Source organism: Miniopterus natalensis, chromosome 14 (assembly GCF_054644295.1).
Source record: "Miniopterus natalensis isolate mMinNat1 chromosome 14, mMinNat1.hap1, whole genome shotgun sequence".
NCBI classification, from domain to species: domain Eukaryota; kingdom Metazoa; phylum Chordata; class Mammalia; order Chiroptera; family Miniopteridae; genus Miniopterus; species Miniopterus natalensis.
In genome coordinates this window covers 35,418,423-35,490,511 of record NC_142094.1, presented here as the reverse complement: position 1 = coordinate 35,490,511, position 72,089 = coordinate 35,418,423, and the positions used below count along the sequence as shown (strand labels likewise).

The following is a 72,089-nucleotide window of genomic DNA, read 5'->3' as shown; positions in this document are numbered from 1 at the left end:
AAATATGGCTCCAGAAAACAGATAAATACAATCACAGGGTCCTTAGCTGAGCTGAATTTAACCAAGATCACCATTACTAAGTACAGTCTTCCTTCTGCCTTTAATTAAAAGGTACACAATTGCCCCAGCCGTTGGAGTTTGAAATGCAACACTCTCAAAAGGACTGGAGTTTCTCTCTGAACACAGGAAAAGGCAAAACAGGCAGGCAGTGTTCACCCCAAGCCAAGGAGGGTTCAAAATGAGTCATCACTGGCTTCCTGTTTCCAAATTCTCCCAGTCATCAAGTGAAACAATCAAAATGAATAAATAAATGAAGTTGGTTATCTCTTGGATGTACCTTACTGAATCTGTGGTTCAGTCACTGATGCCACTGAAATATAAGTATAGCAGATGTTTAAAAAAACAAAACGCCTAAACTCCAATCCTATCAGCCTTCATCAAGTTTAAACTCACTAAGTTTAAAAACAGCTCCTTTAAGAGGAATTGAACTTTGGTTGAATAATGACGTGTAATGCACACAAAAAGGTAAATCAAAGGATGCACACTGTATTTTTAAGGATGAGACTGGAACATTTTTCTTCAACTAAACAGTCATGCTTTACCCACAAACTTTACACAAGACCAAGAAAAGCTTTTGCCTTCTTAGAAAAAGACAACACTAATTACAGATTTATGAAAGTTATTTATGAGTCAAGAAATTATATAAGGACTAATGTAATATTAAAACATTAAAATTAGTGATAGCATATTCCATCCTAAAGAAGCTCTGGGGGAATTAAGAATTTGTATTCTTAGTTGCTATAGCAGTCTTTCCACCTATAATTAAAATCTGACCTCTTATAATTAGACGTAATTACTTCAACAAGTCAAAGAACAGCTAAAATTTACTCTGTGGTTACTCTATAAAATATTCTGAATAAAAACAGTTATAAAATGTCATCATAACTCCACCATCAGTCATGAATGGGAGATATATAAGATTCTAGGGGTGTGGAGAGAGGTGGATGGCATATAAGTTTTTTAGGATGCTGATACCTGACCAATAATTTAATGTACACATACTCATTTGTAACTCCTCCTTACACCCAGTGATTCTTTATATAAAATGTAAATGTCTCCCTAATATAATGTACTATATAGTATATATAACATATGTGTATATTATACAATGTATACATATAAGTATAGTATACAGAAGTATATAATGCACACCTAACATAATGCATGTAACATCTACATTGTATAAAACATGTGTCATATATAATTACGCAATATATAATATGAGCTATATATTACACACTATATTGGGGAGACATATCCTCCCTGCCTCCAGCAAAGAACCACTGGATATAAGGAGAGATGTTACAAATATGTTGCATACGTTAACTGTTAGGCAAGAACAAAAAAGAATCAATTCTTAAAGCAAATGTAAAAAGACAAATTGGACCACTTCTTAATAAAAAACATCACAAAAGACCAAAGCATCAAGTAAAAATAGCAAAAATTTCGTGCAACAATCTGGGCAAGAATTGTATATTGGAGATGACATATTTTACAATGGAGATGATCAGCCCTGAATCTCCATGAGCACAAGCCCCCACGATTTTGCTCCAACTGGTATTCCCGGCACCCTGCATGCAGTACAGGAGGCGGGAGGTACACAAGCTAGGAAAGAAGGCGTTGGGAGTCAGATCGCCTGGGTCTGACTCCCAGCTCTATCACTTCCCAGACTATGACCCTGAGCAACTTATCTAGCATCTCTGGACCTCAATTTTTAAATCTGCACAATGGTACCTATTACATGAAGTTGTTTCATGAATTAATAATAACAATAACAACAACAAACACATATAGCGCTTAACTTTTTGCCAGACACTTCTAATCCCTTTTCTTTTATACCTACTTATTCATTTAACCCTCCCCCAAGCCTAATGAGACAGAAATTAATATCCCAGTTGAAAGATGAGAAAACGGAGGCTCAGAGAAGTTAGTAACCTGCCCAAGGACACACGACTAGTAAATGGCAAAAAGAATTCACGTTCCTACTTGCGCCATCACCTTTGACATAACGTGTTAAAGCTTCGTACAGTGCGTGGCATGTAGCACATGTTGAGGAACTAATATTTATTACTAAGTATCTGTCAAATGTTTGCAAGATTCTGAAGTTACACCAGGGCTCAGCAGGAAATAATGCTGCGATCAACTGGGGGTGTCCCATGGATGTGGAATACGTGAGTGACCACACTCGTGCCATAGGTTTGCTATCCCTCTTCCACATTAAACAAAGGCGTCGGATGTCTGCCTGTCTTAAGTTTTCCCTTCTCCATTTCAGCGTTTGGATTAAAAGTCAGGCTATCATTATCTGACACCAGGTTACCACATCCACTCCCTTCTTCCATTAATCCACTCCCCCACCCAATTGCCAAAGAGTTCTAAGAACCTACCTTGAATTGGGTACCTTATCGAATCAAAATGCCACTCCCTGGCTTTCAAGGGCCTTAGTAAGACACGAAAGGAACAAGCCTTTAACCCTGGTTCAAGTACCTACTAATCAAGTAAATACCTGATAAGAATGGCCATGTTCCATTATGCAGAGGATATCAGTGTTTGAATTACTTCAAAACAGTGATAAGCAATTTTTTATTTCATTTATTTATTTTGGACATAGCCCATTGGAAAAAAAATTTAAATGTTTATGGATCTCATTTGATTTTTATTCAGAATAAAACAAGCTTGATTGGAGGACATAAACGTAAGAATGTCAGATAGAAAATCTGCATTGTTAATATACATGATCATGCTAATATCCAGGCAAACTTCAGACAGCTTTCTAATCTTTAGTACTGAAATAAGAACATGAATCATAGGATAAATTTCTAAGGATTAGGAATGGAAAGTCAGAACTGTTTTAAAAAAGGCATAGCACCCTTAATATCCAAGATCATACAATACAACCATTTCCAAGAGGACTTTGAAAGGCTACCTAGAGCAATTAAAACACATGAATTACTGGTGCTTATATAAAGGAGCGGCTTTTAATAAATGCAAGTTACTTAGTAACTGCCAGTCTGAATTAGTCTCCAAGCCAGCCACATCAATCGACAATAAAACGGATTTAATTTAAAATTTAGAAAGAAAATCAAACACCATGTGCTTTGAAGACTTAACCATTTGCCAAAGGTTTAATTGGCTTTTGCACCGAGCATGAGGAGATGCTGGATTGTACTAGAAATTCACGCTATTTGCTTAGAAATGCAAGTAATTTGTGACAAAAGGCACATCCAGATCATTCCTGAGTTGAACATTCTGATGTCAACTCAGGATTTTTTAATGTAAACTCACACATCCCACTGGACAATTCACATGTTCACAGAACTTAAATGAGCAAGTCAACAATACAGAGTGGTTTTTGTTTGTTTTTGTTTCGTTTTGAAGGGACTGTTATTGCCCCTTTGTGGAGAAAGTAGATATTAGTTGAAATATATCAATGGGCTTCAATTTGATGAAAGGTTTGGCGATTCTTATAAAGTATGGCCAAAAACAGTACTAGATGATGTGATGTAGTTAAGTTGGAAAGTAAAGACATTCTAGACTTGGTTTTCATTTAACAAATATTTATTGAACATCTGTGATCCATTAGCCCAAAGGGACAGAAAGCTGACTCTAATATTTTCAGGGATGACTATGAGTCATTTCTTGTGGTGTCATTTAAAGTTCCTTATAAATTTTTCACAGGGTTGAGAAAAAAAATGCTTGCATTAGACAGAATCACCAATCCAGGGGATTAAAATGTGTCTAATTTGTAAATGTATCCTCCTGGAAGGCACCTGGCATTTCCTGGGCAGCATCTACGTGTTTCTTCTACCTTCATATGTTGAACAAGAATTACTAGACTTTTCTTCTCTGTGAAAAGCAACCTTGCTCCCTGGATTGATGCTGTAAGTAGGATTGGGAAAAGTCCTTGCAGGCGGGATATGATCAAACTATCAAACTGGTTTAGTTAGGTCCTAGGTGCTGAAAATAAAAAGGGGTAACTTTTATTACCAATTCTTTATTTTTATCACTCCCTGTCAGGAGCCAACCTCACAGACAATCTTCTCTCCAGGAGCAAATCTCTCTGCTGAGGATACCTTCTGGGTCATCCCTCCCCTCTCCAAATCTCTCACTGGCCATCAGTCCTATGAAACAAGGCTTAAAAGTACTTAAGAAACCAGCCCTGAAGACCACAACATGGGTGAAAGACTAGGATCCTCTGTCTGATGATTTAAATGGTGCTTGTTTAAAAAACAAAACAAACCAAAAGAACCCCACAAGTTTCTTTTAAAAATTCCCAAGAATCAGCTCCTATGTAAATTTCAGCTGAGATTCCCAAGTGGCTAGCAATGTGCTGGACATATGCTTGAACTAAAAAAGCAGCAGCCAGGTGTGTTCCAGGTGGATTCCAATAACATTTCATGCCTTTGAATGAAGAAGCTGGAATGGAGCCAGTGGTAAATAGGAAACATTAACTGGATTTTTAAAAGAAATCAATATTTATAGCTACAAAATGCCTACTATCATAGTTACAGAGTACATTTTTGAAATTCAATTGAGCATCCATCCCACAAACATAAGATTGTCCATTGAAACAAGGTCTGGAATAAAAATAAAGGCTTAATTTTTCTACAAAACCATCAGAGAAAACTACCACCAAAAGCTTCACACAGAAGTAAAAAATTCAGGTGTAGCCCTGGCTGGTGTGGCTCAGTTGGCTGGGCATCATGCCCTGCACTAAAAGGTTGCTGGTTCAATTCCAGGTCAGGACACATGTCCTAGTTTCTGGCTAGAACCCTGGTAGGGAGCATGCAGGAGGTGGCTGATCAGTGTTCTGCTCTCACAGATGTTTGGCTCTCACATCAATGTTTCTCTCTGTCCCTCCCCCTCTCCCTTCCTCTCTCTCTAAAAATCAATAAAAAAAATCTTTTAAAAAAATGCAGGTGTAATTTATCTGCTGGAACAGATCTGCCATATTGACACTGACAGGGCCTTGAACATGACACCATAAATCAGTGACACTCATTATAACTTCGGAAACTCCCTAAAACCTAGGGCTTCATTTTCTTCTCAGTGACTAGCAGGATGTTTGGAAATCAGTGTGCTCACTAGAGCTTACTTTGAAAGATGTCTGTTTTACTTACCACCTGATCTCCAGGCAGCCACCCCCACCCGCAAGCCACTCAAACACTTAAGATTTTTTTTTTTCCAGTTCTCTAGATCAGGTTCTGTTTCTTGAATTACTTATTACGTATGCAATTTTTAACGTTTTTTAAAATTAAATTTATTGGGGTGACATTGGTTAATAACATTATATAGGTTTTATACTATTTATATTTTAAATTTCAGTAAACATGCCATCTTAGGCTCTCGGGTGTCAGCTGTGTGCGCTGTTTCAGAGAGTTCTGGAAAATGATGTTATAGTGACATTACACTTCTTTGTGCATTTCGTTAAAGACATTCAGTTAGGGCTTAAATTACTCAGATGTGGCAAAATGTCTTAAGAGTCGCTCATAAACCGCACACAAGTAAACCTCTAGAGAGGCATGCCCTTTTCCTGCAGGGGCAAAGGTCTGTTTCCCCAGCCCTCGCCCCTCCCTTCCTCGCCCCTAGCACGTCCCGAGGCGGCGCGGGGGTCGGTTTCCAGGCCCCCCCATCTCCAGTCGGCCCCAGAGGCGCGCGCTCAGGTCGCCGGCAGGGTCCCGCCCCGCGACCCGGAGCCTCCCCATCAAGGTGAAGCGCACCCCCGGGAGCCGGCGGGGGGCGCACGGAGGCGGCGCGGGCGCAGGCGGACGATCGGGGCCTGGAGGGAAGGAAGTGAACAGCCGGCGAAACCACTTTCCTCCCGCGGCACAAAGCCGGACCCGACGCCGCCGGCGGCAGAGGGGCCGCGGCGCGCCAGGCCCCAGGGCACGCGGACCCGGCGCGCGCGCTCGCCGGTGCGGTGCGCACTCACGCTCACACTCACGCTCACGCTCAAGCTCACACTCACGCTCACGGCGCGCGCCTACTCACCAGCAGCCCCGGAGGTCCTGAGCCCGGCTGCCTCCGCGCCCGCCGCGTGGCCTGGGCATCCGCCCGGCCGCTGCGGCCCCGACCGCGCTGGCCTTTGCTAGAAGGCGCCGCAGCCGGAGCCGCCGGCGCGCTCGCCTCGGCCGTGCCGCCTGCCCGTCTCCGTGCACCGGCGGGGCTTTGTTAGCTCCCCCGCTCCGGCCGCGTGCGCGGCTCTCCCCTCCTGCCCCTCGCTGCCGGGGCGCCGCAGCACCGGCGGGGGAGGGGGGCTCGGAGTCCTCGCGACCCCGCGCGCAGGCCGCGCCGATCCCAAACCTGCCGCAGCCGCCGCAGGAAGAAATCGTCGCTGCGATGGTCCCGGCCTCCCGCCGGGGCGCCGGGCGCCGCCTCCGCCGCTGCCCCCGCCCCCTCTTCCGCGGCGGCGCCTCCCGCGTTCTGCAGAGACGGCTCGCAGGTGCGAGCGGGCCCCGCGGGCGCCCTGGGCGCGGTAAAGCGACTGGTGCGACTGTCGTCTGGAAGCCGGCGTGTCCCCTCCTCACCCGGCCCGCCCGGCCCCTCATTCTGCTCCACCGTCCACTTAGCGGGATTGGTGAGTGGCAGGAGCGGTCGCCTTTGAGGACTGCAGCGTACGCGCCCCTGGTGCAGATGGATTTGACCGTGAGCTCCACTGGAGTCGGGGCAAAAATGGGGTTTTAGAGAAAATCCCGCTTGTACCTCCTACGAGGAATTCCATCTTGAGATTCATCCATAACCCGCCCCCACTGTGAAATACTCCAGTCCGCTTCCCCTCCCCCAGCCCCACTTCTTCCCCGCGGTGGTGCAAACCCGGACGACAGCGTCTGGATGTTATAATCGTCCGGCGCGGCGTCTTCAGCCGGTCCTGGCGCCGCGCCAGGCGCTGCGAACATGAAATCTCACTCCTTTCTGTCTCCGCTGCCGTGCAAACTTTTTCCCCGTGACGCAGACACAGTGGAGGTTAAGATTTAAAATCTAATCCGGCACCAGAAGCTACTTTCATTGGCTAGAAAGATTCTATTAATTTATACATGTTTTAGAAACACGGCCGCTGCTGGATGCAACACAGGCACTTTTCCGCCTTCCCTGAGTTTGGCTGGGAGGTAACTTGCAAGTAAGAAAAGTGACTGCAGAGAAAGGCAGTGGAAAACGTTTTTTCCTAATCTGATTTTCCTTGGAGGTCCAATGTCTGGCCCTGGCTCTGCCACTGGACCTGTTTAGCCTCAGGCATTGTCAACGTGCTAGGCCTCACCTCCCTGCCTTGGTTTTTAAAATGAAATGGTTTTGGCTATTGGAGGCAGCCCACAGCCTTGATTTTTAAGAAGCAATGGTGTCATTGTTTTTCTAATTTTGAATTTGGTTCCGAATTGTAAAATCAGAAAAATCTCACAAAAATTCAGACTTTTGGCATGTTCTGAAATGTTGGAGGAATTGGCAACCTTTGGTCCATGGTAAGTTCTAGCAGCCATCAGCCAGTGCCAAGTAGCAGGTGTCCCCTTCAGACTGGGAAGATGCATTTGTTTTCCACAGTCCCCACCACTACTATATATGCCCCACCCCACTGATATTTGAGGATATGGTAGACATTTGTGTTTGCAGATCTGAACTAGATAATCTCATGGCTTAAACTTAAGTGATAATTAAGATTACTCAGATTCCTAAAAAAGTATTATGAAAGAAAGAATTCCACACACATATTTATAGTGGTAACTGATCATGGTCTTGCTGCCTAGAATCTGAGGAACAGAATGAAGAAATAAAATGGAGTCATTGTAGTCAAGCTGCAAAATTATTAAAATCATTAAAATCAAGTAGGTTGAGGTAGGAAGAAAATTCTTTTCTTGCTTTAACTAGTTTGGGAATGTAAACTTTTTGAACTTTCCAGTCCTATGTCAATACCTAAGTATATATTAAACCTTCCTGTTGAAAGACTAAGGGAAGAATGTTCTTGCATCCAGACAGCCTGACATTCATTATCCAGACAAGAGAGATCATCTTGAAAATTACTACCCAAGATCAATTCAGAAGCTAAGAATGCAGAGCTGATCTTCTCAAGTATGTTCTTTTTTATGGGACTGGCATAAAAACAGACATGTAGATCAATGGCAAAGACTAAAGAGCCCAGAAATAAACCCACGTCTATATGGGCAATTAATATTTGACAGAGAATGCAAGAACAACTGGGTAAAGAAAGTCTGTTCAACAAATGGTGTTGAAAAAATTGGACAGATAAAGTGCAAGAAAAATGAAACTAGACCACCTTCTTACATCATATACAAGAATAAATTCAAAATGGATTAAAGACTTAAATGTAAGATCCAAAACTATAAAACTCCTACAAGAAAATATAGGCAGTAAAATCTCTGACATTTCTCTTAGAAATATTTTTCATATATATATACACACACATATATACATACATACATACATATATATATTTTGTTTCCCTCCCCTTAGGGAAACAAAATAAAAATAAACAAATGGGACTACATCAAACTAAAAAGTTTTTGCACAGCAAAGGAAACTATTAACAAGCAAAAAGACAACCTACAGAATGAAAAAAGATATTAATCAATGATACATCTGATAAGGGGTTAATATCCAAAATTTATAAAGAACTCATACAACTCAACACCAAAAAAATAAACAAAAATAAGCCAGTCAGAGAAAGACAAATACCGTATGATCTCACTTATATGTGGAATTTAATGAAAAAAATAAACTGAAGAACAAAATAGAAACAGAGGCATGAACACATGGAACAGACTGATACCTGTCAGAGGGGAGGGGGCTTGGGAGACAGGATGAAAGAACATATATACTTGAAGCCTGTATGTTTTGGTAAACCAATGTCACCCCAATAAATTCAATTTAAAAAAAAGAAAAGAAATTAAAATCCAATAAAGACAGGAAAAAAATGGGCAAAGGACCTGAATAGACACTTCTCCCCAAACCAATTGATTTCTCTCTCTCTCTCTTGCTCGCTCGCTCGCCCCCTCCTTTCCCCCTTCCTCCCTCTCTAAAGTAAAAAAAAAAAAAAAATACTATTTCAATATTTACCCAAAATGCAATATTTCTAAAGGTAGGATTTTTAGTTCTTACCAATCAATTAGCAAAGATTGCATATAAATAAGCATTGCCCTCAAGACTGGTGACGATGAAGCTGTAGAGGAGTGAAAATAATGCTTTCCCACCCGTCTAAATTCTTCTGACTGGCTTGATCATAGAATAAACATAAAACAGATTATCCGGAGAAAATGACCAAATTTATTATAACGTACATACGAAGGTTCCCTAAGAATGCCGCACCTGAGGACACACTGTGCGGCTGAGGCTGACGTGCCATTTGGACTAAGGGAGGGAAACGGGAAGCAGGCAGCTCACAGGCAGGGTGGGAAAGAGCAGGCTGGGGAACAAAGTCTTGCCAGGCCACCCAGAAACAGCAGGACACGGGAACAGAGGGGGCTAAGGTGAATGTGCTAATGTTCCCTTCCTGAAGCAGGTTTTTCTATCTGAATTTTTTTTGGGGTGGAGATGGTCAAAGATTTTTTTTTCTGAGTCTTTTGTTTCTTAAAGATAACCAGCTTAAAATAATCAATATTCCAAAAGGCATATTTTGGGGTGGCAAGCTCTGCTACCCCTCACAATGAAATGACTCCTCTACTGGATGGTGTAATTTTGATACACTGCAGGGCATGAATTTGTCAGTGTGTTAACAGAAGCTGTAAAATGTGCACAATTCTTTTTCCCAAGTAATTCCAATCCCAGGAAGCAATTTATCCTATGGAAATTTGCAATGAGAAATAAGATTATTTCATTAAGATGTTTATCGCCAACTTTGGACATTAAGATCATGTTTATGATGAGTTTTAAACAACATTAAAGCTGCTTATGATACAATGTTAAACAAATATAGGAGAATTTATTAAAATTACCCCTTAGAGATTAGTTATGGGGAATTATAATTGCCTTCTTTATATTTTACTATAATTTTAATTTTTCTTAATGGGCATGCTTTCCTCTTAATTAGGAAAATTAAATAATTAAAAATAAACAATTGGTAGGCAAACAAATTTGAGGTTGTATGAATCACAGTGCCTCATTCATAACAGGTACGTAATAAATCTCTGAGGCAAGAATAAAGGTAGGAAGAGGGAAGGGAGGTCACAGTATTTCACAAAGTAGACTGGTGAGTTAAGCGATTGTGACTTCCCTGCCCTATGCTTACTTGATGGCATATATAGAAACAGGACATGACATTCTAAATTGCTTTATTAACTAATGCTGCATTTGAATATTTCCCAGCAAAACAAGAATACTTTTCTCACCGGATGAGTAGCATGGAGCCAGCACTCAGATTGTTTCCTGTCTCACAACATCAGAGACTGATCTGTTCTGAGAAGGCGGAAGAGCCCAAGGGTGTTGGTGTTCAAGCCAAAGAGGTTCCTTTTTGATTCTGATTGGCCATCAAATGGAGGTGGTCACCTCTCTGAGTTACCCAAAAGCCCAAGAACTTGAAACAGCCTCTGATCCGACAGTCTATCCGTATCATAGTTGAATCTTATTTCTTGGAACTGACAGTAAGTAAAATGAATGAGCAACTATGTCTAGGTACTCCTATAATTGTTTGGCCTCTGCCCATAAAGTGGCGGTCCCTGGAGTGATAACCACCCTCATTGGGGTCCCTTCCAAGACCAGGTGACCTAGAGGCCTTGTTCTTTGTTTCACAGAGGTGGAATTTTCTGGCCCTGGATTATCTTTAAAGTCAAGAGAAAGATATACCCAATTGATTCTATTGATTAATTATTATGCACTTGAAATCATGTACCTCAGAAATGGCATTCTTAAAAACATGTATTCCTGCTCAGCTGGAGTGGCTGAGTGGTTGAGCGTCAACCCATGAACCAAGAGGGCCCCAAGAGGGCATGTGCCCAGGTTTCTGTCTTGATCCCCAGTAGAGGGTGTGCAGGAGGCAGCTGATCAATGTCTCTCTCTCATTGATGTTTCTATCTTTCTCTCTCTCTCTCCCTTCCTCTCTCTCTAAAAATCAATAAAACATATTAAAGCAACAACAACATGTATTCTTAAAATTCTGGGTATCATTGTTTCTACCAAAGGTTCTCGAAGTGTGGCTTAGTGACCCTTGAAATCTTTTCAAACAGTCTGCAAGGTCAAAACTATTTTCATAAAAACAGAAGTCCATTATTTGACATTTTTAACCTCATTCTCTTACGGAGTTTTCCAGAGCCACAGGTGTGATGTCACCATAACTATAATGCAGACACAGAGAGGAGAATCCAGGCACCTTCTATTAAGGCAGATGTGGTAGAGATTTGTAAAAATATAAAGCGATGCCAATTTTTGTTTTGTTTTGGAAAATAAAGTTTCATTGTAATAAAAAATGTAATACAATATAATTGGTTTGTTTTTAATAAACTAATAAAATATTTTTAAATTTCTATTTTATTTACAAATATAGTAAAAACAAATAGACCTCACATATACAAAAGCACTGTAGAGCCCTCAATAGTGTTTAAGATCATTATTACGTGTGTAAAGAAATCCTGAGGCCAAAACATTTGAAAATCACTGGTCTGTGCTAGTAAGTTCTGAATAACCTGTTTTTCATGTGAAGAATTACATCGTAACTATAGCAACTTGCCTGTGTCACTAAGCGCAGGAAACAACTGCTTCAAAAGTGGAAATGCAGGCACACTCGATTTTCCACTCATGTGTCATGTTTCGGGGCTCTCTTCCTGTTAGTTACCTTAGGCTTGGGGGATTTTATGTCCATTATGTTCCCACAGGTAGTACGCTCGAGGTCTCAGAATTTCTGGAACCTGTACTCTCCTACCTTTTAGAAACTGGCCTGGGCCTCTTTCCCTTGAGTCTAGTTTTTCCACTGAAAACGTGAATAATGGCTCTCGATCATTCTTAAGGTAGTCATGAAGCTATTGAGAATGAAAGCATTTTGAAAACTATAATGTGCTTTGAGATATAAAATTTACTATGAAACATTTCAATATCCCGGCAGACTTTTGATGAAGATGTAAATTCTCTCTTCAGCAGATGTTATTTGATCCCGTGGACTTGGGTACATAAGACCTTGACTGGTGATTGTGGCATAAACATTAATCCAGATATTTTGCATTTTATTGTACTCCACTGTATTTGCAGGCATTGTATTTGCATCAACATTAAGGCAAGACCCTCCATCAGCAAAAAGATCACGGCTCACTGAAGACTCAGATGATTAGCATTTTTATCAATAAAGTCTTTTTAATTAAGGTATGTACATGGTTTTTATAGACATAATGCTAGTGCACTCTTAATAGACCACAGTATAGTGTAAACGTAACTTTTATATGGACCGGGAAACCAAAATATTTGTGTGACTCGCTTTATAGGGACGTATGCTTTATTGAGGTGGTCTGGGGCAGAACAGGCATTATCTCCAAGGTATGCCTGCAGGGTTTGGGGTGTTAGATTTTTTTCTAAAGACTTTTTTTTTTTTTTTTTTGCAAGCTTACTTACAGATACAAAGGATGGTTTTGGAAGGACAGAAAAGAGGAGGGTAAGGGGAAGGGGAGTGGTAGAACAACATCTGACCCTCACTGTCAAAACAGATCCTGTGACCATTGCATTTCCCCTGAGGCTGCTTCAACACGATAGAAATCCTTCCTGGGTAGCTTTGGCTGTTATTTAATGGCTATTCAATAGGTTTCAGCAGCTTTCTTGTAAAAGAGAAAGTGCAAACCACACAAGATGGCATCATATTGGTTATTAAAATTTTCAATTTCTTTGGTCAGGCAGAAAAAGAATCTATTGTCTGTTTATAGAAAAAAATGTGCACACTGAAGTTTTTACTGAATACAACTCTTACGTTTATCTATGGCTGTATAAGCAAAGACACGACCTTTCCCAAGGACAAATAGTAAAAATAGCAGGTCTCTAAATATATATTTAAGCATGTGCTGCTGGAGGCTCATAATGTAGATAATGCTTATGTCTTAGTCTGCTCAGGCGACCGTAAAACAATAACACCAACTGGTGGCTTAAACAGCAGCATTTTTTCTCTCACAATTCTGGAGACTGCAAGTCCACGATCAAGGTGCTGGCTGATCTGGTTCCTGGTGAGAACTCTCTTCCTGACTTGCAGACACCCACCTTCTCACTGTGTACACATTCATATGGGGTAGAGGGAAGGAGAAAGATATCTCTCTTCCTCTTTTTATAAGTAAGAGGTTATAATTTAACCTCAAGTACTTCTAAAAGTCCTGTCTTCACAAACAGTTGCATGGAGTGTTAGAGGTCAACATATGAATTTGGCGGGAGTGGGGAGAGGCAATTCAATCCACAGCAAGTTATTTGCCATTTGAAAGTAAGTACAAAATAGGCCTTGAATGAAACCATAGTTTCATACAAGTCTCTTAGAAACTACAGATTCTTTGTATTCCAAGGGACAAAATAATCATGAATTTGTCATTATACACGTTGATTCATTCAGTTTCTTTAATTAAATAACAAATTTTGTCATTATAGATCACTCTACATTAATACATGACTAATGTTTTCAGAGACTCAAATAAACACCAAGAGACTCCCCATTCCCTCCAAACAGAGAAGGGGGATATTCTAAGAAGTTATTGCTATTGCCTTTCTCTGACTTAATAGATTTTTTTAAATTAGAGGAATCTTGATCATTACTTGAGGCGGAAAATGGGGTATGTCTTCAAGTTTTAGAATCAGAAGTTACCACAGAAATTGTTTAGTCCAACTTCCTTACCTTGCAGAATAAGAAACTGAGCCCTGGAAAGTGGTAGTGAAGGTCACAGAAGACTGCACTACAGGTAAGTCTTATGTCTGTTCCAATACAGTCAGGAAACTTGTTAGCCTGCCACCAACTGTTGTCATTAAATTTTACTTTTACTGAGTGTGTAATACTTTCCTAGGCATAATGTCAGTTGGTTCTCTTAGGAACCCTGTGATACAGGAAGGCCATATTTTAGGCCAAAGGATGAAGGATTGTGTTTCTAGAAGTGGTGCACGGAAAGGAATGGAGGGACGACTACAATCTGCACAACACATGACAGTAAGGGTCACAATTAAAGAGAAACTCAAATGCCACATAGAAACAAATGAGCCTCTGTTACATATTATAAAGGGATAAGTAAATCTGTGAAAGCTGGATATTAAGTAGCAGGGTAGTTGAAAACAAAAAGTGGACAGACTGGGCTTCAAAAGCAAGTTAATTAATTCCTCTAAGCCTCAGTTTCTTACGAGTAAATACAGTAGAACTCTTAGGAAGATTAAATGAAATCATATTGATAAAGCATCTAGCCTAGCCCTATGTCTAGGACAGGAAAGGGTGCAAGGAGGTATTTGAGCCTTGGCTACAAAGAGTGGTGTTATTATTGCTAGAAATAAAAAAAACAACCAACCAAGCAATATATAATATAGGCTATAGTAAGATGGTGATGTATCTTATATAACTATAGAATAACCAAGTGGGAGTGCCTAGTAATCCCGAGAAATTAACCTTGCAGTGTCGATTTTGGGATCATCTGCTTAACTGTTATAAGTAAACCCCAGAGAATGGATGAAAGTCTCGAGGACAGTGAATGGGAAAGGCCTGAGCATCAAAGATTGAGCCTCAACAAATGACCACTTGTGCCGGGGCAGCCGAAGGAAGAGAAACAGGAAAGACTGATCTTGAGGTGAGCCAGGTGTGACTGAGTGTAGGTAATATTAATCATAAAATTGCTTAGCTTTATTGACTCACACCTGTGCCAGGAAGTGTGCTGAGTAATTTGCTTGCACCCTCTCGCTTAGTGCACACGGCCCAGTGAGAAAGTGGAGCGATGCAGTCGCGGTGAGGGCTGGCTCTCTGAACCATGGGAGGAGGGGATCTCTAGAAGGAGGGGCCCCATGCTACAGAGACGGCGAGAAAAAGTTTAAAAGAAGGTAGGTTGATTTTACCATTTACAATCGCTGGTCATGGAGCGGGCACATAACTCGGTTCCAGGGAATTGAGTGGGTGTTGGGAGAGGAATGGGACACCAACGGCAGGCCAGTTATCCCATAGGAAAGCAAGAGTTGGACTGGCAATCAGGGCGTCATAGAGCTTTCTCCAGGGAGGGAAGGACTTGGTAGAAGGAATGGACAGGAGGACTGTGGGGTATGGGAAGAGATAATGAAGAGAGTAAGATCCTGACGGAGACAGGGCAGGATCAACTCAACAAGGCGTCAAGGTTCATTTTCAGAAGGCAGAAGACCAGACTTGAGTTGTGTTCTGCTGTCTTGTAAGTCTTTCTTAGCACACTTTTGCATTCAAAGAAATGTCCGCTAGGCATCCAAACTTTAGCTAGCGATTTAAAACTTTGCCGAGCGTCACAAGGATGCTGAAAGAATTGTTTCGCAGTGTTCATGTTTTCCTCCCTTATTTTTAGTATCTTGTAAGTTGCAGTTAGGCCAAGGTTTTTGTTTTGTTCCTCTTCTGACGCCAAGGCTTTTCTCTTTAATATGTAAATCTATATAGCCTCCTAAGACTCTCCCCAATGACCTAATCTCACATTGTCAGATTCCCTACAAGGCAAGGGAGTCCAGGAATTAACCTAGAAAGCAAGAAGCCTCTCTCACTGCCTCCTACTACCTCTCCAAGTCCAAGAAGAGAGTGGAAGGCTGAGAACATATATGACCATGTATCCTTGTCACCAACAATCATCTGAGGCGGAAGAAAAGGGTGAAAAGGATAGGGTAAAAAATGTGACATGCATCCCAAAAGAAAGTTCTATCAGGTAGAGACGTGTCCGGGAGACAAGAGCAGCCTTCCAACTATAAAAATTTAACAGACATATGTACTCAACCGAGCAGCAATTGTGACCCCAGAGTATTGACTTTTAGGTCTCAAGGTGGAATCTTTAGAAAGTTAAGATTTGAGTGGTTGACCGTGTACACTGTCTTGGCCCAGTGTTTTCTTCTGTACTTAAATCCTTAGAACCGTGAACAGGAGCCATGTCTGCAGAAAGTGAGGCTGTTGACTACAACAGTTAGGAGAATGGGCTTTGGAAAATCAGCAAGGCCTGGGTTTGAATCTTAGTTCTGTCACTTGGCAGCTATGTGACCTTTGAGACAGTAAATTAACTTCTCTGAATTTTAGTTTTCTCCTCTATAAAACAGAGGTAATAATATTTCAAAAGGAGTTCGTAACTATTTATTGAGTTGGCATACTAAAGTGCTCAGCAGGATCATCAGCGCCCTGGGAGCACTCACTCGTCATTATTACCATTAGTAGTGAAAGTGAATTCCCCATTAGCAGATCAATCAGAGGGGCCCAGTAGGATAGAGCGAGATTCCTGAGCTATCCGGTGAGTTCGTTAGCTTCACAGTAATAAGAAGCTATGTGTGTGTTGGCAGGTGGGGTTGGAGGAGGGGGAGGGAGGAAGTAAAGTCTGTCTGTGTAATTACAGGCCATTTAGCATGCAAATATCCAAGCTAACTTTTCTAGAAAATGGTGTGCTCTACTCGGAAGCATTTGGTTACTCTTCCAGCCCTGATGTCAGAGCCAAAAAGAGACATTTGCAATGCAGGCTAGAGTAAGGACATAAAATTCATTTGACAGCAGATATCTCATTAAGATCTGATTTAGCTTGATTAAAATCCATATTGACTTGGCCTAAGGAAGCTATTGCAATAGAAATGACTTACTCTAGTATTCTATCAGTGCACAGAGAATGATCTGAATTCCGGTAGCTCTTGGATGATGGGGGATGGATTTTATGAGTGATCTTTAGTTTTGTGGGGGTTTTTTTGTGGTAATTTTTCTAATTTATTTTTCTATTTTTCCAGTTTTTCTGAAAAGAACATCTATTACATGTATAATAAAAAATTTAAAAGTTATAAAATAAATGCATCTCACCTCTTACTAACAGACTAGTTTGAAAGGGAAATCGAACCATTGTGTTAAAGACGATTTGGAGAGGAGAGGACCTGAGGCAAGCATCTGTGTATAAGGTGGTAAAACTTTGGGTTTATGCCCAATATGGTCTTTTTTGTTTCACTTTTCTCTTCCTGGGAGAATTCTGGTGTGCCCTGACTTGCCCTTCTACCAAAAGGCCATGAATAGTTCCTCTCCTGTAACACAACCGCTGTGAGTTTAGGCAGCTATCTTGGCGCATCCACATTGTCCCATGAGAATTAGGGACAAGGGGAACTAGTGCATATGCTGATGTAACGCAGCTCAAGGTGCCAGGAATAACAGAGTGCTTTGTCTTTGACCCAAGGATTCAGTATCTTCTTCCAGCATCCATGAAACTGCGGGAGGTGAACTCTTTAGGTTACAAGTAGGGCACAATCTCAGACCCTCAGGTATTGGATCTTGCTGCTAGAACTGTTCCCATTGTTGTCTGTAGAAACTGGACACAAGTCATTAGAATGGAATTGGCAGTCTCAGTTTTTTCTCTTCTGAGTTTCCAATTCTAAGCTCAGGTGGTGGGTGCTCCTAATTGGTAGACCCTCGGTCATGGGCCCATGTCTGAGGTGAAAGGAGTCTGAGAAATACAATATTTGTTTTTCCACAGTTTCTATCGTGGAGAAGTTTTCAGACATAGCTTGTTCAGGACCACAGGCAAAAACATAGACAAATGTCCACTACATCAGTAGTTATTCCATATTTCTCAAATTGATACATAATAGAAATTCTTAGGACTCTGTCAAAGGTTAGATCCAAAGAAAGAGGTCTGTAATATCCCTCAGGAAAAGACTTTGTTTGTTTGTTGCTGTTTTTTAATTCTCACCTGAGGATATTTTTTCCATTGCTTTTCAGAGAGAGTGGAAGGGAGAGAGAGAGGGAGAGAGAGAAACATAGATGTGAGAGAGACACATTGATTGGTTGCCTCCTGCACGTCTGGGGATCAAGCCTGCAACCAGGGTATGGGCCCTTGGCCAGAATCGAACCCAGGACCCTTCAGTCCTCGAGCCAATGCTCTAACTACTGACCATACCAGCCAGGGCCCTCAGGGAAAAACTAAATTCTATGGCTGGTAGCAGAGATGTTTGAGGCACTTGGCAAAAAAATACACCAGATGGCACTCTAAGTGGTAATTACACTTCTGCTTTCTTCTAACTTCATTGGATGAGCTGGGGCTTTGTTTTATTTTGTGAGTGTGTGTGGGGGGTGGTGTTGTTGTTTTTTCTATGGCCTGTTAATAGGAGTGCAAGTCAGGGCACACCAGAGTTCTTCTAGGAAAAGAAGATATTGCCAAATTCCAGATTTTTAAAAATCATATATAATTCAGGGTTGGGATGAGGCATGTGCTAGGTGTCCAAGGCCTGCAATAAGGATAGGTAGGACTCACTGACCTCAGTTACTACCACCTGGGATAACAATGGAAAGGGCAAGATGGGAAGATTCTTGAAGATGGTGAGGCAGTGGGAGTGAAGAGCAACTCTGGGAGAGGAGGTCCTAAAAAATCATGTTGGTTAGAGGCTTAAGTCCATTCATCCTGTAGAAGCCTGGGCCTGTGTGTATGTGCATGTGTGTGTGTGTGTGTGTGTGTGTGTGTTACTTTTAAGAGTAGCATACATATAAGAACATGTGCAATCATAAACTCAATTAATTATCCTAAAGTGAATATACCTGTGAAATTATAATCCAGGTCAAGAAATAGAACATTGCCAATACCCCAGGAACTCTCTCAAGTGCACTCCCAATTACTAGCTCCTTCTTTGCCCCAAAGATAACCACTACTCTTATTCTAACATCATAAAGTATATGTTTGCTCTTTTGAACTTCATAAAAATAGAATTATAAGTATATACTCTTTCATGTCTGGCTTCTTTGCTCAACATTATGTGTGTACAACTTATCCATATTTTTGCAGGTAACAATAGTCTGTTCATTTTTATTATTGTGTGGTATTATATTATATTAATATATCAAATTTATCCATTCTACAGTTGATGGAATTTGGGTTTAGTCCAACTTTTGTCTATTGCAAATAATGCTGCTTGAAAATGTTTGTATGTCTTTGGTACTTGCATTTTGATTTAGTTTATATCTAAGAGTAAAATTTCTTGGTCACAGGATAATCATATGTAGACTTTTAGTAGATAACTTCCAAACAATTTTACAAGGTGGCCAAAGCAATTTATACTCCCCACACTGGCATTGAATTTTGAGAGACATCAAGCCTCTGAAAATATATGGAATCTTCCATCTTGAATCATCAGGCTTCTCTGTGTGGTTAACTGAGTTTGTGGGCTGCATGTATGCATACGAACATCTCATATTTCTTAGCACCAGCTAAGTCACCTCCTTCATTGTCAGACAGCTTTCTTTCCCCTTTTCTTCCTGAGTCACTTCCAGAATTCCTGAGTATGGTCCCCAAAGGGTCAGAATTATAAATGAAGAGTCAATATTAGGTTCAAGGCAAGTTTAAAAGCTCATGGGGAAGTCAACTCACTAACTTGGCCACACAATAAATTTCCTTAGAGAATGGTTCTGCATATTTCTTTTTTACAGTTTCTGAGGCATTCATTGAATTATGGATGATGGCAGTTGAAAAATAGCACTTTTTTATTATCCTCTCTTTGGAGACATAAAACAGTTAGGGGGCCTCAGCTGGTGGCTGAAACCGCTGGAGGTGGGTGGGTTTATCTCTCTCCTGTGGCCCCTTGTCATTTGCTAGGCTTGACTATTCATCTTAAGATGACTGGGCCCCAGAGAAGGTGAAAATGAAAGTGGGAAGCCTCTGGGACCTAGAATTGACACAGCATCCCTACTGCTGTCACATCCTGTTGGTCAAAGCCAGTCACAAGGTTATCCCGTACTACGGGAAGAGCAGCATGCACGCCTGGGAACAGGAGGAACTGCGGGCTCTCTTTGCAGACAGTTTCCCATGTTCACTCCAATCGAGGTACTTCAAATTAGTAGCTCATTTAATTTTTTTAAAATTTATCTTTATTGTTGAAAGTATTACAAATGTCCCCTTCCCCCCCATTGATCCCTTCCACCCTGTACCCCACCCCCAGGCCTTCACCCCACTATTGTCTATGTCCATGGGTTATGCATATATGCATTATATTCTTATGTTAATCTCTCCCCACCCAGCCACCCCCACCTTCCCTCTGAGATTCATCAGCCTGTTGCATGCTTCTTTGTCTCTGGTTCTATTTTGTTCATCGGTTTATTTTGTTCATTAGATTCCACATATGAGTAAGATTATGTGACACTTGTCTTTCTCTGACTGGCTTATTTTGCTTAGCATAATACTCTCCAGGTCTCACCATTCTGTCTCAAAGGGTAAGGGATCCTTCGTTTTTACCACTGCATAGTATTCCATGGTGTAAATGTCTGAGAAGATGCTTGATATTTCAATCTACTTGCACTTGTAGAGACTTGTTTTGTGTCCTAACATGTTGTCTATCTTTGAGCATGACCCATGTGCACTTGAGGAAAATGTATATTCTTCAGCTTTGGTGTGAAACATTTTGTAAATGTCAATTAAATCCATCTGGTCTAGTGTGTTATTTAGAGTCAATGTTTCCTTGATTTTTTTTGTCTGAAAGATCTATCCAGTAAAGTCAGTGGGGTGTTAAAGTCCCCTACTATGACTGTATTGCTGTCTATCTCTCCCTTAAAGTCATCCAGAAGTTTTTTTGTTTGTTTTTTCCCAGCCTGTGTCAGTCTTCTGTTCTGAGGTGGGTCTCTTGTAGACAGCATATATTTGGGTCATTTAATCCATTTATATTTAAGGTTATTATTGATAAGTACTTATCTATTGCCATTTTATTTCTCTATGCCTATGTTTCTCATTCTCTGTATTTCAGTTTCTTATTACAGCAGCCCCTTTAACATTTCTTGCAATGCTGGTTTGGTGGTGATAAATTCCCTTAGCTTTTTATGTTGTCTGGAAAGCTCTTTATTTCACCATCTATTTTGAATGATAGCCTTGCTGGATAGAGTATTCTTGGTTTCAGGTCAGTAGCTCATTTAATTTTGATGACTATCTTTCCAGTCTTCAGATGAGGAAACTAGTACTCAGAGAAACTGTCCAAAGTCATCAGCCTTTTAGGAAGAAAGCCAAGAATAGAACCTCTGCCTCTTAGATTCCAAAGCCTGTGTTCCTTTCTAGTATGCCACAGCTTCCCTTGTTTCTGCAATATTTGGTTAGCCATATTTGCAATATTTGACCATTTGGGGGGAAATTTAAACATCTTTGAGTGCAAAGCCTTTGGAAATAATCTTGTCCAGCCCCTTTATAAATAGGTTCAAGTTCGCACAGGAAGTCAGAGCAAGGACTGGAAATCTGATGTTTTACCTTCATAGCACAGTCCAAGCCAAGGTCAAATACTGGCCTTAAGAGTCAGAAGGCCATTGAAGCACTTGCCAGATGAGGTCACCCCAGCTCTGCCTGCAAGGCTGTGCCTGCAAACTTCCCCATTGTCTCTTGTGAGTGTTAGGACCTGGGGACTGCTGGGCCCCTTGGGTTTGCTCAGTCATCTGGGAGGCAGAAGTGAAACAAGAAGTTTTTACCTGCCTTGTGTGATCAGCAGCTACAGGGAGAAAAAGAGCCCTGAGGTGACAGGCTGAGAAATTATACAGGAAACCTGACACTAGCTCCTTGATAATTCAGCCTTATTGTTTGGCCACCTGTAAATCATGCTGTTTGCCTCTGGACTTGTATCAGGACTCTCTCTGATAGGGGAACCGTCTAAGAATTAGGGATGCATCTTCTGTGCCATTTATTCGGTCAGAGTTAATAATGTCTGTGTTGTAGGAAGGAAGATCTAGTGTCCAGGAAATTTAGCTGGTAAAAATTCTGGTACCAGAATTGCAGACACATGCATGAACTTATTCTTATTTCATAAGTTATTTACCATAAATAACTTTTTTTTTAAGGCTTTATACCTGGAATAGAAATGAGCAGGCAGCCCTGCCCCCCAAAATGCCCAAAGGGAAATGAGTGTAGCTGTTGAGAGAGAGAGACATTACAGTAAGCAGTATCACTCACTATACATCTTCATTAAATTTATGTGAAGAATTTTTAGAACCTCAAATCAAACACATTTAAACATAAGTGCAAAAGTGCATTGGAAGCCAAAGAGAATGCTACAGTTGTCACTCTGCTACCCCCTCTTCAGGCTTCTGAATCAGATGAATCAAAAATCACCTTTTCTCAAAGTGGACCTCGACTCCCCAACTTCAGACTCATCTGGAATGTTTATTAAGATGCAGGTTCCACCCTGGCCAGTGTGGCTCAGTTGGTTGGGCATCCTCCCGCGTGCACTAAAAAGGTTGCCAGTTTCATTCCTGGCCAGGGCACATGTCCGGGTTGAAGGCTCAGTCCCCAAGAGGAGGCATGTGGGAGGCAGTGGATCGATGTTTCTCTCATCAATGTTTCTCTCTCTTTAAAAATCAGTTTTAAAATCTTTTAAAAATACAGGTTCCCAGGTCCTAACCTAGAGATTCTGACTCATACCTCTGCTGTGCTTGTGGAGAATTTACATTTTAGCCAGCTCCCAAGTTTTTAGTTGGCACATTATATAATAATGATAAAGATGATTCTAACGACAAGGATAGCAAAAATGCATCAAGTGATTTCTGTGGGCTAGACCTCAGGGGTTCTGGTGTATCCCAAGGAAGGGAAAACCCAGAGAATTTGGTCAATATTGGATTTTTTCAAAGCCTTTGAAAGTAGACTCAAACCACTTACGATTTGATTTAAAAAATAAAGATGTGTGATGTTGCTTATACTCTAAAAATCACGTAGAATTCCTATGTGTCACAGTTTCATTCGTCTTTGAAAATCCTGCATCACATAGCTGACTCATCACATAATGGTGGGAGGGAGGAATGTAATGTAAGTTAGAGTGCTAAGGGCCTTTTAAAATGGTAGGCCATGAATGTAGTTCTGGTGTATGGTTTTTAAGTCTTTTAGATGCTGCCATTCTTAATACTCTCAAAGCAATTTTAAAACATCAACATGATGGAATGTCTTATTTCAGGTCAGTGAATAGCTCTGTTCACTTGTTTGGGTGCCGTGGAGATTGATAGAAAAAAAGAAGGGCTGTTTTGATTAGATAGAGTGGTGTATGACACTATGGCCTTGGGATGCTGTCTTGTTCTAAGATGGTTGGTTGGCTGAAAAGGTCTGGGCATTGCCAAGAACTGGGGAAGCAAATCAATTTCTAAAGAGGAAGTGTTGGAGCCCAGCCGGGCGTGGCTCAGCGGTTGAGCGTCGACCTAGGATCCAGGCGATCAGGGTTTGGTTCCCGGTCAGGGCACATGCCCGGGTTGTGGGCTGCAGCCGATCAATGACTCTCTCATCACTGATGTTTCTATCTCTCTCTCTCTCCCTCTCCCTTCCTCTCTCTGAAATCAATAAAGATATATTAAAAAAAAAAAAAAAGAATTAAAAATAAATAAATAAATAAATAAATAAATAAATAAATAAATAAATAAATAAAATAAAGAGGAAGTATTGGAATCTGGCCAACCAAAGGCTGACAGCTGTGAACTTAACACCTTAATTAAACAAACAAACAAACAAAACACAATCCAAAACAAAAGAAATCTTTGTTATAAAATAGAACAAAACAATCATACAAAACTTATAAAAACTTGAGACTGGCCATGGCTGGTGTGGCTCAGTTGGCTGAGCATCACCCAGTGTACCAAACGGTCATGGGTTTGACTCCCAGTCAGGGCCCATGCCCCGGTTGTGGGCTTGATCCCTGGTAGGGGGAGTGCGGGAGGCAGCAGATCAATGTTTCTCTCCCTCTGCTTTCCTCTCTCTCTAAAAAAACCCCAATAAAAATATATTTTTTAAAAAAACCAAAAAAACTTGAAACTGTGTTTCATAGGGTTAGAGTGGAATGTATTACACTGAACATTTAAGCCCCACAAGGAAGTAGACATTAATCATCTCCTTTTAACCTTTATTTAAAAAAATTTTTTTTAATCTTTATTGATTTCAGAGAGAGGAAGGGAGAGAGAGAGAGACAGAAACAATGATAAGAGAGTCATCATTGATCGGCTGCCTCCTGCACGCCCCTGACTGGGGATTAAGTTCGCAACCTGGGCATGTGCCCTGATCGTGACTCGAACCCCGATCTCCTGGATCCTAGGTCAATGCTCAACTGCTGAACCACACTGGGCCGGGCTCCATTTAACTTTTAAAAGGCACCAGGAGTAAGAGAAAATTGTAGTTCAAGGTGTAAAGTAGACAGCATCCTGTGATCTAGGTCAGAGTAGTAAACTCACGCTCTACAGATATAGCTTGTCTCATACTGTGAAACTGGTTTTATTGCAAAATCAAAAGAGGCTCATGATGTAAGTCACCCAGCAGATTCCTGAGTCACGGGAGAGACAGTGGTCAATTTGTGGAAGTAGGTGGCTCTATTCTGAAGCCATCAGCCAATGTAACAGGATTTGTCAGTAAATATAGTTACTTCCTAGTTATCATTTCTGTTTTTACTAAGAAATGTAAATAAACTCCCTTGTCCTGGAACTGTCAAAGTATCTTAAAAAATTAGAAAACATAAATCATAGCATTTCAATGACTATGAGACTGTGAGCATGATATTCAGTTTCCCCTAATTCTGTGAGTACATGGTGAAGGATGACACAGAAATAGAACACACCATGGAATTAACCATTGCATAAGTGCTGAACAATTAAGTGACCTATTTTAAATTTAAACTTACAATGCCAATATATATATTTAATTTTAAGGGCTGGCTGACCTCATTTTCTCCTCCATTATCATAAATGCCTTATTTACTAGAAAATTCAAAACTAATTTCAAATTTGAAAAGATTTTTTATGTCTTGAGAATAAAGACCCTGTATTAGTACAAAACAATAATTATGATTGCAATTTCACCTCTGGATGCTGGACTTAATTTATTATTATTATTATTTAAATATGTTTTTATTTCAGAGAGAGGAAGGGAGAGGGAGAGAGAGAAACATCAAAGATGAGAGTCATTGATCAGCTGCCTTCTGAACACCCCCTACTGGGGACTGAGCCTGAAATCTGGGCATGTACCCTGACTGGGAATTGAACTGGTGACCTCCTGGTTCATAGGTTGACACTCAACTACTGAACTATGCCAGCTGGGCAAGGACTTAATTTTAAGTGAACTAATGATATAAGAAGAATTCACATGCCAGAGAGTTACAAAAAAAGGTCACAGGACTCCAGTGCATAAAACTCAGAAATACAGCATTCCGATTAGCAAAAGTACTTATTTGATTAGATAGCAACTGTCAGCATTAAAGGTGTAAAATGGAAAAAAAAAGTCATTGTTTTAAAGAAGTAATAACCCTATGCAGTCAAGAGCTTGATACAGGTTGTAGAATAAAATAGAAAACTTTAATAAGGTATCTAAACTGTCTCATTTCCTACATTAAAGACTACTGGTCTATATGCTAATGACTCTCAAAATCTTTATTTCTAGAACAGCTCTACCTCTAAAATCCCAGAACCATATAGCAAGCTTCCTGTTGGATATCTCTACCTAGTTGTGTTACAGATGTGTCCCTTAAACATAACTGATGCGAGTCAGAACAGATCATCCCTCACTAACCCTCCTCTAACCCTGCTTCTCTACCAGTGTGCTGCATTTTGGTGCAAGGTGTGGCCCAAGAAAAATGATTCACTTGACGCGAACCCTAAGAATGAATTTATCTGCTGACATGGACTCCCCATGGTAAACCAAGGACCCACATTTTATGAATAATAAGAGTCTAGCAGCCATTTGCTGACAATGGCTTCTCACATGCCCTATACAGGGATGAACCTCAGGCTAAAATCTGGGCTTCATCTTTCCACCAATGGACTGATACCTACCCCATCCAATCAGAACTTTGCAGATTATACTCTCATTTGTCACTATGCTGACCAATCAAAACTGTACAATTTGGAAACCTCAATATCATATGGACCAAAATGGGACTATGGGTAGAAAAATTATCTATGAAAGTTGACCTTTCTTTTGTCTCGGTGGAACATAATATATGTTGCTACCTGAATCTGTCTCTCTGGCTGTAGCTCTTTTTGCTCAAGTCAATGCTTTTATTCTTTATTACAGTCTAAAATTAATTTTGGTTGACAAAGTTATCAAAATCCACCAAATTTCCCAAGCCAGAAACATGCATGTTATCCCTGATTTGCCATTTCCCACGTATCATATATCAGATTGAGAGTTCCTGCTGTTTCTGGCTTCTAAACACCTCTGAAGTATTATCTCAGTCAGGGTTCAGTAACAAAAACCACACTAGGTATTTTTTTTTATCCTAGTTACTTTAACAAATAGTTTAATATAAAGAATTGGTTAAGTGGATCCTGAAGGGCTGAACAGACAAAGAGGGGAAACCAAGGCAATAGTGAGAATTGCCGGAGCAGCAGCCACCCCTTGGACTGAGGGAAGAGCAGAGGTTGGGATTATCATAATTTAAGAGCTTGGGGGAAGGGTCCTGAAATTCTTGGCACCCAGGTCTTGAAGATGGGCCGTTGTCTGATTGCTGCTACTTCAGGAGGTCAGAGGAGAGGTTGCAGCAAGTTGGGTTGTGGGAAGGAGACAGCCGGTGATGATGCCTCTGAAGGGTATGATTAGGCTGGTTCTGGGAGTATGGGAAAACCTAAACAAAAACATGCCAATTGCTGCTTCTAGAATGAAGGGCTATTGCTAGGCTTATGCTGATAGCATCAGCAAACATGTAGAAATGAGCAGGTTTCTTTCTTGTCTTTAGCCTTGAGGTCTCCCTTGAATGCTTCCTATTGGGAGATTTAGCTTACAGACTGTTGGTGTAGCACCACAGAACTAAATGACAAAAATAAACAACTTAGTAATGAATTTGATGTCCTTCATTCAAGGGAAAACAATCCATGAATTGCGGGAGTACAATACTTCACAGGCAGGACTGAGCTCTTCCCAAAGGACGCTGGGCACGAGGGAGTTTTATAGTGTGTTTAAAGGGGCAACAAGGATGCAGGGTGTGTGCAGTGTAAGCCCTGAAAGGTGTTTTTCTTTTTCTTTTTGGGCATGCAAGTGCCTGACTTAAGCTTTGATTGCTGAGGCGTTCACTTCAAAGGGACATGTACTCGAGAGATGGCTGTCTGGAATGAACACATTGCAGCCACATAACTCGAGAAAGAGCCAGTCTGCCTCACCCCATTGAGGCTTTTTTTTTTAGGGATCTTGGATGGTTTCAGTAACTGACCACTTGGGAAACCTGTTCTTTTCTCTTCCTGCACTTTAAATGCCCATTGTTATGTTTTAAATTCAACAGTAGAGAGTAAGCCTTCGAAACCCTAGACCCCTGCCCTCAACCCCCGTCTTTTGTTATAGAGCCCCAGCCAAGAACCTAGAGGAGGAGACGGAAAGATTTTTTTCTTCCTCCACAACCATCTTCCATTCTAATGCTATGAATTTATCACGGTCTCCTTCTTCACCTTTAATTGTCCTTTTGGCCTAGATGAGGGTTTCTCTGCTGTGGCACTATTCTGGGCAGAATAACTCTTTGCTGTGAGAGGCTGCCGTACACTGTAGGATGTTTGCAGTATCTTTGGCTTCTAGTTTCTAGATGCAAGCAGCATGCCTCCACTTCTGGTTGTGACAGTCAGAAATGTCTCCAGACATTGCCAAATATTTTTAATTTCAGTTAAACAACACATAATTTTTTACTATAAGTATATCTCACGCGATATTTCAGAAATTTATCTAAAGTTCAAATTTAGCTGAACATTCTATATTTTTGTTTGCTAAATCTGGCAGCCCTACCTGAGGTCAAAATCATCCTTGGGTAGAGACCCACTGGCCTAGAGTTCAATATTAGTGCTTTACCAGTTGCAATGAATGCATTTTTTTAATTTGTTTGTTTTTAGAGTCAACCCTACATTGAAAGAGTTCACTGTTCATAATCATAATGAGGATTGTGCCATTAGAACCACATTGTAGGGGAGAAAAAATAATTTTTCCTATCCTCCTCTAGGTTCTTGGTTGAGGTTTCCCCCACCCCCCATAATAAAAAACAGATTAATAAGAGAAAAACAAATAGAAGTTGAATAACATGTGTAACTCATGTATACATGGGAGATACCGGGGAAAACTGAGTAAAACTCCCTGAAGTGGCCCAAGCCACCACTTTGAATACCATTTTGAGCAAAAAACAAAAGAAAGAGGTTGAGGAGGGGCAGCTCTGGGAGGTTACCAGGAAAAGCATAGCAAACAAAGATCAAGTTTATGATACAGGTTCCGTGGCTTCTCCACTGATAATGTTATTGGAGAATTGCATGGATTGCCTTTCTCCATTGCTAGTGGGAGTGGGGTTCTTGGGCACCCCTGGAATAAGCATTTTCGGAGGCCCCCACAAGAGGATGAGATATAGTAGGAAGCTTTATTTGTGTGGAATTACATCCCTGGGTTAAATACAACCATATCAATAAGAGTTTCCAGAGATTTAGTCACCTTTCTCCTCCTGGTACAGACAGGAGACACCTTTACAAATGTAGATTTCTTTTATAAACTTAAATATCCCTTACAGTAGGTTCAATTCTTCTCTATTTTCAGAGACTCTCCTGTTGTGTCTACAGTTTCTCAAAAATAATTCAAAATAATCTTTATGCTGAAGAGACATATTTTACAATGGCATATTTTTCTAGCCTTCAAGATGCAGTGAAGAGAGAGATGCAGAATCCGATTAGGTGAGTTGTGGTCCTGGTAGGAAATTAAAGAAATCTCTGAGTTCCATCAGAAAGGAAAGAGCTTGGAGAAGGAAGCTAGCAGCAACCTTCACAGAGGGGTAATGAGAGTGAAGGTTGTGCCACACAAGTTAGTTAAGAGAGGCTACAAAAGAAACTAAAAGGGGTTACAAAAGATTTGCTTAAGAAAGTGATGAACCCAACGGAAATAACAATGTTCAAGTCAATGGGAAAGACACGTAAATGTTTTAAGAAACTAAAGAAATTCTAAATAATAGCAAGCCAAAGAGGAAGTCAGTTGCAATCTTAGAGGGTATTGCAGACTTCTGTCTCCAACAGAATTACCAAATTCTTTAACTCCTACCACGCTGACCCTAAGTCCAAGTCCTTAGTAAAGTAGGTAATTCTTGTTATAACAGTTACAGAAATGATCCATATGTGATGAGGGAAATAGAAAGAATTTCCCTGAGTAGGCTCAGGACTTGAATCCTGGTCCCTGATTTTGGCCACTAAAGAACCTTAACTGACTGGAACAATTAACATCAATTTGCTTGAAATGATTGACCTGTTTCTTTCACGGGTGTGTGTGGGTATTTTAAACCTGGAAAAGTTTAGCATTTTGTGATGATTGTGTTAAGTTCAGAGAAAATGTATGATTATCTGATGTTTAGTATATAAAATGTTTATAACATTTAAGAGATTTGTCGTATTAGCATGTTTGACCAAATGGCCTGGTGATTCCATTTAAAATGTGTAATAGAGTAACTGATTTTAGATCTACAATTTTTGAATTGAATGTTATAAAATATTTGGCTAAATTTGTAAACAGTATTAGAATGTTTAAGGCAACTTAATATTTATTATGTTAGTGTAATTTATTAGATTTACAAGACCATTTAATTGGTTGGGAAAGTTATTCCCTGTTAGGCTCAGAAAATTTAAATATAGTAATGCAATAAATGTAATTGAAGCCTTTTATGATAATTTAATTAACTAGGATGTAAATGGATTGATTCTTCAAAGAGTTTAGTTTTTTACAATTTGAATTGCGCAAACTTTACTCAAAGATGCCCTTGAAAGTGTTTATGAACACACTTATGCACAAAAAATATCTTTTTATAAAAATATAAACTAGTAATAATGCATGTATATGAAGTAAAAGAATATATGTACACCAGCTTATAAATTGACCTTAATTTATGAATGTCTTATTTTAAGTAGTTTATACTAATCAACAACATCAAGGAAGAATAAATGTATCCGTACTTAAAGGGAGCAAACGATCCATAGTGGCGGTTTTGAAGATAATTTGTCATGGAAGTCCAGCCCTGTGGCAGACGCACGGTCCTCACAAGCGAATGTGCTCGGCTCTGGCCTTTCCCAATAGCCGCTGACAGCCAGGTTTCAATGAGGAAATGTCCCAAACACGGTGCCCTGTGTTGAACTCCGCGTCCTTCCTGCCTTTCTTCCTCAACCTTGCCTCTCTTCCCACTCGCTGCCACTGGCAGAGCAGATGTGAGTCAGAAACCGGTTCCTCAGGCCTGAAACATTAGACGATGCCCCGCGTGGGCCACTGCAGGGGAGCTGACGCCCGTGTGTCGCTGGGCTGGGCCCTCTAGAAGGCGGCGCTGTCGCCTGAGTCGCTGAAAACGCTCTCGCAGGTGTGGAAAGAGAGGGTTTGCCGCTGACCTGGGCTCCCGGGACCTTTCTCTCTGCCGGGAAGCATTTTGATGTTAATCAGAAATAACCTCCGGAAGATTCTGGAAGCTGTGCAGGTGAAGTCAGTCTGTGAGAGACCAGCATGGGGATCCTGTACTCTGAGGTAATCTTTCTGAAAATAAGATGCCACAGGTGTTAAAAGCTGCTCCTGTTTTTCGAATGTAGTTTCCTATCGCTGTTAGTGTCTCCTTTTAACTTGCTGTGAGAACATCAAGTCAAGACAAAGTCCTGTGTTGATTTTTCTGATATTTTTAGTGTTTTAGGGCAAATGGTTTGGCAATTCTAAACTGTTAGCTACGTGGAAGTAGAGAGGGATACAGCACATTTTCGTGATGTCCACGTTTGCAGGGGGGATTTGACCTCGCAAAGTGGAAATTGAGTTGTCCTTTTGTGATGTCAAACATCCAGAGGAAAAGCAAAAATTGTACCTAACTGGATTTTCTAAACATACAAAAGATAGACGGGCTCTTTTGTGGAAACACATGTACAGAGTCCTGCCTTTCAGCTTGGTATTTGAAAGGAAATTCACCTCTAGCAGTTGTGAATAAAGACTTTCTCTGTATAGAAGAGAAATCAAAACAATATATTTTAAAATACATTATTGAGTTCTTTCTTTTCTCATCTGATGGATATAAAAAATGCTTTTTTCTGTACTGAAAGTAACCTATTAGAATCAAATTAATTTTTAACTACATTTCAAAGGAGTACACGTGAGTAATGCTTAAACAAGTACAAGAGAAGTGATGGCATTATTACTCAGTCTTTGCTCCCTCTCACGCAGTAACCGGTTAGTCTGCATGTCATTACAGATGCTCAACAGAACCTCATTGGGTGGTTCTAGTACTAGAACAGTTTCTCCCCATTTGCAGTTATTTCTAATGCCAGTTGTGTGTATGTGTGTTTACTTTTCTGTAGTCAATGTGCTCTTTGATTAGTTTATAATTCTAGGTATGTCTTGCCCAGTGACTTGGGTCTAGTGAAGATGACAGCACTTCTAAAGCTACTCCAGTAACTCTTAAGCTTTAGATTGCCTCAGTATCAGAGAGAAAAAAATTGTTTAAAATGCAGTTTCAAGTGCCCCTGTGCCAGAGAGTCTGTTACCCTCAGTCTGGGGTAGTGTCCAGAAACCTACTTTTAGAAGAGCATCCAGGTGATTCTGATGTAGGTGATCAGCTTACCACCCACGGGAGAGAAACATTGCTCTAGGCTAGTGCTTTTCAAAGTTTAATGTGCCTACTGATCACTTCAAGATCTTGTTTAAACACACAATCTTGCTCTGTAGGTCTGGGTGGGGTGTGTGGGACCTAAGATTATACCTGTCAGCTCCCTGATGTTTACGCTGTTGGTCCACACAGCGCGCTGTGCATAGCCGGTGGATAGTTGGCTGTAGTCTGTGAATAATTACATTTTTTAAAAAAGCTGCATGAGCAGTGCACTTGTTTGTTGACTGTGTGTTGATTTGGCAAGTGGTTGAGTCAAAGCAAGACAAGGCGAGACTTGTTGAATTACTTATAAGTATCAACGAGAATATGCCCAGAAGTGGATTATATGCTTCAGTTTTCAGACATATTGAGGACAAAGCAACTTGGGATTCACTATGATATTTTAAAACAAATACAACAACCACGTGCACACACACACACCCCTAACTTACCTGGATGGTCTTAGATAATTATTCAAAGTTCATAGTTAGTATTGAAACAAAAATAGTCCACGGCAGTGTTGAAATAAATGTTGCCGCGTCTCAGTGTCACAAGGAGAAGCAGATTCTCGGCTCTCGCATTTAATGCTGCTCACTGTCTGCTCGCTCTTGCATCAGCAACATAAAACCACGACACACCTGAAAACTCCGTCATTTCCAGAAAAAAAACTTGCTGTTTACCTTTTTGGAAAATAATTTCTCAATTTTCAGGATTCCCCTTGATATCAACTTCTCCCCCTTCTCCCTCCTCCCCCTCCCCTTCCTCTCCTCCCCCTCCCCCGGCCCCTCCTCCTCCCCTCCTTTTCCCCTCCCCTCCCCTCCCCTCCCCTTCCTCTCCTCCCTCTCCCCCTCCCCCTCCCTCCACTGCTTCTTCTCTCCCCCCCCCCTTCCTTTCAGGTATAAGCGCCGTCAGTGAGGGTCTGAAAGGTACGTGTAAAACCGGGTGGAGCGGCAGGCTTCTGGCGGAGCAGGCGCGCGGCCTCCGGGCCGCGTGGGCGCTCACCCCGCGGCCTTACTCGCTCCCGCAGCCCCGGCCCGGGGGTGCTCCCGAGCGGGAGGGGTGCCCTCGCTGAACCCCGCAGAGGCTTTTGTCTCGTCTTCAGTGGACAGCTTTCGCGGGATCCCAGGGCAGTGGATTTGAGAGCTGCCCTGATTCTGCCAAAGATTTAGAAAATCCTTGATATCCCAGAATGTCAGCTTCTTGATCTCTGGACTGACACCACGCTGTGAAATGTCCAGAATCAGAATCTGACTTCAGCGATGGATGCAAAATGCTGATGAGTAATGGGCTCTTTTAGATGGGAAGAACGCGTGGGTTGCTTCTTCCAGGTGCATTTGGAAGCCGCATGTGAGAGGAAAGAGAAAAACAGCAACAAGCTTCGCCTCACCCTCTGCTGCTCTGATGCAGACGGTCTGGGGCCAACCCTCGTGACACTCTCCCATAGATAATTTTAAAGAGGCTGAGAAGCTCTGGAGTAATCGCTCAACTATTTAAACGCTGCCTACTCCTCTGTCGTGTGCCAGGCTCTCATGTGTCCCGCACTAGTCACCCTGCATTTCCCAGGTAGAAAGAACGTGAGCCACAAGGAAGAACAGGACAAGAGACGTCCAGTCTTTTCCCACCCCTGGTTCTGTCCTGCCTTGACACAGCTACTTTCGTCTAAACTTTTAGTAAAATTAACTTACCTCTTGGAGTGTGGGAAGCTCTTCTAGATTGGACACACAGGCTTATCATTTTTCTTTAAAGCTGTAGGGGAGAAAAAAATGCCTTTTTTGCTTTACTCATCTTAGGTGCATTGGCTGGGGCCCTGTAAGATAGCCTGACAACAGAAAGATTAACCAGAGAAACACAAACAGAAGTTTATTAACACCTGCATCCTGCGTGCATACAGGATGAGTAACTCGGCCTGGTTAGAACCGGGGCTCATGTAGCATCTTACGGAAAGAACAGTACATTTTAAGTGGCAAGACGGAGGAAACAGACTTTCTGGGAGTGGTGGATTATGGGGAGGCGCGGGTATAGGGGGGCTAATGGAAGATAAGGGCCAGCTGGTAAATTTTGTTATGTAGATGGTGCCTTCTCTGGTCCGGTAACTTTTGTCCTTCCTGGTAAAGAGGGATGGGGGAACGTCACAAATTTATGTTCTGCTTTTAGCTAAATGGGTGTAGGGTGGAGAGCTTTCCTTGTGTCAGCTCCTCAATTGCCTTTAGCTCAAAATAATCTTCATGCTGAGAGGCATATTTTGGGTTGATTATTCTACTACCCTTCAGAGCCTTGCATTGCTAATACTTCTGATTTATGTATATGTATATCATTTATACAAAAATATATAAACACTTTAACAGCTGATAGCTCAATTTTGAAAGTGAAATGTATTTTAATAAACACTGCCTTTATAATTATTCAAAGTGTATGTATACATTTTTGGGGACACTCTATATACATGATATATGTATATATGATGATAATATTTTTTAAACTGAGATATAATTGACATAACATATTTGTTTCAGGTATATGATGTAATGATTCAATATTTGTATATGTTGCAAAATCATCACCGCAGTAAGTCCAGTTAACATCCATCACCATACACAGTTACAAATATTTTTTTCTTATGATAAGAATTTTCAGGATCCCCCCTGCTAGCAGCTTTCAAATATGCAGTATGGTGTTTTTCATATAGTCACCATGCTGTCCGTTACATGCCCAGGACTTAGTTGTTTTATAACTGGAAATTTATACCTTTACCTTGGAAAACCACCAATCTGTTCTCCATATTCACATGTTGCAGTGTTTGTTTGTTTTGTTTTTATATTCCACGTATAGGTGAGATCATACAATATTTATCTTTCTCTCTCTGACTTATTTCACTTAGCATAATGCCCTCGATGTCCAGCCATGTTGTCACAAATGGCAAGATTTCCTTCTTTTTATGGCTGAGTATTATTCCATTGTGTGTGTATGTATGTACCACATTTTTAAAATCCATTTCATCCATCAACAGGCATTTATACTGTTTCTAATATGTTCTTAAGAAAGAAAGGGAGAATGAGGGGGCACCTCAGGGTCAGGCCTACCATCTGCAATAGAGGCTGTGCTTGGTGCTCAGTGAGAGAACCTGGCTTGGAGTAATCAACCCAGTTACATAAGCGGGACTTTTTTTTTTTTTTTAATATCTCTTTATTGATTTCAGGGAGAGAGACAGAAACATCAATGACGAGAATATTGCACTGCAAAGTATGGCAAAAATTGGAAAAAAGGAAGATGTGTAAGAACTTTACTCAAAGAGCTTAGGAATTCATACTTACCAGAACTATAGAATCTTCTGTAGATGTTTGACTGTCAGCTGGGGACACAGGCTTTAAAAGGAATGTCTTAAAAATCATATCATAATGATGCATCTCTTTAAACTTTGGGAAGGTCTAATGATAAGGTTATCTATGAGCAGACGGATATACAACACACACAACATGTATATGCATGCAGTACACAACATACATGTGCACACACCATGAATATTAATCTTTTAGGAACGGGTCTATTTTTCAGATGCTACTATAGAAAAAAGCTATGTAGTTCAAAGAAGAGAGGGGTTGTTTTGAAATATACAGTGTCCAGAGAGCACAATTTAGGTTGAGCAGGGCTTATTGGGGGAGTTGGTAGAGTTGAGGAGGACTCAGGGAAGACACAATAGAGTTGTGATTAATGGGAAGGCTATTGGACTGGAAATCAAGAAAACCTAGAATTTAGTTCTGATTGTGCCAGGAAGTCTGTGGGAGGCAGTGAGAGTGACAGGAACTGAAAGGGGCAAGGATGTTGTCAGGGGCCGGATCATGCAGGTCTTGTTTGCCAAGATGAGAAATCTCGACTTTATTCTAAAGACAATGGAAAGCAATGAAAGGATTGTAGGAAGAGGAATGGAATGATATGACCCAATTACCGTTTAAAAGGTCACCATGGTAGCTGTGGAAGAATAAATTGGAGAGCTGCAAGAGGGGAAGCTGGGAGCCTGGAATGAAGCTGTCATACTGGGGTGGCAATAGAGGTTGTATTAGGCCGATGGGTGAATCTGAGATACATTTCAACTGCAGTGTGATGCAGGAATGTGATAAGTACCCATGTGAGTGCCTATGGGGGTTTATTCATCTCTGTATCCCTAGAGCCTCACACAGTATCTGGTGAACATTGGGAGCTCAAGGTCTCTTAATTGAATGGAAGAACATAACCAAGAGCTATAGAAGCTTCTGGAACTTTTGTGGGTGGGGTTCATAATGAATTTGTGCATAGGGAAGCATGAGGGTGGGAGAGTCACTGTAGGTTAAAACACTGTTTCTCGAGTTAGATAGATCAGAGTATGAATTCTAGTTCTGCTTCTTACCGGTTAATAACAGCTCTGAGCTGCAGTTTCCTCATTGGCCAAATGTGATGATGACTATCCCCACCAAGATTGCTGTAAGGATGAAATGAGGTGTTGGTGAAGTGCTTAGCTGTGTAGCTGGCATATAGGAAAAGTTCGTATACAGTTCCTATTGTAACTATTAATTTTTTACTGTTCTTTGTAATTTCTCTCCTAAACAGACTTAGTGCAAAAATACCTGTTTTGGTCCATTGAGTGTTTGGAGACACTGGCTACTAAGAGTTCGAGTCCTGGGCCCTTCCCCAGCTCACCCTTCTTTGGGGCAGAGAGCACAGAGAAGTCTTAGGACGATACATCAGTTCCTGTTGGTGGTGTGCTGGGTAGAGTCAGCTGGAGCCAACTTGAACTGGTTTGTTATGAGAGCTGATTTTGCCCAACTCCAAGTTCAGGGACCTCTCCTTGGTAGTTTGAAATCAGCCAGGTGGGAGTAGTTACACCACTCAGATTGACAAACACCACAAAGGTTTTCTTTCTTTTCCACCACCTCCTTCTGGAGAACCAGACGTTACCCACTTATGAGCACACAGTGCTTCCTCTTGGCTCTATATTCACCTCTTTGGTGGCCTGAGGTAGCAGAAAGGTTTCAGGGCTTTTGATTTGCTGGATTCTACCAGCTAGAACCCACTCTTCCTCCACCCTTTCTCCTCACCATTGGAGGCAAAGGCTTGCTTGCCCTTTCCTGGCCTTCCTCACTGTGACCTCAGACCTTCTCGGCTTTGAAGTGTGGCAATGGGGCTTCTTTAGCTTCCTGGCATTGAGGACCACATCCTCTCTCAAGCAGACCTTGTTGCAGAAAGAATAGAAAACACAGGCACAGAGTTAATAGAGCCCGCTGATAAACTAACTTGTCTCTCCAGTGTCATCTGTTACTCTTGTCTTTGCTCACAGCATTCCAGCTGTTCTGGAGCATTCCATGTTCTTGTCTTTGGGTCTTTGAACTTGCTTGTGAGCTAGCTATATGCCTGGCTTTAACTTAGGCCAAATCATGTGTCACCTCCTCAGAGAGGCCTTCCCCAACCACTCTGTCTAAAGGGATCGTCTCCTAGCCACGGCACTCTCTCTATCACATCATCCTATTTTATTTTTTAAAATTGCATTTATAATTACTGAAATTGGGCTTAATGTCCCCCATTTCCTAGAGAGTAAGGTACCCATGATTTTTGCCTGGTGGTTTTCAAAGTCTCGTTTCTCTTTGGCCAACCTCTGATCTTCTGCATGCTCTCACTTCTCTTTCAGACCACTCTCCTCACTCCAATCTTTGAGCTACCTGCTTTTCACCCTCCACCTTTCAACTTGCTTTGTGTATCCTTCAAGGCCCAGCTCATAGTTCATGTCTAAGAAACCTCCTTGTTGTCTTCTACCTATAGCAAGAGCTATGCAGTACCTGAGGCTGCTCACTGACCTTTTGCCAGTAGGTTAAGTCCAGTGTCCCTAACTAGACTGCAGCCTTCCTGAAGTCAGGCTCCCATAGTGATGAGCACCTGGAACATGGATAAAAATCTCTCCTTGATTGACACACTGATCAGCTGTGACCTGGCTGGGGAACTGAGGTTAGGCAAGGGGTTGAGGTTTAGAAAATAATAGCTCAGTGGTTCTGAACCCTGGCTAAGCATTAGGGCACTTTTAAAATACATGCTCAGGTTCCACTACTCACCTGATTTTTGAATCAAAATATATGGAGGGCCCGGCCGGGTGTGGCTCAGCGGTTGAGCGTCCACCTAGGATCCAGGCGATTGGGGTTTGATTCCCGGTCAGGGCACGTGCCCGGGCTGTGGGCTCGATCAATGACTCTCTCATCATTGATGTTTCTATCTCCCTCTCTCCCTCTCCTTTCCTCTCTCTGAAAGCAATAAAGATATATTAAAAAAATAAATAAATAAATGAATAAATAAACAAAGTATATGGAGGTAAGGCTATTCAAAGTTCCCTGAGTGATTCTGAGGGTTGAGAACCATTGCAAAGGTGAAAGAAACAAGCCCCCATCGTGATTACAAAGCCATAATGAGACACTGCAACTCTTACAGTCCTACTAGGTAAGGAGCAATCAAAACTCTGGAAACTTGGAATATTAAGAACAACTTTTTGTATACTTTAGTCTTCCCACTAAGGGGTCAAGAACTTGGTGCTAGAGCCCCACCCCTGTCCCAACTTCCCAGGCCCTAAATTTTAAGCCATGTCTCTGGGTAGTATATGACATACCCAGCATGTTGATGATTAACTAAAATATTCTGAATATGTTATTTAACATAGTCACATTTTCCACTGCTCCAAGTATAATAGATATCACAGCTAGAAAAATACTTGGTATTACTTTAATAATATAGAAATATCTGAGCTACTTGCCATTATAGATGGCTCCAAAAACAAAGTTTCCACCCCATCCCACTTTTTGGTACTGTTTTCCCTAAAGTGTAATGAGTCTTCCCTAATTCCCAGTCTAAAGAAGGATCCTGGGGAACCCTGCCTGAGGATCAGAGGACTGGATAAGTTATACATCAACCATCTCATTTTAAATGTGCCAGAACAATTTCTAAGGAGGATTTGTTGGGTTTTGAAGCAAAATGATTCTGGTAAAGAGCCTTATGTACTAATGAAGTCTCTTCCCACAAAAGGAAAAAATATATTTTTCTTCTAAAAATTAAGAAATCAGAGAACAATAGTGAACACCTGTTAGGTTTCATTTGATTTGCACGATTGATTCCAAGCCTTTCTTTCTAACAACTCATTTGTTCACTACTGTGATTTTAAAATTTCTTAGTGTATTTCTTCTTTCAGACAAAAAAAAGGCACAGAATTATTTTTAAAGCTTGTCTTTGACCCAGTTAGCATTTATGTAACATGAAGGAAGGTCCCAGCAGTCACTGGGTTACGAGGAATATTAGCAGTGAGGGGAAAATCAAGGCTGAGCACAGTTACCCCTTCTCTCCAATGTCCCCCTCACCTGTTTAACCCGTGTTCCTCGGTGCCTTCACTGCAACCTCGTGGGGACCTGCAGTGCAGTCTGCTCACCCCTTGTTCATTGCTGTGTTATGACCGTGGCTCAATTTCTTACTTGAAGTCTTTGCTTATGCCCCTTCCTCTACCTTCTCACATCTGTCCACCATGCTCCAGGACACCCCTTCCTTGATGGTGTAGCACAGTGTTCCCTTTCTTTCTCTTCCCGGGGTCATCCTTAGTGGCCTCCATATCCACAATATTCACTCCCCATTTCTTGACCTCTGTGTCTACGCCAAATCAGCCACCCAACAAGATCTCCCTACTTCACATTTTGGACAAAGTTCTGTCTGCAATGCTTAGAATTTGGCACCTCTGTCTCCTGTCATAACTTCTTAACTGGTCATAATTCCCACTAAAACACATGTACTGACTCTGCTCCAATCCATCTCTGTTTTTACCTGCTTCTCTCTCTTCTTTTTTCCCCATCAAGTCCACAGGTCTCTACCTGGTTTACATATGTTGGCCATTCAGTCTGAATTCCATGGTGAACTCCTCTCCTCTCCTATCCCTTGCCTAACACATATTTTTTAACCTTTGCTCTTTGTCCCCTTCATGTTCTCCACCCTCCCCTGACAATAGGTTCGCTAAAGGAAGTAACAGACCTATACTGTAGGCTCAGCCCACTGTAGCTTCTTAATGTGTTTCTACAACCTGATGCTTCAAGTGATTTTATATTTTTATTCATCTCATGTAGACACTTTCATTATGACTGTCCCAAATATCCCCACCATGCTGAAGAGCCTTTTCCACCCTTGCCACAATTTCCTCTCCTATGCCATCAACCCATTCATCTATGTAAACATAAATGCTATTTACAAAGTAATCTATGTATATTCATTTATAATAAATATTAGCATAAAACATAAGATGGAACCTCAGACTTTCTGGAAAAAATATCACACAATATAAAGTTCTCTCTACTCCAAATCTCCCTCTTTCTTCCCTTGCTTTGGCCTTAGATCCAGAGTGGTCATTCTGTTTAGTAAGGCACACGCATCCATTTTTGCTCTCTAGCCTATCACCTCTTCAGTCTCTTTGGGCAATTATCTACTCTTTCATAACCACCCCTGCCATCGTCACTGGCTCATTATGTTGTAATAATTATTAGTGTAGCTAGCATTAATTGAGGGTTTATTGTGAGTCAGATCTGAGCTAAGTGCTTCATCTACACAGTCACCTTTAATACTTTCTGTAACCTGATAAAGAAGATGTGATTATTAAATGGAGAAGGAAACTGAGCACAGAGAGTTTGGAACTCAGAAGTTTGCTTCCAGAGCCTGTGCTTATTACCACTTGAACACACCACTTTGCCTACAAACATGCAGAACGTTGGCCATACTCTGCTACACCCATTTATGTACTCGTGAGCAACCTCTTAGCCTTCACTGCCAAATTTACCGCAAATTCCCCTCCAAAACATCCTCTAATTCTTCATAGGCCGTGTGTGCAGGCCCTTGTGTACTGCCTTCTGCCCCATCACTGTATAAAAATTGATCTCTGAATGATCATTAATGATCAAATCCAGCAATCTTTTCTTGTACTTCATTCTCTTGAGTCTATCTCTTCTTGAAACATTTTCATCTAGGCCGTATATTTTTCATCTAGGCCGTATATTTTTTTCTGGTTTCTCCTGCAACCTCTCTGACCACCATGCCTTTACCTCTTGGCAGATATTGCTACTTCTAGGTCTCTAGAATTTGGAGAAAGAATCTGGATCTATAACCAAGAAGGCTTGGGCACCAGAAGGCCAGGGCAGAAGACGACTGATGAGTTTTCTGAGACTGTAGGCTGTAGCTTAATTGTGGGTGCAAGTGCAACCAAAAAAGCCTCAAACACATGATTTTTTAGCCAGAAGACATTCTGAAGGCTGTTTTTAAATTGCCTGAAGTAATTAGATCCAGAAAGTACGCATTCTAGAGTCATTCCCCTTAATTTGCTTCCAGGCATTGTCAGCTATGAGCTGTGTGACTTTAGCAAGGCAGACAGCCTCCCTCGGTTTCACCCGAACAAAATGGATATAATAATAATAGCCTATAGGGTCACTGTGAGGGTTAAATGAAATAAATGAAGTGCTCAGTAAAAGCGCATTGTAATTTATTCACTTACCTATTTACTCATGAAATGTATATTGAATGCCCACTTTTTGTCAGGCATATGCAGGATGCTGGGCGCCGGGGATACAATGCTGTACAAATGCAGACACAAGACCTGCTTTCATGGAGTTTACAATCTAGTTGGGGAGATAGCTGTTAACAACACACATCTTTAGTTAGGTCAAGGATATTGATAGGGAGTGGTGGGTGGTGATGTTGGAAAGATAAGATTTGTGAGATTTGAAGAGTCATATGTGCCAGCTTGGGGACAGCATCCTAATCTGGTTGGTCACCACTGTAGGCTTCCAGCAGGGAAGTGATAAGAAGCTGCTGTAGTCTTGGTGAGAACCATGAAGATCTGAACTAATACCTTGACAGTAAGGATGGCTAGAAGGGTTCTGAGAGTTTGGGGGGATAGAATTATAATGGTAAATTCTCAAATTCTTATTGTTTTCGTCTACACCCTGAGTTTCTCCAAGTTCCAGGAACTTTAGAGGCCAAGATAATTCATTACTGTTTCCTCAACCCAAATGGACAGCCTCCTATTCTCTCTCTTTCCTAGCTCGCCGACCAACACTTTTGGGTTTTCCTTCTTTCTCTTGTCAGGGCTTTTATGACACTGAGCTGCCTCCTAGTGGAGACTGAGAATTTATAACAGCATAGAATTTTTTCAGCGATTTTACAATTCATGCAACAAATCGTATGTCTAACTGGGCCAGGCATATGCTTTACTTTTCACAAACAAGACTCTGCATCTAGGATACAAGAAGCCTAGGAAATATTGAAAGATAAGATTAGGTCAATATTTTAAATAATATCGCTCAAGTGGGACTGAGAAAACTTTCAGAGACATCAAGTGACTACAGGAAAACTATTCAGTTTTTCCTTTTCTTGTTTTAGTTAAGTCTTAGTAAGGATTTTGAGGAGCCCGAGCAGAGGGTGCTGTATTTGGTGTCCTATGGGAATGTGGACCCTGTGTTGTCAAATATTTCCTTTTTTGCGGGGGGAGGTACAAAAGTTTGTACATTTCTGTATGTCAAGCAATTTAGGAAATCGTAAGGGGTTCTTTAGGGACCCAATGTTTGTTCTACACTTAACACTGGGCAAAACTGAGACCAAAAATCTCACTGACAAAGCAATACATTACGATTTGGAAACACTTGAATTTTAAATGACTGATAATGATTTTTTTCTTCTTTTTGTGGTTTAATTATGCTTATATTTCAAAATCTATTTTTGTTTCTTCTCAGCCCATCTGCCAGGCAGCTTATCAGAACGACTTTGGTCAGGTGTGGAAGTGGGTGAGGGAGGACAGCAGCTACGTCAACGTTCGAGATGGCTTTAACGGGGACACTCCCCTGATCTGCGCCTGTAGGCGGGGGCACCTGCGGATCGTTTCCTTCCTTTTAAGGAGAAATGCTGATGTGAACCTCAAAAACCAGGTGAGGCCCTGACGGGAGTAGAGCAAGTAACTGACCATGGTGCTTTCTTTCCCCTCGCGTCAATGGAAGCAGTGAATGTCACGCTTGTAGCTCCTGATAACAACATTTTTTTTGGCCTTTCCTTTAGAGAGACTGACATATTATTATGACATTTTATTAGGCTAGAAGACAAACTAAAACATAATTCAATCAGCAGGCATACTTTGTGGTTAATTATGTCCTTGTACTTCTGAAAAAGAAGAGAATGGTTCACTCATTTGACTGAATACAGCTTCTCTTCCTTTCCTTCGCCTCCCCATGCTTTTCCTTGCCCCCCCCCTTCTCTCCCAGCTCCTCCTCTCACTATTACAGGAGTAATGGGAAAGATTTCCCTGGGGAAAAATATTGACCGGCTGGTGCTAGTTCATTCGTTGGGTTTTTACTTTCTGTGTCAATGTATTCGTCTCCAGAAGATTCTAAAGTTTGCTTATAGAATAAAAGAATGCTAGTGAAAGATTTGCCAAGGACAAATAAGCTAATGAACCAGAGGCCGCTTGAAGTCACATAGGAAGGCTTGAAAGATGCAGCATTAGCTGGCGTGGAGTCCTCAGTGAAGGAAGAACAGAACATGTGTCTATTGCTGTGACTATCCTTCCAGAACCCCCTTGGAACTTCCAGTGTCTGCATCATAGTAAAGGCAACCTTTAGAGCACACAAAGTAAACACAAAAAGTCACTATTTTGTAATAGTTATGAATGCCTTACATCCACTCATGTATATTTAATGGGGAAAAACGGCCGGTAGGACCTTCCAACTCAGTTTAAAGACCAGCCATTTGGAGTAATAATGTAGTATCAGAAAAATAAATCATTGCTGGGCTTTCTTGCTTGTGCTTACTATTTTTTTGTTTGGTTGGGTTTCAAAGCAAGTCATGTCTGGGCTGAATCTAACAGAACCGCAGCTTAGTAGAGTATGACATGGGCACCCAGCTGAAGAAACAGGTGCGTGGAGTTGTGGTCAGAGGGGGTGGTGAAAACAGATGCCGATGAGCCCACATCCTCTCTCAGAGACTTACTTTTAGGAAGCTGATGGAGGCAGATGTTCGCCAACACAGGGGCAGGGCTGAGGGGCACCCTTATCTCTGTTTTGCAGAGAACCTGAGCCAGCCTCCTGGGACCCTCTTGTATTATAAGTATCATGGAAAGGATTTCAGTGGATACCTCAGATTAATAGAGATTTTTTCAGAATAAGTGGTTTGCATTTTCTAGTTTAAAAATATTTTAATGTTTTTAAAATGTTCAACCTTTTTCATTTTTCCCAAATACTAACTTCTGTACATTAATAATTTGAACCAGTGGTTTCTCATTTCTTAAATCTATGTTTATGAGTTATTTTCAGAAGAACTAAACAGAGGCCTTAAAAACAAACAAGAAGCTCTGCTAGTGATTCAGATGCACATGCTTAATAGAGAAGATTGATTCTATGGAAAGCAAATTAAAACATAAAGATAGATATAGATACACATATACATATATTTTAGTTTGTCAAATTGACCTTGCTTAGACAAGAAAATCAAGTGTAGATCAGGAAGGAAGTTTAAATCATCATTTTACTGGAGCACAATATGAAAAGCATGAATACCTTTTACCCCAGGAATTATATTTTTAGAAACTTATGCTAAAACAAACTTAGAAATGTTGACAAATCTTTATGAATGAGTATGTTCAAGCCATCTTGTTTATGAAAATCACATGTTAAAAACTCAAATGTCTAACAGGTAGTGTTTAGCTAAATAAATTAGAATGGCTTTATTCAATAGGAAGCCAAACAGCCTTTACAGTCATATGTTTAAAACCATTAAATGGCATGGAAAGATGCACATATGCTAAATGTTAATGGAAAAAAAGCATATATAATTTTGCAGATGCAATGTAGACCAACATTTAAAAATTCCACATATATGCATTTTAAAAGATTGAAAGGAAATACAGCAACATGTCAACAATGAACTCTGGGCTATTTGATAAGGGGTGATTTTAAATTCATTCTATTATTATCTTCTTGCTTAGTTTACAAAACTTTTATAGAGAACATATATACCTTTATATTAGAAAAGCAAAGTCTTATTTGAGAAAAGTGCCTCCCCCAAGTGGAAGAAGTAGAAGTTCACCCCCCTCTCTCTCTCTGGCTTTCCCTGTCCTCTCATTGATCTCCTTGATTCCACTCACAACAGCCTGTTCTGCATTATCCTTACATGGGCATGCTTCCATCTCCCCTGGTTGATTATGAGACCCTGAGGCTTACCATTCCTCACAGTCCTTAGAAACTTCAGTTTATCACTTGATAAATATTTATGTACTTGAATTAAATTGAGTTATTTCCATTATTTTAGCACTGCCCGTATGTATGTAGAATCAGAAAAATTGCCATGTGATTAAGAATTTTTTATGAACAAACCACAAAATGAATAACTGTAACCATTGATGATTAGGATTTCCATATTGAGTTTAGTCCTATGTTTAAACTTCAGTGTATTTTTTCCCCCAAAACTAAGATGAGTATGAGAATCCATCCTTTGATGATTTGTAAAATGAACATTTCACCTGCTATATTTCTGTGACCCTCCCCCAGTTTTTTCTTTAGACTCTACTGTGTTCAATATTCTAATCAATGTAATAAGACATATTCCACAGAAAAAAAGGTGGCATGGGTAGCATAAGAATGAAAAGCACAAACTAAATTTCTTGATAGGGTAATCTGAAAATAGGAAGTTTGAAATGAGACATTTTATTTATGAAGAGTTCTCTTCTAATTTTCAGAAAGAGAGAACCTGCTTGCATTATGCTGTGAAGAAGAAATTTACCTTCTTTGACTATCTGCTCATCATCCTCTTAATGCCTGTCCTGCTAATTGGCTATTTCCTCATGGTGAGTACACTTGTGAGCAAAGGATCGATGACTAGGAGATCAATAGCATGACTGACTCGTCAAGGGGTGCTGGGCTTGTGAGAGGTAAAGAAATAACAAACTAAGCTCTTGGTTTGTATTCTATAAATGAAGTTTCCAACATCCATTTGATGCGTGATCAATAGTAAAATCATCTGTACAATGTTTATTTAGAAAAATAAATTAATCTTAAGTTGAAGGAGTCTTGACTTGGGGTGATGAACACACAATAATATACAGTTGATGTATTATAGAATTGTAGACCTGAAATCTATCTACTTTTATTGACCAAGGTCACCCACATAAGTTCAGTTTACAAAAAGAATCATCTTTAGGAAGCACAAAAATCTTGAATATTAAAATTAAAATTCCCCCCTCCTACTATTTATTTTCTCCCTTGAGTTTCTGATTGTTAAGGACCCACTCTTATTGTGAGTTAAAAAACAGATTTACAGCCAGTAGCTGACAAACATAGAAGATCTGCAGAGAATTTGAAGCCCGCCTTTCACCTAAAGAATGTATTCATACTTCAATGAGTCTTTGGCATGCAGTAATGTTCTTGAGTGAATAGAGATTTAGTTGGTGTAGGAATGCAGTGGGTAGAAGATGAAGCTCGGGTTTTCTTGTTGTTTTTCAAATAACGTGACAGCTTTGCAATGTTTTCCATTTGGTTTTCGGTTCTCCTGTGGCCGGTTCCACCTTTGAAAGATGATTTAACAGATGTGCAATTTACTCCAGTTAGATGACCAATTTCTCTTCTCTTTGTAGCAAATAGACCATGAATGTTAGTTATGCATGTTAACATAAGCTCCAGAACAAAGTCTACCAATCAAAAATGTTATTACCTCCTTGGGTATTTAAATTTTACAGAATTTGAGGAACTGAAATTAAATATGATAATGTTGATTTTGATGCTTGAATTTATTTAGAGAGAAAACTATAATTCACTGATAATTCACATAATCTGCCTCTATCTTTGAAAAGTTCTTGAAAAATTAGTTGTGTATTTAGTACATAACATTCAAATATTTGTAGCTTTGGGGCCAGGGAATCTATCATTCATTTGCAAACGTCTTTAGAGATCATGAAGAAAACATCACTACTATGATTGGCAAGGTTCATTCAGAATATTTTGATGCACAACTCAGTTTTCTAAGACAGTCCAATATTTAAAAGCTGAAGGCCTGGGCAAAATGACTAATTGTAATGACTAGCTTGGCTCTGATTGCACATGCACCCTACTTATTTATGGGGCCTGAAATGCTTAATTTGTGATGCATAAAGAAGGATTAATGACATGAGAAGAAATGATAGGTTAAGGGACCAGAAAGGACTGTGTTACTTCAGAGAAGGGAAGAAGAGAAAGTCACTTTGGACATTGACACAGGAGGAAAGCACAAGACAGAAGACCACTGGATGGAGCTTCCTTCCTAGATGATAAAGGGGCTGAACTCCAGGATGTGCCCCCCAGAGCAGGAAGAGCTGTGCTCTGGCGAGCAATGGGACGGACATTAGGGGGATGCTCAATCTGTCGTGTGGTCAGAATCTCAGGGGAAGAGGCAGGAAAAGTGGATTTATGCAAAGCTTAGTTAGTTTCATCCTTTTCTCCAATCATTTAATGCAAACTTATGGACCCAGTAGGTGCTGGCACTGCCCTGGGTGTTAGGGATAAACTATGAACCCAGCAGGTATAGTCCTCCTGAGAGTTAGAGGGCAGTGATGAATGAGCCATTAATCAATAATGGCAGAAAAACATGAAAATTCCCATGAGGTAGGTGGTTCAGAGGAGTGATAATGTTATGAGAGTCCAGAAGAGAGGGTTTTTGCATGGCCAGCTTGGTCAGGGAAAGCCTCCTGGAGGAAGAGGGTCTTGGGCTGAGATAGTAAAGATGTTTTTTATTGTTATTTTATTTTTTGATTACAGAGATACTTAAAATTAAGTTACCAGGCAAAGAAAGGAGGAAGAAGGCTTCTAGACAGAAGGAATATTCAGTGTAACTATTCTATGACACTAGGGAGCCTGGTGGGAATGAAAGGCTAACTAAAGGCCAGTGTGGCTAGAGCCAGGTGAGCCAGGAGGCGGAGAGTCAGCGGCTAGGCCGTAAGTGGAGGCCGAGACAGGGGCCTTTGCAGGCCCGGCGGAAGAGTTGGCTTTGCCCTCAGAGCTATGGGATGTCATTGGAGGGTTTTGAGCCAGGAAGGGAGACAGGTCACTGGGCCCTGTTCTCAGTAGGACTTGGTAAGTCCGGAGTGTGGCCCCAGAACCTGCATTTCTAAGTTCCCAGGTTCTGATGCTAGTCAGGTCTACACTCTGAGAGCTCTGGCTTTACCTAATTGATATTGGAAGGGGGTGTGGAGGCAGGGGACATTTTTTAAAAGGTACATGGGCACATAGGGCTATTGGATTAAAATAAATCCTATTGATTGGAATAGTTCGGACATGAGATGAAGAAAGTGTTTGTAAACAAACCTCTTGTCCTGGTCATTTGCAATAGGTATCCAAGACAAAGCAGAATGAGACTCTTGTCCGAATGCTACTTGATGCCGGCGTCGACATTAATGCTGCAGACTGTGTAAGTTTGTATTTTTAGTCATTTTGATACAATATTCAAAATGGTATCTGTAGGTAGTATATTTATCATCTATAAAGCTGCTCACTTTATGTTCCTTTTGCATTTCTTTTTCTTTTTTTTCCCACTGCCAGTAAGGTGACCTTGAGGTTGTTTATAGACTGCCACTAAACTCGTGGGAATAAAATCGTTATTGACTATGGAACATTTTTTTTTTTTTTTAAAAAGTGCTCCACCACTGGTGAGAAGTTGAGGAAGACGAAGGCTCTGATGGCAGAATTCCTCCTTGGTAGTTGAGAGGCTGGAATCGGAATGCCTACGTGTAAACCTAGGCTTGCCACTTTTTTACCTGCGTGCCTTTGGGCAAGTTATAAACTTACTCGACTTTCAGTTTCCGCCTCTGGAACATGAGGGTATCGATAATTTACAGGGGTGATTCATATAAAACACTTAGCAGAGTTAGCAGCTGCTACTGCAGCCAAGATCCCAACCAGCAAAGGGTCCCATCTGTAAACTAAAAAAAATGACAAAGGTCAAGGAAAATCCACATGATGGTAAGAGCAGTGATAGTGACGGGAGCAGCCTCGGCTGACTTCTCCCTGCTTGTAAACAGAAGGCTTCCCCTCTTTGCGACTGCACCCTGGAGCTCGTCTTCCTCCCTTACATGACCATAAGTGGGTCAAAGCTTATTTGTAAAGTTTTATTTGATTATATTGACTGAAGGAAATTTTTGATTCCTAGTTCTGTACTGAAAAAGTGGGCCAGTCATAATTTGATTCTAAAAAAACCAATATTCTTGTTTTGATCCCTAATTTATGTTGTATACATCTCTGTGTATATTACCATTCTATGTTCTGTGATAAAGTGTCCCTGTTTCTATTAATTACTTACATCATTTTAGTTTGGGTTGTATTGTTATCATATGTTTAAATGTAGGTAGTTCTAGTTCTCTCTTTTTTACTTTCTCTCTCTCTCTGTGTATGTGTGTGAGAGACAGAGAAAGAGAGAGAAAATTTATGAAATGTATGCTTTTCCTTTTATTCCAAATATAATTTTTGGACTAATTTTGATATACTACTACTGTGAATCATCATTTTCTTAGATAATTTTGAAATGTATTAAGAAGTCATTAATGATTAAGTAAAAGGTAATTCAAATGTTTAAAACTTTGCTTGTGAACAAAATTTCTCTAGGATATTTTCTTAGTTATCTATGTCTATCTCTGTCTCTAGATAGAGAATTACATTCCTGTGTATGCTCATACATATATGCACAAACAGGCACATATTTTTACCACTATTTTTCAAAAATGACCTGTATATAAAGATACATTTTCCAACCTTAAGCAATGCAACGTATATTTTTTAGACTCTCTTTATTTCACATGGAAAAATTCAGAGCCAGATCTTCCATTCAGCGTACTATCACTTACTAAAAAATATGAGATTACAGCATTATTTCCTATGATCTTAGAGGAGTTTTTGGGGAAAAAGATCCAGAGTCAATTCTGTTAATCTTGATAGTCAAGGATATTATTTCTTCACTTAACAAAACCATGGTTGTTTGGCTTTGAAAGGCAAAATTTTTAGCACAAATGCCCCAGCTACAAATTTCTTTTGACCTGTAGTTAGTGTTTTAAACTAGTACCAACAGAGTAGATCCCCTAGTTTATAATACGTAATATAACCCACAGCAAACCAAGAATGGGGGGCTTCTATGTCAAACTGCACTGGTCCTATAGGTGTGCCGGAGAAAGATGACCACCAGCCACCTTCTTCAGACTGTGGGATTTTTGATAAAAATCCATAGATGATGATATCTGCAAAATGGCCCATGTGGAGACTAAGGGAAAAGGTGGAAACATGATCACGGTGCCGATAGGCCAGGCATACAGAATTCTCCAAAGAAACCTTGGGATGAGTCAGCATCAGCTTTTTATAAGTTGTTTTTCTTAGTTTGGAACAGAAAATAAGAAAAGAAGATATTAATGGCTTATAGAACATTAATAATATACATAGTGAGGCAGAAAAGACTTTAAGGACAAGAAATATTGTTGCACTGAGATGGTTGCAGACTGTTTTGCTTAGCTGTGCTCCAGAAAATGTGAAGAGCGCGTGCTGAGAAGCCCCACGCTGTGGTCTGGGTCTGTGGGGCTCCCTGGCTGAGCTGCTGTGTTGGTCCTTTGTGTTTCAGTTCGGCTGCACTGCGTTACATTACGCCTGCGAAATGAAAAACCAGACTCTCATCCCTCTGCTCCTTGAGGCCCATGCGGACCCTGCACTAAGAAATAAGGTAAGAACCTGCGGCCTGTGGCCTGAGGTACCTCCAGCAGCATGGTCTTCTAAGTCCGGCCTTGTGTTGAATTCACCTAACTGCCTCTGACGTTAACAGCAAAATTAATTATCCTCGTTAAAGAATTAAGTTATCCTATTACTGTTAGGTCGGAATAACATTTAAAGTCTTTGCCAAGCCTGAGAGTCGATCAGTCTAAACTGTTTACTGGACCCTTTGCATTGACATTTGATTCTACTAGAGATAAATAACTATAACTTCTTTTTCTTGTCAGCATGGTGAAAGTTCCCTGGATATTGCACGAAGATTAAAATTTTCCCAGATTGAATTAATGCTAAGAAAAGCGTCATAGTCCTTGTGGCCTCAGACGGAGACACAGAAAGAGTGAAAGGACTGGATTCTGTCTGCATCTTGGACTATTGGTCGGTGGGCCACTCAGCTGGATGCTGCCGCTATATGGGGATAGCGATGATTGCCAGGGGTAATGTTGTTGAAGAGCTTTGTAGTCGTGTTTCTGCTCAACGGAGCTCACCGTGGCCCTAATCCTTCTAGGAGAAAACACTGACGCTGTTGGATTCTCCACTTCAGTCAAAAAGGTGATGCTTCGATTCAGTCTCTCCCGAAGAAGGCCAGAGCTCTGCCGGTGACCTGCCTTCTCAGCCCTGGGCTCCTGTGAGAGGCTGTCCCATCTATGTCACGCCCAGGGGACACTGTTCCTCCCATGGGCCCTTTAAGTAGTAGGAGGAATGGAAGCATGTACATTTGTATAGAATGATGGGTGTATGTGTGTGGGTTTAGAGATCCACATGGAAATGTTCCTTTGGCAAAACAACTTCAACTTCAACAAAAACATTATCACTGATCAGTGGTTTTACACCACAGAAACTGGCAAATGCTAAAATCAAGGCTTCTTTTCCTGTCTTTCTGGAGAATCAGTTTACCAGCCCACTGCTAAACATTTTGCTGTCAGTTTACAAATAAAAGCCACCTTGACTTTGAAGAAGACTATGTGATGATAAAATGCTTGTTTAAAAATATCTTTGCTTCTCTTGTGAATGCAAGGCAGCTACTAAACTTGTTAGTTCTTTTTATTTTATTGATAAAATTTAAAATATTACTGTAGTTTATCTGGGTAAAGTATTTCTCTACAAGAAATAGAGCTATACGATGAGGTAGTATTTGGATTATACTTCTAGATGAGAGATAGAATATCAAAATATCTGTCCAACTCCTTTGTCAATGAGACAGAGTGGAAAGAAACATATTTTTAAAAATGATTAAATTTTACAAAGCATGACTGAATCATGAATATCTTTAGACATAAATGAAGCCACACAGTGTATGGTAATAAATATGTCTAAGAATGAAAGATTTACCATCCTTGAACAGAACAAAGTTCTAATAAAAATCAAATCCAAAAATATTTAATGAGCTATGTACTGGGCTGTAAGGCACATATTGCATGAGAGAAGTAGCAATGTGTAGATGTAGATGCTAAAGCCCTCAACTATCTCTTAATGATTATTTAAGATCCATTCATACTGTACTGAGTGACCCAGTGACTCTAGAAGATTAAAAAAATAAAGTGAACCTCACACATCAATGTACCTTTGATACACAGCAGTATGCCTTCAATTCAGAAGTTTTCAAAATTGCTCTACTGATTCCAGAGTTTTGAAAAATTATACTATTACTCATGTAATTTATATCTGTCATCTTTGAAACTGTGCGAAAAGTGAATAATTTTTAAAAGAAATAACCAGATTTTTTAATGAGCAGGGCAGTTGTCCAGCACTAACTTTGTCAAGATCAAAGGAGAAAATACATGACATTTGTTTTATTTTGTTGGTGACATTACAAAATTTTCTTCCTAGCTTTTAATTTTTAGAGGCAGAAAGCCAGGTCAGACATTTTTAGCCAATAGGTTTTGTAGCAACTCTCAAACAAGCCTGAAAGAGAATCTAGGTACTAAAATACACACATACACTTTGTGCAATGCATAATGCATTTATTGGAAAACTCATAAAATTCTACAAAAGTATCTCCTCTGAGATTCAACTATACAACTTGGCCCATTTGAAGATGCTTAAAATATATTTATCCATACTGCACATTGATTTTTGTTTCTGTTTATTTATCTATTTTTTGGTTAAAGCAGCTTGGCTTTCTGAGGTAATGCTATGTCTCTATGGCAATAAGGTGAAAGTATCTAATTTATTTTGTGTAAGTTAACAACAGTCCAGACATTCAAGACTTCTCTCTCGTCCCAATTTGTCATTTTACTTTATTGTTCCAAAATATGGCTTGTAGAAAAATAAATACATGTTTTAGGAAAGTTTACCTGAATGATATAGTGGATATAGATAATTTCTAGCTCTTCCAATAAAATTGTCTATAGATAATTTCTAGCTCTCGAATAAAACCTACCCTTCAAATGGTAAACTATATAATAGCACATGAAACCTATGTTCAGCCAATGAGTAGTTCAATTAGCTAAAACTTTTGTCAGTTTTAGTGCCAAATGCAGGAAATTGGAAAGAATATATAGTAAACCTCTGCCTTCTCTTCTCCACCTCCCTTCTACTGATAGGATAGGTTTCCAGTTCTGGAAATCCTTAAAACCCTCTGTTCATGGACCCCAGCCCCGTCATCCACGAGGTTTTCCCTAAGACTTGTCAGTACCAGATGCTTCACAGTCTGAGCTCACACATTCCCTGGGAAAAGCTGGTCTCCTCCTTTTTCATCATATATATGATTTCATTATATAGACGCTGAGGAGCATCCAACCCCCAGATGAAATCCACGTGCGCCCATTCAGGAATGTTCTTATGGTAGATGAGGTTGTTCATTTCGGAGAGCAGAGATTTCACATCATCTGGATTTGAAAGCCAGTCCTGACCTCCAGTCCACATTGCCGTAGGGACTGTCATGTCTCCAACTTTGTACCTTATAGGAGTTGGCTAGGGAAAAAAAAAGCTGTTAACCATAGATTACATTTGGACTTCCAAGCTCATAATTTACATTCCAAATAAATATATTAAATTTGCCATGTGTTGTGATGAAATATGCCAAACAGATCTGCATTTAGAGTTTTTGTTCCAGCACCTACTTGAAGGTAAAATTTCCTGAACCTCACTGAATCTCAGTTTCTTCATCTGTGAAATAGGGGTATCTGTAATCACTTACTAGGATAATGAGAACACATGTAAATTGCCTACCACTTTAAGCATTAATTTTCAATTCTTTCTCTTCCTATTAATAAATATTTTACACATAAATTTCCTTTAAAAAGATAATTTCACAGACGTTTCATGAGGCCAGAGTTAGAGATATTCTACAGAGAAAGGCAAGAGAATGGAACCCACTGAGAAGGCCTCTGCTCTGGATCTTCCCAGAGGTTTTTCTATAACAGAAAACCCTTGAGGCAGGCCCAGCTTGTTTGTCTTCAAAATCATGGGAAGGTCAATGGCACTGGAACTCAGGTAGTCTGAACCAAGAGAAGATGTAAATTAGATCCCTGCTCTAGTCCCCCATCCTAGAAGAAGGGTGTCTAGGATTCTTAATTCTTGAGAACTTCTCTTATTCAAACAGTGCTACAAAATCAGACTGGTTGCACCCGGAACTTCCCACAGAAATGTTGAGGCCCATCTCTTACTTAGAAAATCCACCCTGGAGCTTATGCTTCCAATTCAGCCAGCCCCTGTTCCACTTTGTGACTTTCTAAAAATTTGGAGTTATAACGTGTGATATTGCAACGTATAAGAAATCTCCCTTTGGTCTTCATCTCATTTCTGGCACAGAGCTCCTATAATCCTTAGTTAAGGATTTTGAGATGAGATCATCCTTGGTTAGGGTCGCCCTAAATTAAATGGCAAGTGTTCTTTGAAGGAAAGAGTAAAAGACAGAGGAGAAAGCCATGTGAAGATGTAGGCAGAGGTTGAGAGGTTGGAGTGATGTATCTACAAACCAAGGATCACCAAGGACTACAAGCAACCAACCACCAGAAGCTAATAGAGAGGCATGAGGCATGGGGCAGATTCTCAGAGACTTGGAAGAACCAACCCTATTCAAACCCTGATTTTTAGACTTTTGGCCTCCAGAACTATGAAAGAATAAATTTCTACTGTTTTAGTCACCACCATTACCCCCTCCCCCCTCCCAAAAAAACCCACCTTTGGAATTTACTAAGTGATGAGAGACATAAAGGTGTCTTTTGTTATGTTAATGAATGAACTGGAAACAGATCCAGGCTCCTCTTTAGCAGAGTCAAACCGGTGATTAGAGGATTGGGACTTTCTGTCCCACACCCCCACACCTCTCAGGAAGGGACAGGGCTGAAGACTGGGTTCAATCGCCAATGGCTAATGTTTTAATCAATCATACCTATGTAATGAAGTCTATGATATGAGACTTTCAAAAAATTACCTGTGTCTATTTAGCTCCTCCGGCTTTAAATTTGTATGGTCAATATTTGTTTACCTTCACACACAAGCTAACTAATAATTGTCAGGGAAGATTTTTATGCTCAGAAAAGTATAACATCCACTTCTGAGTCTACACAACATTTGTTTTTATTCTATAGCACTGACTACCCATTTTCTTAAATTATTTTCTTAAATTATTTTCAAAAATGTTTTTTACTTGCGAATTACAGAATCGTCATAAATGTGACCAGGGAGAACTCTTCAGGGTGATCTAGTCCAATAATGTTTAAAGATAAGGAAACTGAGGCCTGAAGAATCAGAGCGGCCTATCCATGATGACACAAGAGTATAGTGCAGAGGCAAGACAAACACAGTGATCCTCACTCACCAATTAACACTCTTTTTCTTTACGCAACAAGCTTTTTAAAATCGAGTTATAAGATTGTATTATACTGTGAAGTGATGATCACAGTAAGTTTAGTTAACACCCATCACAACACAGTTACAAATTTTTTTGCTTGTAATAAGAACTTTTAAGATCTACTCTCAGCAACTTTCAAAAATACAATACAGTATTATCAAGTATCGTCACCATGTGGTCCATTATATCTTATGACTTATTTCTATTATAACTGAAGTTTGTGCCTTTTGACTCCCTGCACCCATCTCCCACCTCCACCCCCTCACCCCTGTCTCTGGTATCCACAGATTAATGTTCTTTGTTTTGTACCATAGAAACCTCACCCCTGCCACTCTCGCTGGTGGTTTTTTGGTTTAGATCCAAGGAGGATTCTTCTAGCAGTAGCCACCGCAGACCACGCTCTTCCCTTCACTAAGCCTTCCTCACCTTGCTCCTAAGGAGCCCAGTGCCTCCCTCACGAAACTCTCCAGAAAGTTCTCCTACCCCCTTGTCAAAGCAGCCGGCCTCCTGGCTGAGCTGTGAGCTGTCCCATTTTCAAATGGAGTCAAACCCAAACTATTTTCCGCTCGCATTCTCTTATTTTATTCCCGTCTCCATGACAGACTGCCGCTGGAACTTCCCTCTCGTGCACTTTGAAAGGGTGGCATTGATTTCTTTACCTGATTGCCTTTCTCCAGATTTTTGGTCTCGCTCCCCCAGTCAAATGCCCGGAGTTCCCCAGAATTCGCTGCCTAAAAGGAAACAAACATTCACACGGTATATTCCAGGGCAGCGTGGGCAAGGGAGAGAGAGAGGAGGGGTGGAAATGTGCCACCAGGCCTGCAAACGGGGGGACGCAGAGAGCAAAGGCTGAGGCTGAGGTTCCGCTGGATTAGGATAGCCCAGGCGAGCGCAGGGGCAAGGACGGGAGCCGGGCACGGCTGCAGAACTACTTGGCCACCGTGGCACCCGGCTCCAGAAAGGGCACCCCCGCAGGCGCCTTCTCGGTGGGTATTCTGCACAGCTCCAGGCTGCAGAGGGAAAGCTCTCCCCGTCACTGGGAGACGTGTTGACACTTAATCCAACTCAGGATTATAAAATCTCTCTCCCTCTCAGTCTCTCTCTCAAACACACACACACACACACACACACACACACACACACACACACACACTAATGACCATACAAAAAAAATTTCACTAGACTCTAAATTGCTAGAAAAACAGAAGACAGGTAGCACCAGTGTTTCTGATTTATAGATGCCATCACTATTCTTAAAACTCTCTGCTTGAGGTAAAGCCCTCATTTTTGTTAACAAAGTGGTATTTTTAACAGATGAGAATCCAAGGTTACTTATGCTCTAGCTCTGCCCTTGTATCCATCCTAATTTCCGCCGTCAATCAGGTTCACTCTATAGTATCACCTAGAATGAGCAATATTATGAACATGATTAGGTTCAGTGCGTCTTCCTTGGTGAAAGGATAATCAGCATTCGCATTGTCCTTGACTCCATTCTGAGCATCTCACTTCAGCCCCGCCTCCTTTAGTTCGTGTGACTGGTGACCAAGACGTCCCCTCGGGTGTTTAGGTGCGGTCTTCCCCTCCTGTGAGACCTCTTTGGGTCATTAGGTCCTGCCTTAGCATTTTTGTTGCTACTTGACTGTGCTTCAGGAAGAGCCAAAAATGATCTTCTCCAGCCTCATGTTGAGGTGGCTAAAGACAGAGAAAGGCCTCACTGGGACCATCCGAATTCACAGTTTTAATGTCCACTAAAGACCTCCGTGGGCCCATCCTTTCCTCCCATCTCCTGAAAAGTGTCAGTATTCTAGATCACATTTCATTTTATAATAAATGTGAAATAATCCCTGGTCTGCCAAAAGGGAGTTCTTTGATTAGTCCAGACAAAATTCACAAAGACACTTACTTAGGGTAAAGTACAAATTCAACATTCTTACCTGGCTCCAGTGCAGGATATTTTGCACAGATGTTCCGGCAGGAGAGTGAGCAACGTATACATTTGCCCGGCTCTGTAACAAAGCATGAGTGGTTTGTGGGACATGGAAAAACTCACAACATACGCACTTTGTCAAGATCAGATCTCCAGGTGTCAGACTAAGAAGTGGAAACAGCATTAAATTGTCAGCCATGACCCATGAAACAGTAATATGCACAAGCGCATAAATAAACAAGCCTCTGAATGTATTTCTGAGCACCTATAGTTTTCATCTGAAGATTGCTTCTCATTGGGTATCTGAATTTTTTTTTTTTAATCTTAGTACAGTAATTAAGGAACTGGCCTATATTCAAATCCTAGCTCTGCCATTTAATTTTTAAGTGGACATGGGGGTTATTTAATCCACTAACGCTCAGGATCCTAATCTGTATAGTGGGGAAGTTGATAATATCTGTCTTATAGGATTGTTAGCCTGGCACATATAAATGTTTATCAATTGGTAACTATTAATCATATTATTTTAAAAAATAAGAAAAAGACTCTTCAGGAATTAAAGATGTGTTCTTCCAACTGTCGGGGTTGCTGCTGGCCAATAGCCCTCTGCTGTGGGGCCTCTTTGTGGGATTGTCCCAGGCGCAGAGAGCTGTCTTGCCCAAAGTATCACCCAGTACTGGTGTCATCTGCATTAAATGACTGGTTGATGTGAGGACATAAACACCCAGCCCTCTCACCCTCACTTGGGACAGCGCTGAAGGGTCATCCCAACTTCACCAATCCCTGTTGGATCGACCAAGTTTCCCATTAAGAGTGCATCACAGATCTGAGTGCATCTGAGATCTCCATCTCAGAGTGTGCTTCCTCAGAATTCATTCAGTGTCACCCACCAACTGGTAGCTATGCCTAAGCCAAACTGAAACTCCCAGACACCCTATCAAAGGACTTAAACTACAAAAGGAAGGACCCAAATAGAAAGAAGAGGTGGATACTGCATGGCGGTTCTCTGACTACTGGGTTCGGATCACCTTTTTTCATCTGCTAATTGACTATATAAAGTTACTTTCATATCTCTTCCATCTATAATCTGTGAAATTAACATCTACCAATGCCCTTACATTAATTAACCTGACCTTAACCCACATTAAAGCATTTCCCATATATTAGTATAACCTGGAGAAAACTGAGATTACATTTCTCTCTAAGTCTTTACTGGCAGTAGCTCACCTTTAAGGAGTGAGACTAATAGCTTCTAGCTTTGCTTTGGGAAACTGAGAATTTACTAGGTTCTCACTTACCATGTTCATGTTTTTTGTGTTAAATCCTCCCAGAAGTAAAATGATATTGCTGCAGATCTGATCAATAATCATCTGGCCACAAAGGTAAATATAAAACTGGCGGAGGAATCTGGTCTGGTACAGAAATTCTTTCCTGCCAAACAATCCCTGTAAAAATAAGAAACAAGATAGTAGTCATTGCATTACAGTGCAAAAGAAGTGGCTCTAATTGAAAAGTGCAAATCTTACCTTCCTGGGCGGGAAGACTCTTGTACATAGACAAAGAATTTTCTGAGGAGTCACATACCTTGATCATCATATCTGGCAGCAACAGAAATTTGGTCCCAGGGCTTTTCGCATGTTTAATAGTAGCTATGGGTGCTAAGGCAAAATATAGTTTTATTTTCTGAGCCAGCTCTGGCATGGTGGAAAATGCAATAAAGCCTGCAAGAGAAGGAATTGTCAGTGTGGATACTGGATAGCCTAGAACTGATAAAATGATTATTTTACTTTTGTCAAGATATTTCAGTAATTACTTGTGATTAAATCTTAACTTTCCCATGAAATTATAAGTTCCTTGAGGGGAAAAAACAACAACAGTGAAGACTCCTTTGTGTTCCCTCTGACATTTAGCTTATTTGATGTCCATTAGTGGGTTCTCATTGAATTACTGAATTAAATTATTGAGGCCCATAATATGGACTTTGAGACTTTGATACATATATATATATGCATCAAATATACATATTGAGAGGTAACTATATGCTAGACATTTTGCTGGTGATATTTATGGTTCTTACCTCACTCAATTCTCAAACTTTTATGCAGTATTTTTAAATAAATCTCTATAGTAAAAAAAAAAAAAATTAGAGAAATTGCCTTGTTTATTGATAACAAAGGTGTTCTGTAAAATAATGGGTAGAGCAATGTTTTGCTGGTTTTTTTCTGATCCCTAATTGTTCTGGAACCCAAATTGTAATGTAACATGGTAAACAAGTTGTCTAGTGAACTGGATTCCAACTCTTATTTTTGCCATCAATGTGGTATGGTGCACTAGTTAAGTCACTATGTGTCTTCATTTCTATACCTATAAAATAGAGTCAAATTACCCAAGTTACCACTGTACAAGCATAAGCTCTGTGGAATCTTAACTCCCCTCAAATGTCAAGATCTGGGAACTCTGGATCACCTCTCCCATCAAAACCTCTCTTTATGTAAAGCAACTTTGAGTTCTCCGTATTAATAGCTCCATGATTGACTAATAGAATAATACTATGCTTTTTTGGCCACTTCCTTCTTCTCAGAGTAACATTTAGCCTCATCTTTAGCACCTTTGTCTTCATGTCAAGTTGAACAATTTTAGGATAGAGAAAAAAATTTTAAGACCTCTGGAAATTAGAGTAGGAGCAGGCATAACACTTAAACTTTCTTTCTGTGAAGTATGTGGTGAGACATAGCATCAGTAGGATCAGTTAATGTTATTGAAAAATCCAGAAAGGAAAATGTGAAAGTCAGTCTCTTTTCACTCACTGGAGAGCATCAATTGAAAAATGAACCAACTGAACTTGTGCCCTGAGTTCCCGTGAGTGCTCACCCGTCTCCTTAGAATCCCTTACCCTGGCCTTCAACTTTGGGTTTAGCTCAGGGTGAAGGCAAAGAGCTCTTCTCAGTCCCTTCTAGAGAGCCTTCTCCTCATGACACACACTGTGCCTCTCCTGATTTTCCTTCTTTCTAAGCCAAGCACATTTTTCCTGTTGACATTGATCTAATATAAGGCCAGGATAGCCTGCCTCTCCTCCCATCTTCCCAAGAAGGTGATCCATATCTTCTGGGGCCATGAGTTAAGGTTTCTCACAAATTCATCAAAAGCCAAAGGACACTAACATGTAATTGCAGACATTGTCATTAGAAGGCTAAAAAAGAGAGACTTGAGTAAACTCCTTCATCAGTTCTGTATATAGTGTGATGAAAATACTTAGTGTCTACTGATTACCTTTTATGTGCCAGACACTGAACTCAGTGTTTCATTCATTCAAAGCACTTATTGAGTGCATACTATGGGCCAGGAACTGCTCTCACAGTTGTGTTTTAGACAAAATCCTTGCCTTCACAAAGCTCATATAAATAATCTTATTGAATGGCCCATCACCTCTAACACCCCTAAGAAGGAGCTATTATCCCCATTTTATAGATGAGAAAACTGAGGCCAGAGAGGTTAAATAATTTGCTCAGTGACATTTACCTAAGAGGTGGTAGAACCAGCATTTGAATACATATCTATCTGACTCCAAAGCTTTTGCTCTAGCTACCATACCAGAGGCCTTCCTTAATTCCATTCCCACTTCCTGTAGCTCTTGGAGTCACTGAAGAGGGTAAGGCCAGAGGAGTGAAGTGTGAGATGATGGATCCCAGGCATAGCTGCACACCATATGCTCACATTTCTCCTGAGTATACAAACCTGCTTTCCTTTGAACCTACCCATAGTGGTGCCCTGTGAATAGCCGACATAATAGATCTTTTCCTGGCCCGTTTTCTGCAAAATAAAGTTTATGACTGCAGGAAGGTCAAACCTAGCCATCTCATCATAACTACAAGGGGAAAAGACAAAGTTATATGAAAAATTATAATCAGAAACAAACAAAAACAGCCCCCCTGGTTTACAAATAAACCCTTGAGTTGTCAGCCCCAAGAGTTTGTTACAATGGCCCTCATAACAGTCACAATGGATTTGTTTCAAACTTGTGATGAATAGGTGTCTCTGAAGTGACAGGCTGTTAGCAAACTGCTATTTTCTGCAGATGTTACAGAGAACTAATCATCTTCAATGAATATTTACTGAGCACACTACCCACCTTCTAGTAGAGGTGTCCTGTTATTCTGTTAGCAGAACAGCACTGGGTCATGCAGATTCATTTATATGAAAAATATTAAAGATGTTTCTTTGATGAAATGGATAAAGAACAGGTTGAATGTCCATAGATAATTTAAATAAAAATATTAAAAATCTTTTGTAAGAGTGTGAGAGATGTGCTAATCAAATGGATAGTCCCTAAGGCCTAATAGTTTTCATATATTTTTAATGTTGTCTGGTCTCATCTGCCCCTGGGGGTAATAGTCCTTGTCATAACTCACAGAAGAGTTAGTCCTACGACACCCATCTATAAGAAAATGAACATACACTGGTCTCATTCCAGTCTCAACCTGACACCAACCATCATTCTCACCACATTAATCAGGCCCAATCCTTTACTTGGGGAATTCAATTTCCCCCACTACTTCCCCAAAATAATCACTAGTCAGTTAAGACAATTGGGGGATACCATATCAGGATATTGATGGGCCAACCAAAGAAAATTTCCCAAATACTAGACACCATAATTTTTTACCGAGTTCTTCCAAAGACATCCAGGTCCACCTCCTTTCTCAATATTTTCATATACCTGAAAGCCCAGAACTCATCTTGGTCTATGGAGAGGGTCTTGTGTTTTCGAGACCACGTGTTTCCCCTGCTGTTCCCCAGCCACACGTCAAAACCAGCATCTGCCAGAATGAATCCCAGGCTGTTGTTGGGAAGGTTGGAAATCCAGTTGCTAGCATCTCCAAGTAGGCCATGCTGCAATAACACCACAGGCCTGGGACCTACAAAAAAGAGAATTTCAACTGTGGGAAATGTTCTCTACCTTTTTTGTTATCTCCTTTTGGTGAGGGTGTGAAGGAAAGGTAATCTTTGTACACTATGAGTGGGAAAGTAATTGGTACATCCATTAGGGAAAACAATATGGAGGCTCCTAAAAAAAAAATTAAAAATGGAACTCCTATGATCCAGCAATCCCGCTTCTGTGAAGTCAGTGTTATATATACATATATATCAATCACACTTCAATTAAGTGACAAAGGGTGTGGATTCTGCTTTTTCTCAAGGCTTTGGCCAACCCTCTGTTTTCTTAGAGTGTATAAATAAAGCCCTGTGTTTTAATTTTTTATCTAGTCTTTCTTTACAGCTTACAGAAGTCTGTTTTGGGAGAGAAAGGACTGCTTAGAGGCAACTGTGAGAATCCACAGATGTTCACAGTAAATATACACATTCCTGTTTAAAGGGAGAGGTAGCACAGAAATGAGGGGAAGAAGCTGGAGAAGCTGTAGATTTATACTGCCTCAGACCCCTCCCTTTCCCATGCTCCCCTTTCTCAAGAGAAGTGATGCTCCACAGTTTTCTCCCCCTGATCTCTTTGTTCTGTTTTCCCTCCCCATCCTTATAAAAACCTTTGCCTGCATTGAGATAAAGAAGATGGATTTTTGAGGACAGGAGTTTCCCATGTTCTCAAGATCACAGCACTTGAATAAACCTCTTTCCTTTCTCACCAGCATCTGTCTCACGAGTTTCGCTTTGTTGCATCAGACAACTGAACCTGGGTTTGGTTAAATATACAGGGTGTCCCAAAAAAATGTATACACACTTAAACAGCTGATAGCTCAATTTTGAAAATGAAATGTATTTTAATAAACATTGCCTTTATAATTATTGAAAGTGTGTGTATACATTTTGGGGGAACAGCCTATATATATATATATAAGATATTATTGACATATTAAGACATATTACTGACATACTAAATTATACTAAATAAAATGAGTCAGAAAGAGAAAGACAAATACTGTATGATCTCACTTATATGAGGAATAAGTTTAATTCATAGGAACAGAGAGTAGAAGAGTAGTTACCAGGGACTGATGGGTGCAGGAAATCGTGAGATGCTGGTAAAAGGATAAAAGTCTTCAGCTCTAAGATGAATAAGTTCTGGAGCTCCAGTATATAGCATGGTGACTATAGGTAATAATATTATGTTGTATACTTGAAATTTGCTAGGAGAATAGGTCTTAAGCTTTCTCTCTCTCTCTCTCTCTCTCTCACACACACAAGGTAAACTAAGTGAGGCTATGATGTGTTAATTAACCTGAAATAATTATTGTGCAGTGCATACAAATATCACATAATTACATTGTACATTTTAAATATATACAAATTTGTCATTTATACATCAATAAAGCTTTGAAAAGACCAAAAAAAAAAAAAAAAGTAAGCTAATATTGTCAATATAGGAATAAGCCATCATCATGTGCTTCGTAATCTGCTGCACTGGGATAAACACAGCTTCATTTCTGTGGTATTTCTGCCAACATGTATAAACTGAATCTCATTATGAAGATGTATCAGACAAGCCAAATTGAAGAATATGGCATAAAATAACTGTCCAAAACTCTTCAAAAATGTCAAAGTCAAAAATACCAAAGAAAACCTGAGGAATTTTTTCAGCTTAGAAAGTAGACAAAGAGACAACCAGATATGGTATTTGATACTGGATTAGATTATTAATGATGGGTGGTGGTTATAAGTGACTTTGGCACAACTAACAAAATCTGAATATGGGCTATGGATTAGATACAAATATCAATCAGTGTTAGTATGTGTGAAAGGGATCAGGATATTTTCCCTACCCCCTCCAAATATGTCACTTTGGAATAAGAATTATTTTGTGCTGAAGGCATTTTAATTCCTGAAATCCCTTGTCTGCCTAAAAACAGGGACTCCCAAAAGGACTCAATTGTCATAAATTTCCTCCCCTGAAGCAACTTTAATCTCTTTTTACAGAAGAGAAATTAGCACCACAACCTGACAAACATTGTCACAAACTATCTTACCGGCTATCTATTTTCCCAAGGACCCTTTATCTTTCCACAGTCATTTGCTTTTCCTTAAGTGCTCTTTCTCCCTCTCCCCCATCCTTACTCAGTTAGGTTTATAGATCCCCCAAATCTACCCACCCTTCTGAGTTACTTATCTCTGAGTGCTCCCCTGTATAAGTGTGATACACCTGCTAATAAACCTCCGCTTATTTTCCTCTTATTAATCAGTCTTTAGTTAGGCTGATTTACAGGGCTCCAGTGGGAGAACCTCAGATGAGTAGGAGAAAAAGTTCTTTTCCCTCCCTAACATTAAGAAATATTCAGGGGTTAATGGGCATGATGTCTCAAACTTAATATCAAAGATATTTGGAAAAATAATATGAGACAAAGGGGATGTACATGGAGCAAAATGTAATTCACAGTTGGTAAATCAGGGCAAAGGGTATGTGGTAGTTTCTTGTACAATTTTCTGTACATTTGAAATTATATTAAAATACAATTTATAAAAATACCAGTAGGGGATAAAGGATTAAGGGCATTAGAAATTCTAACATGATAAATAAATTAAGATAAACATTATTTTGGACATTAGCAAGTAATACTGAAAGATTAATACAATGTTGCATCTTTCAGGGGCAAAAACATTATGCTTTTGATAGGATTTACGAGAGCTAGACCCAATCCTGAATGTAACGTCCACAACACAGTACCTGGTTTAGAGGAAGAGAAGCTTTGCTGCTGCTGTTACTAGAGCTATAATTTTCAAAGGCAGTTATTCTCTGAGCTTCCGTGTCCTAATGAACAAAGCAGTGATAATTCAATGCCTACCTCACAGTTTGGAAGGTTAATTGAGATACTGTACATTAAGCATTCAGCAAGCTGCCTGACCTCTTATAAGATGGTAGATCCTCTTATTCATTGAACTGATTCCATATGCAGGCTCCCTATAGGCAGAGGCCTTTCATTTTATGAATGAGGCAAATGTAAACTTTATGAATTCCATTTGCCTCATTTTATTCCTCTGGGAAAGGGACATGAGGGCTGCTAATACAGGGCCAGGAAGACAAAACTGAGTTATTTTAGGTTTTCCTTTATATCTGGTCATTGTGTTCATCCTCTTAGTTCTCAAGGAGAGGACCTCGATGTGATGTGATCAAACCAAGGGGGATCAATGTTGCCCTTTAAATCCTTAGGACATTTCCCATGGCTGGGGCCAGCTTGACCCGACCTGGCAGAAGTTTGTACTCACTTAGTGAGAGAACTGACTTATAAATGATCCGTATCGTTTCAAATAACCCCTAAAGTCATGAATGTTCATTTAAATTGTAGCCCAAAAGTGAATGTGTAAGCGCTACTTTCAAAAGGCTGTCATATCTTAGGATGGCCCGGCCTATTTTCTCTCTTGATGTAACTATATAAAGTGGACAATGATTATCTGATGAAGGAAGATTTTTAAAAGGCTTCTGTCACAAACTTATAGACATTTTAGTTGTTTTCAGTATGAATTTCATTGGTGTCTTTTTGAAGAGATGTTGAGAACTCTTGCCTTCCTTTAGTGCTCAGAGATTTCCTCCTTTCAGAGGCCAATGGAAGCTGCAGGAACAACAGCAGCCACTGGAGGGGAGTATTTTGCACAGACTGGACCAGAAAAGCTGTCACCTTGAACGCCAAGCTCTTCCTTGGGCAATGAGTGAACCATGTAAATAAACAGGAGGTGAGAAAACAAATTCCCATGAATAGGAGCTGCAGGCATCTCCCTTGAGCTTAGGAAATACCACAGTCACTTGATTGCTTGGCATAGCCTATGCCTTGCTTACCCTCAAGGGTTAATGCAAAGTTATCTGTGTCTCCAGGTTATTAATTTATTCATTCCACATATACTTATTGGCACCTACAATGTGTGGTTAGTACTCTTTTAGGCACTAGTAATAGCCTTGAACAAAATAGATAAAGTTCTTGCTCCTAACGAATTTATATCCTGGTTGGGGAGAAACAGATAAACAGACAGGCAAATATCTACAGATCAGGTGGTGTTAAGTGCTATAAGAAAAATTAAGCACCATAAGGGGCTAGCCCTCAACAGGTGGCAAGGGGTTGCTATATTGAGTAGGGTGGTCATGGAAATAATGTGATAGAGGAGTTCTGAAAGAAGGGCCAGTGCCAACTGTAGATATCTGATGAAATACTGTTCCACAGGGAGAACTGTAAGTTCAAAGGCACTGAGGTGGGAGCATGCTGGACATACATAAGGTACAGCTGTGAAGTTGGTATTTTTTAAAAAGCTGGTTTGCAAAAGATTGCACAAGTGTAAATTAGACTACAACAGAACCCTGAAGCTTCTTTACACCAAAGGCCAGTAGCATTTGCCCAGCATCTGCTGGACCTAGTTAAGAACAAGGGCTATGGTGTCCCACAGGTTTTTATTTGAGCACAGGTTTTGCAACATACCAGCACGTGCTAGCATAGACTTTCTGGGCAAGTTTCTTAACCTCTCCGTGAGTGGCAGTTTCTTATAATTATTCTGAAAGTCACATGAGACTAATGCAAATAAAGCACTTAGCATTTTACCTGGCATCTAGAAAGAACACAATGAGAAATTATATCATCTGGACTCATGACAGGTGGTGTGGTTGCTGTTATAAACAGAGCTAGAGTATTAAAAAGAAGAGAGCCAAATAAAGATGAAGGATGGGCACAATTTGATGTGTAATGAAGGTGAATTTTTTAAAAGCCAGCAGTTGCTGAAAATCCCTATGCAAAAAAGGGGATGTTATATGAACTATGGAAAAATGTACCAAAAAATAAAAATATACACATAGTGCCTGATTCTAAAAGACCACAGTGAAGATCTCGGCAACATCTTAGATATTTAAAATGCTGTTTGGTTGGGGAATATAGAGTGTGCAGGGGTTGGTCTGGTCTTTTCAAGAGAACATGAATGGATATTCTAGAATATCTGTATGGGAGGGGTTTGGAAAATGGGTTTAACTGCTAGAAGAGATCAAGAAATAGACTTTTCTTAAGGTCTTTTTTGAAAAGTAAACACTATGTTTATTTGGAATAAGTGGAGGTGGGGTGGTGGTGAGGGGGATTGAGGGGAAACTGAAGTCATGTTTTTGGCCTGAGCAATGGGCTCCAGTCAATACCCGTAACCCAGACTCCCTTTTACACGTTCATATCACTAAGAAGTCATTACTGTAGGAAGGCTGCCACCCTGGGCTGACTTAGGGTAAACATACCTGTCTTCTTGCTTTGCACGAGGCCTTGCGGAATTCTGTTAACGGAAAGGATGTACCCATCTTCTGTTGTCACTTCATACTCCTCGCAGGCATAGCCTTTATGTTGGATGATTTCGCTCTACAGAAAAAGCACAGTTTCTTTTGAGTTCAGTTCTGTAAGGCTATGTTCGCAATTATCCCAAAGTAAAAAGTAGATTTATTGATGCTGAAAGACATAAATATAAAACTCCTTTCTTTATTAAATCATGTTACCTCAGAAAAATTAGCCAACCCTCTGCAGTTCTCATTTTCTTTATCTTCTATATGGAGACTTGACTAAAACCATGGCTCTCCAAGTCTCCACCCTGGCCCCAAACAGCAGCAGCCCTTGGGCACTTGTTAGAAATACAAATGATCAGTTTCCAGCCAAACCTACTGAATTGGTCATTCTGAGGATGAGGCCCAGAATTTGTTTGAACAAGCTCGTTAGGAAATCCCTGATATTTAAGAACCACCGGACCAGGACACTGATTCCAAAACCTGGGTGTGTATCACAATTGTCTGAGGCGCTTAAACATACAGGTTCTTGGGCTGGGATCAGGTAATTCTAATGCAGGTGTTGTCTTATGAAAACACCTGACCATGCATTTCCTCACTTTCTTTTCAGCTCTACAACCACAGACTTAAGAGCAGTAGTTCTTAACATTTTTAGGTCAAGGATCTCTCAGTGAATTTGAGGGGTTTCAGATTTCTTGTTACCTATGTATGACCCATGGTTAAGGACCCTTATTGTATACAGTTGCTACACGTAGAAACTCTGTAAAATATGAAGCTGCAGAGATCTCCTAAAGTATTCTCACTGTTCTTGCCATTGTGATCATTTAGAGAAGGAAGGAATTATTTCCATCAGCTGCTCCTTTAAAAGGAACAAAAGAGAAAGCTGGGTGTCAAATGCCCTCAGTGGTATATAAGGCAAAAGGGCATATTAGTTAAGAGAAAGGCCCTAGGGTCTCATTGCTTGAGTTTTAATCCTGGCTCTCACACTAAAACACAAATTAGCTATATGATGTTGGGAAACTTACTTAATCTATTCCTATTCTTCAGTTTATTTGGGAATTAGGTACACTAATGATTTATACTCCATGGACTTATTGTAAGAAATAAAAAAATATAAAGCACATATAACACTAACTGGGTTACTTGGCGTATAGTGGATACTAAATGAACATTAGCTACTACAATAATTAAAAATCACCCCACTCTTTCAAATAACTCCTATTTATCTTTCAGACTTCATGTTAAAAAAACTTCTCTTCAGAAAAACTTTCCTAAATTGCCTGGGTTAAGTTCCCCCTATTTTATGTTTTCTTCTTTGATTTCACTGTTCTTGTAATTAGTAATGGAGTGTCTCCCTTCCCTACTGATTGTAAGCTTCATAAGTAAGGAGTCTGATATTCTTAGACCTCTCTGTAACCTCATTGCATAGCATAGTCGTAAGGGCCTAAAAAGTGTTCAGTTAACACTTACTAAGAAATTACATAAATAAGTCAATTGTATACCAAAATATAGGATAGATTATATCCATATAAATCAGTATGCAGTCAAACACATTCAGAACTTGAATCACATTATTCTATTTCATTTAATTTATACGAGCAATCATATGAATTTCCTATTTTGCTTTGTCTCTCCATGCATAAGTGCTCCATGTCAGAATCCACTTCAGGAGTTTTAGGGCTCCTGAAACTCCAACAGTATGTTGGTGCTGTGCAGACATGGTGGGTGAGGCCCAGGGAGATTGCCTCCGCCTACAGCTAAAGAGATTCCCTCCACCCAGTAACCCAGAGGAATTTGTGTGGGACCTTCTCTGGGCCAGAGGATGGCTCCTGAAGATCTACGTCAATTTGCTAACTATCTGGACAAACCACCAAAAGACAGTCAATCTTTAGAATGATCAAAAGAAACCTGATATTTAGCATCATGTAGATTCAAAATATTTCTATGACCTGTCAGAGTTATAGAATCTATTCAAAGGAGGCTTCTGTAAAAAGGATCTTAAATATGTATTCAGGGATGTTAAATCTATGAGAAATCTATGGATCGTGAACACTACACACAATCATCTCACTCCTCTGGAAGTAGCCTCTACCTCTCACAAGGAGGGTTTATTACATGCTGGTTACAATGATATGTTCAGGCAAGCTTGCTTATAAATTACAGCTCTACCACCTACTGGTGGCGTGGCCTAATTTAAGTTGCTTAACTTCTTTAATCTCAGTTCCTTGATTTTAAAAATGAGGATGATCATATCTATTGTATAGGGCAGTGAGGATTAAGTGAAATTATTATTTCTGCAGCTTTCATTACAATATCTGCTATGGGATATGTGTTATTATCATATGGCAGACATTATTAAAACTTAACCAAGAATTTGAAAGTAGGCCAAAAAAAATGGTCTGGGATACCTAAAGAGATGTCACGTCATTCCTGAATTTTACTCACAGGAGGCCCTCTTCAGCAATCTTTAGGGTTCATTTATTTATTGTCTGTCAACAGAGTTACCAGTCCAAAATAAGATAGCAAGAATACATTAGAATGGTGCAGGAAGCTACTAGAAGTGGGTGCCCTGATACTAAGGAGTGGGGGATAACACCTTATAATATAGGAGAAAGTAGAAAAAGAATTAAAAGTGCAGACAAAATGGAAATACTTGAGGGTCTGTGCTTGGCCTAAGATACTACAATGATTTATCTGCTCATAGAATCTAAAAATTCAAGAAAGAGTTAAATTATGTTTGAAGCCCAAAAGGATCAAGTCATTCTCCCAAGTTTACTGAATTTGTTTGAGGAGAACCCAGTCTACCCACACCCAGTTTTTCAGTTTAGGACTTTCCTGAACAATATGCTAATTTGTGCCTGCTCAGCTAGCAAAAATCACCACCATATATAAATATAATACACAATGCAGGTGCTACACAGATGCAAACACTAACATGGAAGGCACTCCATTCCCCTCAAAACATTACTGAAAATCCAAACTTACAATATTCATGAACGCTTCTGGGTCCACATCTTTCGTCGGCATACGTACTGAGTTCACATTTCTTTGGAACAAATGCGCCACCAGAATCAGAAGCCACATCTCAGTTCTGTGTGAAATAATCCATTCTCTTGACAAGATTTTTGACATGGTCCAACATCTGCATTTATGTTTTCCTGGCAATATAACAACTAATTCTAAAGTCAGAAGGATCTGTAGGTTTAAAAACACGTATATTCCAGCTGTAATTCCTTCCTGAAATTCTGGAGCAAATTAAATAAGCTTGGTTGACAGGAATGAAAGAACACCAAGCTGGAATGGAAACATTGCCTAGGATGTCCCAACACCATCTGGCTCCTCCCACTGCCTCACACAACTTGCAGTCACCAATCCTTTAACTTGAAGGTGTGTAGAACTTTCTTTGATGCCACCTGGAGTTATGTGCATAAGATACAGCCCATAAAAATCCCTGTGCTTCACCATCAGGTAATAAGGGGCCTAGGGGAGCATCTTCATCTTTTTTCTTAGTTTTTATCTTTCTTTGATAGGTAGAAAAATGTAGAGTCTGCAGAAAATATTACAAGTTTTTATAGTCACAGTCTAAGGCTTGAATGACCACTGTCATTTGATTAAAGACCAATGTAGTAATAACTGTTTTTACTTAATGTGTCAAAAAAATTTAGGACATTTTCTATTTTTAGTGATGAGGGAGAACATTGATTAGAAGAAAATGAATCTTCCATGTTTAGAGAATTTCTATCTTCCTCCACTAAATAGACATGTACAAAATTTTTATTTTGAGTTGTAGTCGCTAGTTAATTGCTGAGAGATTAATTCAAAGCATATCTGGTAATTAAACTCTCTTCAGTAACTAAAATGAGTTGCAGCCTAGTTGTGTTCACTGTGTGGCAATGTGAGCAATTCCTTAGACTCCTAATATTTGATCAGGCCAGGAGGGTAGAATTTTGTCATTTTTAAGTGAAGAATGTGTTAAAATGTAAGGAAAATATTATTTAAAGTAAAATAGTTCTGTACTTTTACATCAACTCTTCCAAACTGAGCTAAGAGCAGTCACACTAGTTTGTATACTTCTGGAATGCGGTTGGTGAAGGAGCCGAAGCTGGAACAGGAATGGTGAGTCCGTGAGAAAGTGCCTGCCCGTAGTCTCAGCCTCACCCACTCCGGGCTGGCTAACCCTGTGATGACGTAAGCCTGCAGCTCTTATCTGGAATAGTTTCAGCATTCCCACCATTGTTGATCTGATGCGTGCTAAGGAGGAGTGAATTGACCTAATTTAGGGTAGCAGGGGGAGCATTTGTCTAACACTGCAGACCCCTAAGTCCTAGTACCCACTGAGCACACTCTGAAGTTATGTACGCAACATGAAATTGTAGAAAATAACTTTGGTGCCTACTGTTGACATTTCAGGATTTTTAAATGTTATATAAATAGCCAGGAGGAAAGAAAATATCGTTTAGTTATTATTTCATTTTTAGAAATGTGAAGACATGTTAAATGACTTGCCCAACATTATCTAGTGACAAGGCCAGAACTAAAATTTAGGTATTTTAATTAATTGTATATTATTATTACCACATGGGAAAAAATATGTTTCAATATCTTCTGCCCCATTCAAGGACAAAGTTCCAGATACTATCAAAAGCAATTACA

At 40.2% G+C, this 72,089-nt stretch overlaps 2 protein-coding genes across 2 annotated transcripts; one reads left to right on the top strand and one right to left on the bottom strand.

Annotated features, from left to right (window-relative positions):
- The first annotated feature begins 35,751 nt into the window (after positions 1–35,751).
- ANKRD22 (ankyrin repeat domain 22) lies at positions 35,752–52,885 on the top strand. Its single transcript, XM_016220723.2, has 8 exons — positions 35,752–35,812; positions 40,777–40,889; positions 42,100–42,216; positions 42,450–42,641; positions 45,440–45,547; positions 48,061–48,138; positions 50,329–50,427; positions 50,702–52,885. The coding sequence occupies exons 1-8, from the start codon at positions 35,752–35,754 to the stop codon at positions 50,777–50,779; spliced, it is 846 nt and encodes a 281-aa protein (XP_016076209.2). The 3' UTR covers positions 50,780–52,885.
- A 232-nt stretch (positions 52,886–53,117) lies between these two features.
- Positions 53,118–70,568, bottom strand: LIPM (lipase family member M). Its single transcript, XM_016220739.2, has 9 exons — positions 70,422–70,568; positions 67,401–67,518; positions 61,917–62,115; positions 60,955–61,064; positions 58,784–58,920; positions 58,498–58,644; positions 57,207–57,278; positions 55,932–56,003; positions 53,118–53,387 (listed from the first exon to the last, which is right to left on the bottom strand). Exons 1-9 carry the CDS (start codon positions 70,566–70,568, stop codon positions 53,118–53,120), a joined length of 1,272 nt encoding a protein of 423 aa, XP_016076225.1.
- Between the last annotated feature and the right edge of the window lie 1,521 nt (positions 70,569–72,089).

Excerpts from the sequence above, each read along its gene's own strand:
- LIPM (XM_016220739.2), bottom strand. The coding sequence starts at position 70,568 with ATGTCAAAAATCTTGTCAAGAGAATGGATTATTTCACACAGAACTGAG. Across the intron at positions 61,065-61,916 it reads GATGAGTTCTGGGCTTTCAG|TTATGATGAGATGGCTAGGT; the intron begins GTATATGAAAAT and ends TTCCCCTTGTAG. Across the intron at positions 58,645-58,783 it reads TGCCAGATATGATGATCAAG|GGATTGTTTGGCAGGAAAGA; the intron begins GTATGTGACTCC and ends TTATTTTTACAG.
- ANKRD22 (XM_016220723.2), top strand. The coding sequence starts at position 35,752 with ATGGGTGAATCTGAGATACATTTCAACTGCAGTGTGATGCAGGAATGT. Across the intron at positions 35,813-40,776 it reads GGAATGTGATAAGTACCCAT|ATATTGCTACTTCTAGGTCT; the intron begins GTGAGTGCCTAT and ends ACCTCTTGGCAG. Across the intron at positions 45,548-48,060 it reads TAATTGGCTATTTCCTCATG|GTATCCAAGACAAAGCAGAA; the intron begins GTGAGTACACTT and ends CATTTGCAATAG.